Here is a 72,089-nt window from a genome sequence, read left to right as displayed (position 1 = left end):
GAAATTGTTTCAGTGGTCAGACCTTGTTCAATACTTCCATGACCCCGATGATCCACGTGTTGATTATTTTGGTTACTTCGAGATTCACCTACAGCAATACATTGAGGAAAACAAGGTAAAGGATTACCGACATATTTTACGTGGAATCTACTTAGCGGAAGAGGAAACTTCTAAACGATCTCTGACGTTTCGGTTACAGTATGCAACATTTAAATTCCCCACTGGAAAACGAAGATCTCTGGCTAGAAAGTACGTGTATTCTTTTCGAAACAAAGAGACTATAAAAACAGGCTGCCATGCCACGACTTTTATCATATGTAATCCAACAGATTCCCTGGAAGGAACTCAATGACCATATTGAAACCGTGGATCATTACCATCGATTATTAAAAGAACTGTATCCATTCAATTTGGGTAGACAATTGGTGTGTGTCTTAGTGACTTGTTTTCTGGGATTTCGTTTACCAGCCGATTCCTTGTGGACTCTTTACGATCAGTACTTACCACAACCCCATGGCCTTAAATGGTCACGAAAGACTCCTTTTGCTCAAAGCCTTGCGGTTTCATCTGGATACTTCTCGACCTCTACGGGAAAAAAAGATTCCTCAACTTTTAGCTACCCATGACGTGTATGACGATGTGTGTTGCTTGTGACTTACACCCCCATTGGACAGATGTCCGTGCCTGGAAAGAATGGGATTTTGAGGCTTGGACCCAAGAAGTGGCCCAGTATGCACGAGAGTTGTTCAAGGAAAAAAGTCACTTTTCAACCTGTGTTAGTGACGGTACCAGAAGAACCCGTCACCCAGGACAGGACTGTCGTGGACAGGCCTGAAAGACCCTTTCGGGAGGACACTTGTGTGACCTTACCCTCTATAGAACTGGTCAGAACATTACCCAAAACATGTTGTACAGACACTTGTGTTTATTCCACGTTAATGATTTTCATGTGCCTTTTATGCTTGTACTTAACCCTTTGGCTTTTATGGATTTTTGTCTTTCGTATTCATGTTTAAAACATTCAATAAACGTGTCCTGAAAAAAGTATATAAACTCTTGTGTTGTTTGTTTTCGTGTCACAAGTCACATTCTTGACACTATGGCTACCTCTGCTGTCTCTGCTCCCTCTTCCTCCACTGTCAAAGTCATCGACGAACACTTAGATTGTGCGAGCTGGGAGGCTTTGTATCTTCGCCATCCCTTTAACATGCTCATTGCTGGACCAAGCGGTTCAGGCAAAACCGAATTCGTCAAACGTTTGATCGAATATAAACATCATTTGATCGATCGACCACCTCAGCGGATCGTGTGGTGTTACAAAGAGTGGCAATCGGCGTACAGCCTCTTGCGAGAAAGTCAAGGCGTTTCCATCGTGTTTGTGGAAGGCATTCCTAAAGAAGACGGCGGCATCGTCTCTGACTCCCGTCAAACCCATTTGGTCATTTTTGACGACATGTTAGGAGAAGACGAAGAAGAAATTAAACTGGTTCACGTGCAAAGGGCATCACCGTAATGCCAGTGTCGTTTACATCACTCAAAATTTGTTTCAACAAAGTAAAGCCCATCGCACCATCAGTCTCAATGCGCATTACGTGGTCTTGTTTAAAAGCCCTCGAGATAAATCGCAAGTGCAAGTCTTAGCCAAACAGTTAGGAACGCCTTGGCTGACTCAGGCGTACGACGATGCCACTCAAACTCCACACGCCTATTTACTCGTCGATTTGAAACCTACGATCCCCTTAGATCACGAAGCCCATTGGGAAGTGGCTTTGGTAGAAATGATTCACCCAACACAAATAAAAAACATCACTGAAACTCAAAACACTTTTGACGTCGAAATTTTGGACCCAACACTGCAGCAAACCATGACGGGCATAACATAACTCACATTTTGCAAAGGACCTATTACCCCGCAGCAGTGACTCTTCTCTTCCTCTTTTCGTTTATCACTTTAAAATTAACTAAGGCCGTTATTTTAGTGGTCAACATCTGGTGGAGGCCATCGCTGACAAATTCTATGCAACCTTTGACAAAGTTCTGACCAAAGTAGGTAAACGTGTCACCATCGAGTACCACAAACAGTCTCACCGTCTACTCATCAAATTTCAAAGTGAGGAAAAAAGTATACGTATTAAATTTTGCCCTGGATTGTATGACATTTTGGGTGGAGACCTCAATTTGGTCACGACGATGGATAAGCAGACCAAAAAAATTAAAATGGCAGAGATTGACAACGACATGCATTTTGCATGGTATTTTCGTTACCCGGTAGAACTGAACCAAGGACTGAATTTGATCTTCGTGTACTCCGATGTGGTGGAGTACAACGTGGTGGGACACACCTCCGTACCATTACTGCGTGTCATTCCTTTCAAAGTAAATTCTGCCACGAACGCTGACGAGGAAGGTGGAAACACTTACCACGTCCACCGCGAATTTGTCCATCCTCACTATTTGCCGGTCAGCAAGTCGTATTTGGACACGGTCAACATTACTATAAAAGAAGATTTGGGACAAAATATTCCATTCACCAAAGGAAAAGTCACGGTGAAACTCCATTTTCGAAAACGGTTCTCTCACGACTCGTAAGTCATGTATCCAGTGTACCGAGGGGTTGCTCGACAGCGAGGACACGGTTTAGGAGACATGTTAAAATCGGCCTTTCGTTCGGTGGCCCCGGTGTTGAAACCGATGGTGACACGCGGATTGCACGCCTTGAATGATGCGGCACTGACGCAAGGCAAAGAATTTCTCCAAAATGTCATCATCGACAAACAAAACCCTAAAGAAGCCTTCATGAGGGCAGGTAAAAATGTCTTGCTGCAAACGAGCAAAGACATTTTAGGCCGACGAGACACACCTATAAATGCCCTGCACGCTACCGAGTCAGGCATTCAGCAAGGACAAGGCAGAAAGAGACGACGAAGAAAACACCCTTTCACCAGACTTCAAGCTAGAAAGGCCAAGAAAAGAAGAACCGTTCGAGACTTAGACGTTTTCGATTATTGAGAAAGAACAGAACAAAAAATGACGCACCGTGAGTCTTGCGCTTGTTCCAAGACGGAACTGGATCTGTTTGCCATGCCCCCCACCATGATGACCATGCAAGAATCCCAATGGGTGGAATTTCACCCCGTCTCCTCATTGGCCGATTCTGCTCCCATCGAGTTTGAAATCAAAGGACAGCCCGAAGATTACATCGATCTGAATAGCAGTTACTTGTACTTGAAAGTCCAAGTTCTAGATAAGGATGGTAATGGAGTAGAAGACAGTGAGAATATAGCTCCCGTCAACAATTTCATGCATTCCTTGTTCAGCTCAGTGGACTTGTACTTGAATAACAAACTGGTCAGCATCAGCATGGATACATACCCTTACCGTGCCTACCTGGAAAATCTCTTGACGTACGGAATAGATGCCAAGGATACTCATCTCAATGCCTGTGTGCTATGGGAACCTGACGAAGCGACCAAGTTCGACACATTGGATGGAAGCAATCCCGGCTTTGAGCAAAGAGAAAGCAAAATCTTAGATAAGAAGAGTTTAGAACTGATGGATCGTTTGCATTTGGACACGTGGTTACAAGAGAAATATTTGCTAAACGGAGTCAATGTCCGCTTGAGACTGAATCGTAGCAGTACCGCTTTCCATTTGTTGGCTGATACTGCTAAGACTGGCATTCCTAAAAGCAAAATCGAAGAGGCCAAACTCTACGTACGACGCGTGGAAGTGTTACCCAAAGTAGGTAACGACATCAGTCAAACGTTGAGCAGAACGACCGCCAAATATCCCATACGACGCGTGGAAGTGAAAACGTTCACCATTCCCGTTGGACAGCATTCCATGATCGAAGATCATCTGTTCCATGGACAGCTACCCAAACGTTTGATCCTTGGTATGGTCTCGAATGAAGCCTTCAACGGAGCCTTCGCTAAAAATCCTTTCAACTTTCATCACTTCAACGTGAAGAAAATCGAAGTCAGTCGCGATGGCAAGACCTTGTGTACCCGACCTTTCGAACCTGACTTTGCCAAGAACAACTACTTGAGATCGTACTTGTCCCTGTACGAAGCCACGGGCCAGTTAGGAACCAACACCAGTCACGGGATTACGTACGAAGATTACGCAGGAGGCTATGCTTTGTGGGCTTTCGATTTCACTCCAGACCAAGGCAGCGACGAGGGACATTTCCACCCTGTAAAATCTGGCCAGATTCGTGTGGAACTTCAGTTTGCAAGTCATCTGCTAGAGACAGTGAACGTCATCCTGTATGCAGAATTCGATAATACCATAGAAATCAACAGTTTGAGAGAAGTCCTTCTAGATTACTAGAAGCTATGGAAGACTGTTCTCCCTCTTTACAAACTGCAGAAACTTTGGAGATGGAATGTGAGGAGACCGTGGAAGGAGAATAATCCCAAGACAAAGACGAAGAAGATATCATGATGAAGTCAAGATGGCCAGAACAAGAAGCCCATTTAGTCTGCTGTTTTGCCAAACACTTGGTCGAAAAAATGACGGAATTGATCAAGAAAAATTGCTATGGATGTCAAAACGATCATCCCAGTCAAATTCAACACGATAAATGCCTGATGTTAAGTCAAGAAGAAAAATTGGACGAATATCTGGACGAAGCTTGGAGTCTTATCTCGGACGAAGACGTGTTGAATCAGTGGTATAAAGACTTGCGTGAACATTCTTGTCCACCATTAACCTCTGAAGAGATCCATCGTATCGAAGCTCTCCTGAATCAGAGTGAGGAGACGAAACAAAGAAACGGTTATTTGTCAGACATTTTCAAGCAAAAAGTCAGGATCGAATTGACGACGTATTATTACCTGTGAAGAAGAAAAAACACACAAATCAATGGATACCTGGGAACTTTATTACCTTTTGAACCACAGTTCGTATACGGCTTCTTGGAATCCTGTCGTCTGTGCTAAAGATGAACTCCCTCATCGCAAACCTAAAGACCATCTAGCTTACGTGATCAACACGGACGACAGTCATCTCCCAGGAACCCACTGGGTAGCCGTCTACTTTCCTCAAGAAGGATGTGTGGAATATTTCGATTCGTACGGATTGCCTCCTTTGGAAGACGATATTATTGACTTTATGAGAAGAACTGCTCAGACCACCCGATTCAATAATGTGAAATTACAAGGCACAGATTCCTTGGTGTGTGGACAGTACTGTGTGTATTTTCTGCATCATCGCAGCCTGGGCTATTCCTTAGAACATTTAGTGACTCATTTTGATCCTCGTTCTTCTTCTAGAAACGATGTGAAAGTAGATCGATGGTTCTGTGACCATTATCCTTATCTTTTGTCTCAAGCTAGGAAACGTAGTGTCCATCAATGGCCTAATGATTTCCAACAGTGGAAATCACAATTTCATTCACAACGTTGTCAGCCCTGTTTGAAGTAGACTGTAAATTGAAAAAATGTTTGTCATTTGAAAAAATGTTTGATGTTATTATGTTGGATTATTGTTAAAAAATCTTAGAGTTGTTGTTTAGTGTTAAGTGATTTTTGAATAAAAAATGTTGTGTTTTGAAAAAAAATGCCTTTGTGGTTTGTTTGGCTATGAGAATGTTGATTCATGCTCTTTAATTTCTTACTATCCCTCTCATGACACTCACTGAATGTTGCGGCTCGAAAACCGTGTGGGGGATGTTTTCCTTCACGTCCGCGCTTTGACTTTAAGAACCGGGGTTGTTTCCAGTCTAACCATCCATTGTCGACTCATCCTCCTACGAAGATGTGCTCCAAACTAGCTAAGCTCAGCGAAGCCTACGTGAATTTGCATAGTGTCAGACACAGTCTGATACCGAAGCCAGAAGAGATAGAGAATGTGAGAATGCTAAAAGTTACTGAAGACCTGATAGAAGAGCTCTTCAGAGAAGAAGTGAACAGGGAGAAAGAAGAATGGACAGAGAAGTACAGACTTCAGAGACAGCAGCAACAGCAGCAGCAGCAGCAGCAGGAACCTGAACCTGAAGCTGACAGAGGCTTTGTCGATTGTCGTATCGACACCAAAGAGTTCTTCTTCTCTTTCCGAAGAAGCAGACCTATCGCCAGAAAGTCTATCCTCAGAGGACATCGCATTCTTAGAAACTAAAAAAGATTGCCATAGCAAACAAAAAAAAAAAAACAGCCCTTTTCAGGGATATCCCAATACTCTAGAAAAGAAATAACAATCCATTTGCCAATGTGTGTAGGTAGAGTAGTGTGAATATAAACACTAACTCTTTTTCAAAAAATGTGAGGGTATGTGTTTGTGTATAAGATTGTGTGTTTGTAAGTGCTCACGTAAGTTGGTGTGGATAGTAGATTAAAATAATGGTTTTTTTTGGTGTTTGAGGTGTAGATTTGGAGTTAGATTGGATTGCTTTGCGTATGTAAATAGTCTATTGAAGTGATTTATAAAAAAATTTTAAAATAGTGATGGGTAGGATAAAAAAGTGAGTGAGTGTTTCTTTTAGGTCCGCGCGTTGTTTTTTTTTTGGTCATGATCTAGGTAAGATCAATTTTGTGTTTTTTAGGGGGATGTTTTCCTTCACGTCCGCGCTTTCACTATAAATTGAAACTCGTTCGGCAGTCTAGCTACCCTTGTTGATTGATTAACACCAAAAATGAACACGAGACTGGCGAAACTGTTGGAACTTCATGTGCATCTGGAATATGCCAGGCGCCTGTTGAATGAACTGGCCGCGGAAGCCATTGTGGAAGACGGAAGGATGAGAGAGGAGGAAGAAAGAAGAAACAAAGAAGAGGAGGAGAGAAAATACAAAGGAGAGGAGGAGGAGAGAAGAAACAAAGAAGAGGAAGAGGAAAAGGAGAGAAGAAGAAGAAGAAATTTCAGAATCCCAGAAACCGAAAATTGGGATTCTGAAGCCACATATCCTGCCTCTGCTCTCTCCCCCAAAAGGTAAAAAGTAACTGGGGGACAAGATGTGTATGTGGCGCCAGGCCTGGAAGGTGCCACCATTAACCAGGTGTCCATGAAGTTCCAAAAAACAGCCCTTTTCAGGGCTACCCAATATTCTAGAAAAGAAATAACCATCAATTTGCCAATGTGTGTAGGTAGAGTAGTGTGAATATAAGCACTAACTCTTTATTGATAGTGAGAGTGTATGTGTTTGTGTTTTTGTGTTTGTAACAGTTCACGTAAGTTTGTGTGAATAGTAGATTATGGGTTCCTTTATTGTTTCTTAGCGTATGTGGAGCGTATAGTTCGGGTTTTATTATATGAAATGAAAAAAGTAGGGGGATGTTTTCCTTCACGTCCGCGCGTTGTTAGGTCATGATCTAGGTAAGATCAATTTTATGTTTTTTAGGGGGATGTTTTCCATCACGTCCGCGCTTTCACTATAAGAACCCACCACGTTCGTCGTTGGAACCATTCTACGGAAGAACCCAAGAAAAGGAGTATTGAACTATTTAATGAGCTAAAGGATAGTTGGTACTGGATGACAGATGCAGCCTATGTGGTGGAAAGGCTAGAGAAGGAGTGGATGCATGAAGTTACTAAGGACTTTGTCAAAAGTCAAGTGACGAGTATAAAAATTGCCAGGGATCTGATTGAGGACATGATTGAAGAGGAGGTTAAAAAGTTAAGAGGCTTCATAAAACTTAACTATGTGAAAGTAGGTAAACTGAAAGAGGCCCTTGATTATGCTATTGAAGTGAGGTGTTTTTTAAAAGATATTTTGGAGTGGACTGAGTGGTCCGATGTGAAATGGGGTTTAAACCAAATGATGAAAGCAGAGGAGATGATGAGGAAAGTGATGAGAGAACAAGTCAAGATAATAAAGGACATTTGGACTGTAGAAAGAAAAGAAAAAGAAAACAAAAATAAAAAGGAAGAGTTCGAGAGGCTAAATCAGAATTGGATGAAAGTCCAGGAAAAGTTTAGAGCCTTGGGCGATCCAGACTGGATGCCAGAAAAGGAGAAAAAGAAGACAGGAATAGTGACAAAAGTGAGAAGATGGTTGAAGAAGTGGAAGTGTTAAAAGAAGAAGAAACCCAAAGGCCCTTTTCAGGGCCAGCCATATTTCTCGAAAAGAGAATGACTTTTCAATTGCCTACCCCTTTTTTTAAATTTAAATTTAAATTTAAATTTTAAAAAATTTAAAAAAAAATTAAAAAAAATCCCATGTTCAATTCCCCTTAAGGCTAGAGTGACCCAATTCTTTTTCCCATGTTCAATTCCCCTTGAGGCTAGAGTGACCCAAGACTTTTTCCCCATGTTAAATTCCCCTTGAGCCTAGAGTGACAGTAGTTAAGTGGGGCACTATACGTACAATGGAAATTAGCATTACGGAGACCCCTGGGTTTATATACGTACAATGGAAATTTAACATGGCGAAAAATCGTGGGTTAATATACGTACAAGGGGAATTAACATGGGAAAAAATTGTGGGCCGATATATGTACAAGGGGAATTTAACATGGGAATAGAGTTTGGGGGTTGTTTAGGGACAAAGGGGAATTGAATATGGGATTTTTAAAAAAAATTTTTTTTTTAAAAAAAAGGGGTAGGCAATGGAAAGGCTATCTCTTTTCGAGAAATATGGCTGGCCCTGAAAAGGGCCTTTGGGTTTTCTTCTTCTTCTGCTTCTAATTTCTTCTTTTTCTCCACCAAGTTCTTATTTTATCTCGAACACTCTTTCTCTTCTTCTCTTTCTTTTTCTCCTGCTCTTCTTTCTTCTTCTTCTCTTCCTCCTCTTCTTTCTTCCTCTTCTCATTTTCTTCTTCTTTTTCAATCTTTTCGTTCCATTTGCTTATTCTTATTCTTTCCTCTTCATCCTCCTTCTCCTCCTTTATCTCTTTCATGACACCACTAATCTTGTCCTTTACCTTTTTTAAGTTATTAATTTCCATCTTTACACGATGGGGACTATAGGAATAATGGTCTTCAACCAGTCTTATTAACATCTGCTCCATCATTCCTAAGTTGTCTAAAACGTCTTGTAATGTTTGTATTTTGTCCATTTGGTTAGAAGCCATCTTCTTTTTTTATTCTTTGCAGAATGGTTTGAACGACGAATACTGTGGGTTCTTATACTTAAAGCGCGTACGTGAAGGAAAACATCCCCCTAAAACGTAAAATTGATCTTACCTAGATCATGACCAAACAACGCGCGAACGTGAAGGAAAACATCCCCCTACTTTTTCATTTCATATAATAAAACCCAAACTATACTTTCTTATTTCATATAATAAAAACCCAAACTATACTCTCCTCATACGCTAAGAAACAATAAACAAAATCCATAATCTACTATCCACACAATCTTACGTGAGCGCTTACAAAACCCAAACTATACTCTTCACATACGCTAAGAAACAATAAACAAAATCCATAATCTACTATCCACACAATCGTACGTGAGCGCTTACAAAACCCAAACTATACTCTTCACATACGCTAAGAAACAATAAAGAAACCCATAATCTACCATTCACACAAACTTACGTGAGCAGTTACAAACACAAACACACAAACACATACCCTCGCACTATGAAAAAAGAGTTAGTGTTTATAATCACACTACTCTACCTACACACACACACACACACACACACACACACACACACACATTGGCAAATCGATAGTTATTTCTTTTCTAGAGTATTGGGTAGCCCTTAAAAGGGCTGTTTTTTTTTGAACTCCAGATGCACCTATCTAATGGTTGCACCTTCCTGGCCTGGCGCCACACACGCATCTTCTTCCCCAGTCTCCTTTCACCTTTCTTCTGGGGAGCGCAGAGGGAGGATGATTCGCTTCAACACCCCAATCCTCTGTCTCGGGAATATTGTACGACATCCTCTCTTCTAATTTCTTTTCCTCCTATTCCCTCTGTCTTCTCTCCTCCTCTTCGTTCTTCATTCTTTCCTCTTCTACTATAGCCTCCGCGGCCAGTTCATTTAACAGGCGCCTGACATATTCCAGATGTATTTGGAGTTCAAGAAGTTTGCTTATTCTGCTATTCATTCTTGTGTTGATCAATCAACAAGGGTAGCTAGACTGCCCAGCGAGTTTCAATTTATAGTGAAAGCGCGGACGTGATGGAAAACATCCCCCTAAAAACATAAAATTGATCTTACCTAGATCATAACCAAAAAAAACAACAACGCGCGGACCTAAAAGAAACACTCACTCACTTTTTATGCTACCCATCACTATTTTAAAATTTTTTATAAATCACTTCAATAGACTATCCACATACGCAAAGCAATCCAATCTAACCCCAAATTTACACCTCAAACACCAAAAAGAAGACATCATTTTAATCTACTATCCATACCAACTTACTTAACCACTTACAAACACAAACACACAAACACATACCCTCACATTTTTTAAAAAAGAGTTAGTGTTTATTTTCACACTACTCTACCTACACACATTGGCAAATCGATTGTTATTTCTCTTCTAGAGTATTGGGTAGCCCTGAAAAGGGCTATTTTTTTTGTTTGCTATGGCATTCTTTTTAGTTTCTAAGAATGCGATGTCCTCTGAGGATAGACTTTCTGGCGATAGGTCTGCTTCTTCGGAAAGAGAAGAAGAACTCTTTGGTGTCGATACGACAATCGACAAAGCCTCTGTCAGCTTCAGGTTGCTGCTGCTGCTCTTGTTGTTGTTGTTGCTGCTATCTCTGAAGTCTGTACTTCTCTGTCCATTCTTCTTTTTCCCTGTTCATTTCTTCTCTGAAGAGCTCTTCTATCAGGTCTTCAGTGATTTTTAACATTCTCACATTCTCTATTTCTTCTGGCTTCGGTATCAGACTGTGTCTGACCCTATGCAAATTCACGTAGGCTTCGTTGAGTTTAGCTAGTTTGGAGCACATCTTCTTAGGAGGATGAGTCGACAATGGATGGTTAGACTGGAAACAACCCGGTTCTTAAAGTCAAAGCACGGACGTGAAGGAAAACATCCCTCCACGGTTTTTGAGTCGCAACGTTTAGTGAGTGTCATGAGAGGGATAGTAAGAAATGAAAGAGCATCAATCCAACATTCTTATAGCTAAACAAAAGACAAAGGCATTTTTTTTCAAAACACAACATTTTTTATTCAAAAATCACTTAACACTAAACAACAACTCTAACATTTTTAACAATAATCCAACAATATAACATCAAACAATTTTTTCAAAACACAACATTTTTTATTCAAAAATCACTTAACACTAAACAACAACTGTAACATTTTTTAACAACAATGCAACACTAAAAGTTTATCCACTAGGTAAAGAGGGATAACAGTCTTCCATGGTTTCTAGTAATCTAGGATGACTTCTCTCAAACTGTTGATTTCTAAGGTATTATCGAATTCTGCATACAGGATGACGTTCACCGTTTCATCAGGGTCTCGGTCTTTAAACTGAATTTCCACACGAATCTGGCCGGATTTTATAGGGTGGAAATGTCCCTCGTCGCTGCCTTGGTCTGGAGTGAAATCGAAAGCCCACAAAGCGTAGCCTCCTGCATAATCCTCGTACGTAATACCGTGACTGGTATTGGTTCCTAACTGTCCGGTGGCTTCGTACAGGGACAAGTACGATCTCAAGTAATTCTTCTTGGTAAAGTCAGGTTAGAAAGGACGGGTACACAAGGTCTTGCCATCGCGACTGACTTCGATTTTGGACACGCCAAAGTGTTGAAAGTAGAAAGGATTTTTTTCGGCAGCTCCGTTGAAGGCTGTATTCTCGACGATACCAACGATCAAACGTTTGGGTAACTGTCCTTGGAACAGATGATCTTCGATCATGGATCGCTGTCCCTTGGGAATGGTGAAGGTTTTCACTTCCACGCGTCGTATGGGATACTTGGCAGTCGTTCTGCTCAACGTCTGGCTGATGTCGTTTCCCACTTTAGGTAACACTTCCACACGGCGTACGTAGAGTCTGGCTTCTAGGATTTTGGTTTTGTAACCGTCACTATCAGCCATCAAATGGAAAGCGGCACTGCTACGATTCAGTCTCAGGCGGACATCCACCCCGTTCAGCAAATACTTTTCTTGCAATCACATGTCCAAATGCAAACGATCCATCAGTTCTAAACTTGTGTCGGCTCCCGTGATTCTCTTTCTTCGTTCTACAAATCCATCATTGTTGTCTTTCTTTTCATCAGTTTCCAATATTTCAAACTTGGTAGGTTCGTCAGCTTCCCATACCACACAGGCATTGAGATGAGTGTTCTTGGCATCTATTCCGTACGTCAAGAGATTTTCCAGGTAGGCACGATAAGGGTAAGTATCCATGCTGCTACTGACCAGTTTGTTATTCAAGTACAAGTCCACTCCACTGAACAAGGAATGCATGAAATTGTTGACGGGAGCTACTGCTTCATCGTCTATAGCACCTCCAGTCTTATCTAGAATTTTGACTTTCAGGTACAAGTAACTGCTATTCAGATCGATGTAATCTTCGGGCTGTCCTTTGATTTCAAACTCGATGGGAGCGGAATCGGTCAGTGAGGAGACGGGGTGAAATTCCACCCACTGGGATTCTTGCATCGTCATCACCGTGGGGGGCATGGCAAACAGATCCAGTTCCGTCTTGGAACAAGCGCAAGATTCTCGGTGCATCATTTTTTTTGTCTCTTTTCTCAATAATAGAAAACGTCTAAGTCTCGAACGGTTCTTCTTTGCTTGGCCTTTCTCGCTTGAAGTCTGGTGAAAGAGTGTTTTCTTCGTCGTCTCTTTCTGCCTTGTCCTTGCTGAATGCCTGACTCGGTAGCGTGCAGGGCATTTATAGGTGTTTCTCGTTGGCCTAAAATGTCTTTGCCCGTTTGCAGCAAGACGTTTTTGCCTGCCCTTAAGAAAGCTTCTTTGGGGCTTTGTTTGTCGATGATGACATTTTGGAGAAATTCTTTCCCTTGCGTCAGTGCCGCATCTTTCAAGGCGTGCAATCCGCGTGTCACCATCGGTTTCAACACTGGGGCCACCGAACGAAAGGCCGATTTTAACATGTCTCCTAAACCGTGTCCTCGCTGTCGAGCAACCCCTCGGTACACTGGATACATGACTTACTTACGAGTCGTGAGAGAACCGTTTTCGAAAATGGAGTTTCACCGTGACTTTTCCTTTGGTGAATGAAATATTTTGTCCCGAATCTCCATTTATAGCAATGTTGACCGTGTCCAAATACGACTTGCTGACCGGCAAATAGTGAGGATGGACAAATTCGCGGTGGACGTGGTAAGTGTTTCCACCTTCCTCGTCAGCGTTCGTGACAGAATCTAATTTGAAAGGAATGACACGCAGTAACGGTACGGAGGTGTGTCCCACCACGTTGTACTCCACCACATCGGAATACACGAACATCAAATTCAGTCCTTGGTTCAGTTCTACCGGGGCACGAAATAACTTGCTGAAAGACTCGTTGTCGTAAACGATGGGTAATTCGTTTTTCTTGATCATGGTCTTTCTCATGTCCATGTCTCCGCCCAACATGTCAAACAATTCAGGACAAAATAAAATGGACATGATTTTACTTCGTTCAAATTTCATCAAGAAGCGACGAGCTGCTTTGTGGTACTCCATGGTGACATTTTTGTTGACATGCTCCAAAGCTTTCAGAAACACGATATTAAACCTGTAGGTTATGGTGCTGACCAAATGTTGACCACTAAAATAATAGCCTGGGGGAATGAACAAGTGATAGGTGGTGTACTTTTGATTTTGTGTACGGGTTTTCTTGTCATATTTAACATTGCTATCCATCCACTGTTGCATTTGCTCGTCATGAACTTCCACATCAAAAAAATTTTGATTGGGAAGGACATTGAGGACTTGGGTCGGGTGAATCATTTCTACTAAAGCCACTTCCCAATGGGCTTCGTGATCTAACTGGATGGCTTGAGGTAATTTGGCCGTGTAACAGCACAACGTGTTCTTGGGAAACACCTCCATGGAACTGTCACTGGGTAAGGTTAAGTAAAATTGGTTTTGGTGCCTCATAATTCCAGAGTTCTGTGGCTGTCCGAGGGGTTAGTGGACGTCAGAGGCGTGTCTCCGCCCAAAATGGGGTTCTGATAGTGGTTGGAGTGGTGACTGGCACTGGCACTGGACACAAGGTTCCCGTGGTTCCCGTTCGAGGTGAATTTCAGGGAGGGATTAGGAAGCAGGTAACCGATGCAGCTGCTCAATAAAATGGTCCACAATTGTTTGTCTCCTTGTTGCAAACTCAAATTGGCGATGGCTGCCCCGATGACACAATACACCACGAAGATTTGGCAGAAAAAGACGATTTGCGTTTTAGGCACACGTTCTCCACACCACACCCACAAGGGTTGTTTTTGTAAATCTTGCACAGAAGAACTGGGTGAAGGAGGAGTGGTCGACGTAGCTGCGTCTGATGTGTGAAAGGGCATGATGGTCACTTCTTTTTATAGTCGATGACTTGCGAAGCGTCGATCCAAGAATCAAAACTGGGTGGATATCCTTTCCAACGTACTTTGACTTCTTTGACACGTCGTTTGCCCACTTTACGGGTTCTGCGTTCGAGAATGCTTTCGATGTCGTACACGTCGTCTTCTTTTTTGGTGACACGTTGTAACTCGGGCAAATAAAACGTTCCTTTGAGCACTTCTCCGTTCATGTCTTCCAATTTATAGACGGTAGGATGACGGCCATGCACTCGTCCAGTGACGCGAAACAGTTCGGTCGTCCAGTTAGGTAAGTAACCTTTGTCAAAAGTGCGTTTGGTTTTGCCAATGCGCACCCAATCTCCTACGGCCAACTCTCCACTTTTCTTGAGGACAGCCCTCGTCGGGGACGTACCAAACAGACACTCGAACACCAGCACTTCGTTGTCGGGAGTCACGTCTTGCGGGGCACGTCCGATGCTTCGATGGTAAGATTGGTTGTACGCTTGCACCAGGTGCGGTAAGATGTCGATGTACTTCAGAGTGTTGTGATGCGTAAAATATTTCCACATGCGTTCTTTCAAAGTGCGTTGAAAACGTTCCACGATGCTGGCTTTGGTTTCAGGATTCTCGGTGGTAAAAAAATGAATGTCACGTTTCTTTAATTCTTTTTGGAAAGCTTGGTTCAGAAATTCGGTGCCTTTGTCCGTTTGCCATCGAAGAGGGTGACGACCGCTTTGTTTCAACACTCGTTGCAGGGCTCGCACTAACTCGCTGCTGGATTTGGAAGTCAAGGGCACGACCCAGGCAAATTTGGAAAAGACGTCGATGACACAAAACAAATATTTGTAGCCGCGATTGTAGCTGGCCAAATGAGAGACATCGGCTAAATCGGCTTGCCATTGATGATCGATGCCTTCCACTCGGGTGCGACTTCTGGCAAACTTACGTCGAATGGGTTTGTGTAAAGTGTAGGTAGCTTGTTCTTGTAACCATCGTTGCACTTGAGGTAAACGGAGACTTTTCAGTCGCGTTTTGGCAGCACGATACAATTTTTGAACTCCTGCGTAACCTGCAGGATGCGAGGGATCGTAGTAAATGCTGGCTAAGACTTTTTCCATTTTTTTGTGTTTGTGTGTTAATAAGGTACCCACTCTTGGAAGAGGCTACTCTTTTTCTCTTGGGGTATTTTTTTGGATTCCAATGCTTTGCGTGTGCGACCGGCAATAGGTGTTGAAGAGGAGGAGGATGTCTGAGCGGGGGATATCGGTTCTTGTTTCACTTCTGTCTTCACTTCTGTCTTCACTTTCTTTTTCTCTTGTGAGGAAGAAGGGGTGGCCACCATCTTTTTAATCCATCCAATTCTGGAGGTAGGTGGTGTTGTTAACTTGCGTACTTTTTCGGGTGGAGTTTGAAACCCTTCTTCTTCTTCTCCTTCTTTTCCTTTTTCTGTCTTGGTCACGGGTACTGGTGGTACTGGTACTGGTGATTGTGCTGGACTTTTCATCAAGCTCTTAAAATCTTTCAGAGTGGGTAGAGCTGTTTCGTCTAAAGCTTTCTGGTGAAAGAGTTGCAATCGTTGCAAGAGTTGACCGTACTTTTGCGATTTTTCTGTTTCGGACAAATCTTGGCGATCCATCAAGGACTGCAATTCGTGTTGTAACTGGGACATCTCGCTCAAATGGGGATTGGGAGGTAAATGCGGGGTGCGTTGTTCTTGCCACAGATGGTATTCCATCCATCGTTTGTAAGGCACTAAAGCTAGTTTTCGTCCTTCCATGGGGTTGTCAGTGGTTAATTCTGAGATCTTGGGACTTCCGAAGGCCTTTTTATCTTGCTCCCACCAGTCCTCCCAACATGGTTCCCAAGACTCCTTTCAGTATGGGGCCTAACAAGAGAGGCAAAATGCCTCCACGTTGGACCAACATCTTCTTTTTTTGACGAATGGGAATTTTCTTTTGAACCATTTGGCGAAGAACGTGACGATGTTTGCCTAAGCATTGTTTCTGGTGTTTGGACAAAGGGATCGTACCTTTCAAAACGTGCAAACAACATTCGCACACGGTATCGATGACCTCTTTGGAGGCCGTTTGAATGAGTTTTTTTCGTAGTGGTGGAGAAGCTTTGGACAGGACAGATAACATGTCCCCATGTTTGGCTAAACGTGGTGGCAGTCCTTTCCTTTTCTTTCCTTGGGGTTTTCTGGAGGGTGACATCTTTGCTTGTGGGTTCCGGGACATTCACCAAACAGACACTAACGTCGATGACTTAACGCACACCCTTTTATCTTTTTTTTTGGGACTATCGCTTTGTCATAAAGGTGACAATGTTTTTCCCAAAATCGCCAAGGAATCCTCCCCTTTGTTGACGCCTCTTTTTCTTGGAACGACTGTGTCTTTTCTTAGGGTAATGTCGATGCTTGGCTAAGCGCTTTGTTGGATGACGCGTATGCCTTTGTCTCTTTCTTTTGTGGCTTCTTGGAGGTGACATCTTTTACAAGTTCACTGATACCCCTACTTGGTCAGAGGCCTTTTTATACTGCAACGCGTCGCCACTGATTGTCTTTACGTCGTATCAGTTTGAGGACAGGCATGACACGTCGTGCAGGGGTACGTAACGGACTAAATCGAGCCAGTTCTTTCTTGGACAAATCCAGTAAACTTTGTAACATGCCCGATCTTTCTTGGACTTTGATTTTGGGAGAAGGTACTTTGTGAGCAGCAGCCACTGAGACTAAATTGGAGGGTCCTGCCACTGGGGAAGTTCTTTTGGGGGTCATCAACGGAGAAGTTCTTGGTGTGATCAACGTCTCCAAGTACTCTTCAGTTCCTGGTGTCATCAACGGAGAAGTGGACAAACGTGAGGATGCCGGAGACACAGTCACTGCCGTGGCAGGTCGTGGTTTGCGAGTGTAAGGTTGCGTCCTAGCCGAAGTGCCTCTCTTGCGACTAGTTTTCTTCTGTGGACTTTTCTTTTTCTGGGGACTTTTTTTCTGTTTCTTTTTCTGGGGGTTTCTTTTCTTTTTCCGGGGTGGTGGTGGTGTCTGGTCAGAGGAGGGTCTTGCCACTGGAGAAGTTCTCCGTGGGGACCTGGTCTTTTTCTTCTTGGTGCTTCGTTGGACTTTTGTCTTGGGGATAACTTTGGGGGCATTAGGATCCCATCTTAAGAGTGAGCGAATGATGACCCCTCCTAGAGTACCGCTCCCTCCAGGTTTCAAAATGATTTGTTTTTTGGTTTGAGTGTCGATGCGGGGATCGACCAGTTGGACCAAAGCGACTTTGTTTCGATCGAAAAAGCGTTTGGTTTGATGAGGAATCTGAATGATTCCTTGGAGTAATTGACGTGCTGTCACCGTGAACCATCGTAAGACTTCTTTGAGACTAGCTTCTAAGACACGAGCTCGTGTTCGTGGATCTTTTTCTCGACTGATGCCATACAAGGCACGAATCAATTTGACGGGAAGATGCGACTGAAGGGACGTCATGTTCGCACTGAGAGTGAGACAGACGAAAAAGGGTCTGAGGTTTTTATAGATTTTTTATGGGGAGGGAAATGAAGTCGAGGACGGAGACGTGTACAGGACAGGCCCTCCGTCTTGGCACCAGTGGTGAAACAAGTGGGTACGAAATCGCAAATCCTCGGGAGTCGTAGGTTTCAAATCGACGAGTAAATAGGCGTGTGGAGTTTGAGTGGCATCGTCGTACGCCTGAGTCAGCCAAGGCGTTCCTAACTGTTTGGCTAAGACTTGCACTTGCCATTTATCTCGAGGGCTTTTAAACAAGAACACGTAATGCGCATTGAGACTGATGGTGCGATGGGCTTTACTTTGTTGAAACAAATTTTGGGCGATGTAAACGACACTGGCATTACGGTGATGCCGTTTGCGCGTGAACCACAATTTAATTTCTTCTTCGTCTTCCCCTAACATGTCGTCGAAAATGACCAAATGGGTTTGACGGGAGTCAGAGACGATGCCGTCGTCTTCTTTAGGAATGCCTTCCACAAACACGATGGAATCGCCTTGACTTTCTCGCAAGAGGTTGTACGCCGATTGCCACTCTTTGTAACACCACACGATTCGTTGAGGGGGCCGATCGATCAAATGATGTTTATGTTCGATCAAACGTTTGACGAATTCGGTTTTGCCTGAACCGCTAGGTCCAGCAATGAGCATGTTAAAGGGATGGCGAAGATACAAAGCCTCCCAACTGGCACGATCTAAGTGTTCGTCGATGACTTTGACAGTAGAGGAAGAGGGAGCAGAGACAGCAGAGGTAGCCATAGTGTGTGGAATGTCACTTGTGACACGAAAAACAAACAAGACAAGAGTTTATATACTTTTTCAGAATACGTTTATTGAATGTTTTTTTCAAACATGGATACGAAAGACAAAAATACATAAAAGCCAAAGGCTTAAGTACAAGAATAAAAGGCACATGATAACCATGAACGTGGAATAAAAACAAGTGTCTGTACAACAACCACATGTTTTGGGTAAAGTTCTAACCAGTTCTATAGTAGGGGTAAGGTCACACAAGTGTCCTCCCGAAAGGGTCTTTCAGGCCTGTCCACGACAGTCCTGTCCTGGGCGACGGTTTCTTCTGGCACCGTCACTAACACAGGTTGAAAAGTAACTTTTTTCCTTGAATAACTCTCGTGCATACTGGGCCACCTCTTGTGTGCAAGCCTCAAAACCCTGGTCTCGGTGATGTCCAACATTTGACTCCTAACCAATCTGGTGTCTTCTTCGTCAACGACATGGTAAGTTACTTCAATGAACAATGAACTATCGATCTTGCCTAGGGTTCCTTTTCATATACAGACCAATACCGACGTGACCGCACGGCAACGTAAAGTGATTGGGAAGTCTCACTCGCTTCTGGTACACGATTTGATAGACTTTTTCCAAGGGTCGACTGACGATGTGGTGAGTGGGTAAACGTACAATCTTGTTCGGTTGATAGGTGGTCACTTTAAAGTTTCCATCCTCTCCCGATTGCAAGGCTTCTTTCAATACCCCAAAGTTGACCACACGACTGGTACGATGATTCAGAGTCAGTCCTTTCACTTTGCACGTCGTGTGCACTTCTCCTTGTTTGTCCCGGTATTCGTAGCCGTAATTTTTGGGGCCGCCACTGACGAAACTTAGAATCTTGTCGTCGGGATGCTCGTTTGTCCAGGCTCCTAAACGGTCTCCTTCGATGTCAGGGTGATGTTGAATCGGGTGATGGATGTAAATGCAACTGTCCGTGTCAAAGTACAGGACGCGTTCCCCTAACAGTTCTAAAGCTTCGTACAATTTTAAGCGAGCATGGGCTGTCACGTAAGCCTCAATGATGACATTTCCAAAAGGGTCGTCTTGTACAAAGTCCAGATCTTCTTCGTAATTGACCAAGATCAAATCCTCTCGAACGACGTCCACGTGTTTCATGTATTTGGTTTTGTCGTGAATCATCTGGAAGTAGCGGGAAGGTTCTGTCAAATATTCCGTCTTAGGTAAACACGGTCGTTGTGCCATTTTACCCCACAAGCAATTTAACATCACTTTGGCAAACGATCGCCTGCCTTTGTTTTTTTCGATGTGGTCTAAAGAGATGCGTTCTTGTGCGTAGTATTTCTCTTTGAATTGTATTTGGTCTTCGGGAGTGTGACACCAGGAAGGATAGCCGCTGGCTTCTTGTTTCAGTTTCAAAAAGGCATCCACGTAGTCGGCGAAAATGCCTTTCTGAGTGGGGTCACCCTTGTGGTACTGTTGTGTCTTGGGAAAGTGGCAAATTTCGTACACTTCTAACAGTTGGTATCCCATGTCCAGAGCTTTGAACAATTCCACGCTGACCCAGGTTCCCGTCAAGGCACGTTCTTCCTGGCTGTGATGGCAAGGTTGGTCCTGGTTGCACGTTTCGGCACAAGTACGGCACAAGGGAAACATCAGTTTGCCTTGACAATGGTGAGGTAAGACGGGATGGTATAGGTTCGTGGGAGGCAAAACTTTACACTTGATCAAGCCTTCGTATTGTCGAATGTATTTCAGGTCGATGTGTTCCGTCAACAATTGCGGTGCCCTACAGGAAAGCGACAATATTTGCACACGTAGGGATACAGCGAACACACGTCCAAGTATTTGATTTCTTCTCCTTTCTCTTCGTCGGCTTGGTACAGCAAACAGGTGGCATTGGTCCTTCCTCCGTACAAACTATCCCTCGGGTTCAGCGGGTCCATGAACTGGTAACTTTCCACGAGGCGTTTAAACTCGGGATCGGTTTTCAAACGGTGATCGTACTCGTGTTCCCACATTTCCACCACTTGGTATCCTTCCTGTTCTAACTTTAGGCGACGCTGACAAGTGTCCTGGTACAAGTCTTCCATGGCTCGTTGCAAAAACTGATTTTTAGTGTCACGGTCAGGGTAACAGACGGGACATCCGTGAAATAAGCACCCGTTAAACTCGTACACGATCTTGGGGTTTTCTAAGTCCCAGCCATCGACCGAATACGTTCCGATGGTCTTTTCTCCTCCTCCGTTGCGGGCATGCTGAATCCACTTGTCTTCCTTGTCGCACAAGTAATGTAACCAACGTAGGGCTTTGACCGAGTATTGACGTTTGATATAGTGGGTCGTTTGAGGACTGATGACAGCCACGGTGTTTTCAGGCACGAATCGTTGGCGGTACACTAAGGAACACGCTTTGGCAATGGTGCAAGCTTCTTTCAAAGGATCGACCCCTCCGTGTTCCATGAACAGTTCTCGAAATTTTCCACAGTAACGTCGTAAAATGTCCACGTCGGAACGACAATACTTTAACATTTCTTCCTGAAAGTCGAAGGGGTCAGAGGCATGAGCCTGGTACCAAGCGTAGAAAGCTTCTCGTTGTTCGGTACGCATGTTGTCGGGGTCGTAATAGTGAGCCTCAGGCAAATGGGGTAGAACGGCGTGTTGATTGGCTTCCGTATTGAAAAAGTGTGGAAAGTACCCTTTAGCCATTTCTGTCATTCCAAACGTTTTAGGCATTCGACTCAAAGGCATGGCCAAGTAACTCATTGAATCTTTAAACTGCACTTGTCCCACTTGCATGAAAATGATTTTGGCTCCGTTCAAAATCACTTTAGGACGTTCGGTGCCATGTTCCGTATAGTACCTCAAAAGAAACTGTCCATCGTATCCGGAGAAATTGTGAGCCATCACCGTGGCATGACGATGACAATCTTCGTAACGTTCGATGTCCTCTTGGCTCCACGTCTTGTCGATGGGGTTTAAGACCCATCGGGCAAAATCGGCTAACGTGTTTGGTCCCCGAAAGATTTTTTCACGCCCTCCGGGAATCTTGCTGCAGTGAGGGCAATGACTGAAGATAGGTTCTTGAATGCACTTCTCGCACGCTCGATGAGCCACGCAGAAATTAGGAATGTGAATGCCGGTCTCTTGCATGCATTCGAAATCGAAAAAGATGAAATTGCCTTTCTTCTTGTGACCGTCCTCTTTCTCTGGTGGGGGTTGGTATTTTTGCACGTAGCATTGGTGTTCCAAGTCCACGATGTGGTGACAAATGTGACATTTTTTTCTTTCCTCGACATACGTGTGCCTTGGCATTGTTGGTAAGTATGCCTTGTCCACACGTAGGGCACAATCTCAGGAGATGACAAGCACATTTCTTCTGTGAACCTTGTGTTTTCAAATGTTGCTGGTAACAGGCAGGGCTCACAAACGTGCGCAGACAAGTTGAACAAGGCACTGGTTCTTCGCTCAGACAGGGTGGAGAGGCCAAACATCCTTAGCATTTCAATCCACAATGCTTGTGTTGCTCTCGATTGTTATGACCATAATCACATTTCTCACAATAATAACTGTATCCCAGGAATCCGGTGATACTGGTAATGGTATCGAAATGGTCATCGTGATAATAAATGTGAATGTATTTTCCGTCCTTAAAATCCTGGCCTCGAAACAACAGAGACCCGCGCATTTCTTGTGGGTGCACTTTCAAGGTGTAGCGTGGAGCTAGGGCATCTTGCAATTTTTGCATCTCAGGAATGCCACAGGGTGTGTCTTTGGACAGGCCAGCTTGTTGCAACAGGAGTTCTGCTTCGTTTCGTTGTTTGGCTCGATCGGATCGTTGAATAGTGTTCCAGGTTCTTTTCCATTCTGTCGTGTCGTTCTTGTTGGCATAGGTTCGTCCCACCACGATGGCACTAGCTAAACACATCTGGTCATGAGGATTGTGAATTTGGACAAGACTACGCTTAATGCTGCGAAGCTCGTTCACCAATAACATCTTTTTGCGTCCTGTCCCTTGAGGAAGAGACGTGGGCCATTTTCAGTGTGGCTTTACCATCGGTGATGTCAAACTGGTCATTAGAGTGTTGTACGTGTTGAATCTTGTCCATGATTTTGGAAGGGGTTAGTTCTGCGGGTCTGCTAAACTCGATCCAAACAGGGGATTTCAAACCGTCGTGATCTATGGATAGTGTCAAGCGATCGTCTTCTTTGGGTTGACATTGTCGCTTGAGTGCGGTGAGCAAAGAATCCCACATCTCGGTGATAAACCCTTCTGCTTTCTCCAAGGGTACGTCGGCCTTGAAATCTTTAAACTTCACCGTGTAGGTGTAAGCCGTGGTTCTAAATTTTCTAGAGGAGCGCTTTTCCGTCTCTCGAATGGAATAGTACTTTTCAGGGTTGACTAAGGGTGGTGAACTTGGTTTAGAGGGTTCGGATTCTGGTTCACTCATGTCCTCTTCAAAATCACTGGCATGAATTTGTGCCAAGATTTCAGCCCTGGTACGAGGCGATAGATCACGTTTCTGCCTCTTACTTTCTTCTTCTTCTTCTTTCTTCTCGAATGAATGAGATCGTTTCATCTTGAGTGCAAAACGTCAAATGACTCAAGTTTAAACACCATAGACTAATTTATAGTCTTGGCAAACCAGCGTATATAAAAAGGGTGTGTCTTGTCCTTTCACTATTCATTTCACTCTCAAACCGAGGAGAACGATGGAAGAGACTACCCAGATGGAACGTTTCGTCAGAGCTTTGCGAGGGGTCATTAGAAAATTCTCTTCAGACCAGCCGACGGACTACTCTCCTTCCTTTCGAGATAAGAGTCAGGATACTTGCTATATCTGTCAGAAGAAAGGGCATTGGTCTTCAGAGTGTCCAGACCGTCAAAAAAGAAAAAAAAAACAGGGGCTAAAAAAGACAAAAGTCAAGATACCTGTTGTTATTGTAAAGAAAAAGGACATTGGTCTCCAGATTGCCCAAAAAAGAAACAAGAGGAGTCAGAAGAAAAGAAGGATTCTTCAGAAGAAGAGAGGGATTCTTCGGAAGAAGAGAGGGATTCTTCGAAAGAAGAGAGGGATTCTTCAGAGGAAGAAAGAAGACAATTCTATTTAAAAGAAGCAAAGAAACAGGAGAAGAAAAGAAGAAGGGAAGAAAATGAGGAAAAAACGGTGAAGAAATTCAAAAAACAGAGAGACTAAACAAGGAGAAAGAAGAAGTCAATGAACTTTTAATTAAAGTGTTGTGTTGTGAATTGGATTGTAAAAAATGGATAAAAGAATACATGAATGATATAAGGTAAGTGTCTTTGAGTTTTGATTTTAAAATAAGAAGCTACACTCACGCACTTATACACAGACACGTACTATAAGGGTAAAATGGGTGTTTTTTTTTTTTTTTTTTTTTTTTTTGACTTATTGGCAAATTGAAATTGCATTTCTTTTCGAGAAATGTGGGTGGCCCTGAAAAGGGCCTTTTTAGTTTGGTGTAAGGGTGAGTTTAACCAATCAACTTTAACTGCCTTATGCCTTTGCCACGGCCAAGGCCTACTTCTGATGATTGGGTTGAAATCACTAAGGGTGGTACGACAGGCTTAGTCACAGGGTTGACGTGTTTAGCTCGGGAAGGTCGTATTCTCTTCGGTCGTGATAAAGAAGTCTGATACATTTGTTTCAGACCTCTTAACTCCGCTAAAATGTCCAACAGTACCGTAGCCGTTTGATTTTCACCCTCTTGTTTCTTTGCTGCTACTTCTTCTTGCTGTTGTTGCTGTTGTTTTTTTCTTACCTCTTCTTGTTGCTGTTGCTGTTGCTGTTGCTGTAGGAGAAAAGCTTGTTCCGCTTCCTTTTGTCGTTGCATAAATTTCTCCAATTCTTCTTTCTGTCTCTGTCTAAAATTCTCCACTTGCGGTAATGAAGAAGGTAACGAAGGTTCCGGAACAAATTCTTGCGAGGTAAGAAAATCCACAAAATCCCAATGTACCTCTTCTGAAAGTAAGTCCGGGTTCCCTTGGGCAGTCTCCCCTGCTGGTGCACCCCAATGGATCGTTTTCTGAGTTTCCGTCATGTTGAATCACTGTCGCATAGATTGACTGCACACAAGCGCTAACGAATCTATATAGACCACGTGACGTCACAGACTGCTCTCTTCGGATTGGATGCGAGCTGACTGAATTTTGTAACGCGTGTTCGGATTGGTGAATGAATTCAATCCTTTTCAATCCTTCCTGTACCTATAAATAAGCGCAGTTCACTGCATTGATTCACTTGTTCTCGTCGCTTCAAGATGTGGACCGATGTGCAATCTTCTACGCTTGTGTCTTCCATGATGTTCCGGACGGACATGCTCATGTATGTCCGATCCAAGTGGACCGTTGTCCACAGGACAAACACCAGCCTGTGGATACGTAGGATCTACTTTGAAAGACAAGGATGCCTGAAAAGAGTGATGATTTACGGACCAACAGTGAGACGTAGCCTAAGGACAAGAAGAAGACCAATGCGGTACCATTTATGTTAATGAATACATTAACATAAACCCAAAGGCCCTTTTCAGGGCCAGCCATATTTCTCGAAAAGAGATAGCCTTTCCATTGCCTACCCCTTTTTTAAAAATTTAAAAAAAAAAAAATCCCATATTCAATTCCCCTTTGTCCCTAAACAACCCCCAAACTCTATTCCCATGTTAAATTCCCCTTGTACGTATATCGGCCCACAATTTTTTCCCATGTTAATTCCCCTTGTACTATATTAACCCACGATTTTTCGCCATGTTAAATTTCCATTGTACGTATATTCACCCAGGGGTCTCCGTAATGCTAATTTCCATTGTACGTATAGTGCCCCACTTAACTACCAGTGACCCACGATTTTTCTCCATGTTAAATTTCCATTGAGGCTAGAGTGACCCAGGGGTCTCTGTAATGCTAATTCCCATTGAGGCTAGGGTGACCCCATTCACTACTTATATTCTTCTCATCATCACATCCAAATTCCATCATTTCAGGCACTCTTACTTCCACGGACTCAACAACTCTATCTAGTTCTGTAGCAATATGCTCCAGAAAGCTCTTGTAAGTTCGGTAAGAAGCGTCTGTGCACAGAAGGGCATGATCAATACATTTCGGATGCTCGTTTGCACTGTTTCCATCAACTCTTTGATACGTTATATTATTCGTTTTACTCATCAATAACTCTTTAAGCAATTTGTTTTGTAAATATAATGCGAAGAAAGCACGATTTGCTAGAGAGCTCAATATTCAATAAATATACATTGCTGTTTGATAGTCTTGATAATGGCCTGATTTACTAAAAGTTAGTTTTATATTTTCTTTATGGAAAGATTGTAAAGTTATTTTGGTAAAAATAAATGTAAATGCGATAGTTCATATTTTTTTATGATTTCAGATAGAAACTTGCTATATTAAATAAATTTAAAACAATGAAAATCTACCTTTTATATTCTATTACTATACTTGCGAAAACATTAATAACTTATAAAATAAACCGGTTGTGTGTGTTTCATCGTTTTTCTTCTTTTAATCATCAATGTAATTTGGGTCATATTATTGGCATGTCCTCTCGATTCGCTATTGAGATAGAGTAATTCATACAGACAATTAAACGGCTTGGTGGTTGTGAGTTACTGTTGATAATTAATTGTCTATGTGACTGTACTAATCATTAAACGGTCTGTATAATCAGACAGTATAGATAAATTACATCTGATATATCAAGCATGACATTGATGTAAAATCGAAAGGAATTATAGAGAGACTTTCCTTCACGGCTACTTAAAATCAAGGGAAATCACTCGCGTGGAGCTTGTAACACTCTTTGGTCATGTATTCTAAATGTCTCTGTCAAAAATTTTGATGCACGATTTAAAATGAAAATTTGTATATAAACAGTTTATAACAAAATAAATGAGAGAAGTATGGTGCATTGCCATTAAATAAGGAAATTTTTTAATAATATTATAAAATTAAAGATATTTGATGCATAAGAGTTAGTTTCCGTAGGTTATTGGAAATAGGGACATCAACCAATACTATTCAAGACTGATGGCAACAATGTCTGCTATGTGTGTTTGCTTTTTTTCTTTCTCGCTTCTTAGTACGTTTTTGAGAGCTTTGGTGCCAATATATGTAATAATGATGTGTTCTTGGAGAGTCTTGGGGTGTCTTGGGGTGTCCTGGTGTGTCTTGGGGTGTTTAGATAGACCGACTTCTGGACTGCGAACTGTTGATAATGATGATGATTTGGTTGAAATCACTAAGGGTGGTACGGTAGGCTTAGTCACAGGGTTGGTGTGTTTAGCTCGGGAAGGTCGTATTCTCTTCGGTCGTGATAAGGAAGTCTGATACATTTGTTTCAGACTTCTTAACTCCGCTAAAATGTCTAACAGTACCGTGACCGTTTGACTTTCACCCTCTTGTTTCTTTGCTGATGATTCTTCTTCTTGTTTTTTTCTTACCTCTTCTTCTTGCTGCTGTTGCTGTAGGAGAAACGCTTGTTCTGCTTCCTTTTGCTGCTGTATAAATTTCTCTAATTCTTCTTTCTGTCTCTGTCTAAAATTCTCCACGTGTGGTAATGAAGGTGACGAAAGTAGTATATAGGGACGATTCAGGGACAATGGGACTTATCATTAGAAACACCCCTGGGACGATATAGGGACTATGTAAATTTAACATGGAGAAAACCCCTGGGACGATATAGGGACAAGGGGAATTAACATTAGGGAATAGTTCGTGGGACTGTCTAGGGACAAGATTAATTAACATGGGGAAAAATCGTGGGACGATATAGGGACAAGGGAAATTGAACATGGGGAAAAAAGTCTTGGGTCACTCTATTTTTTTTTAAAAAAAATAAAAAAATAAAATAAAATAAAAAATGGGGTAGGCAATTGAAAGTCAATCTCTTTTCGAGACCTATGGGTGGCCCTGAAAACTGCCTTTGGGTTTCTTCTTCTAATTCCTTCTATTTCTCCACCAACTTCTTATTTTCTCTCCTACACTCTTTCTCTTCTTTTCTTTCTTTTCTTCCTTTTTTCTCTTCTTTCTTCTTCTCCTCCTCTTCTTTCTTCCTCTTCTCATTTTCTTCTTCTTTTTCAATTTTTTCATTCCATGCTCTTATCCTTATCCTTTCCTCTTCATCCTCCTTCTTCTCTTTTAATTCTTTCATCACATCACTGATCATTTCCTTTACTTTTCTTAAGTTGTTAATCTCCATCTTCACTCGATGGGGGCTATAAGAATAGTGATCCTCGTTTAACCTCACTAACATTTGCTCCATCATACCCAAATTGTCCAGGACGTCTTGCAATGTTTTCATTTTATCAAGCTGGTTTGAAGCCATCTTCTTTTTTTATTCTTTGTAGAATGGTTTGAACAACGAATATTGTGGGTTCTTATAGTGAAAGCGCGGACGTGATGGAAAACATCCCCCAAGACATAAAATTGATATTACCTAGATCGTGACCAAACAACGCGAGGACGTGAAGGAAAACATCCCCTACTTTTCTCATTTCATATGATCTACTATCCACATACGTGAAGCAGCAATAAACTAACCAAAATCTACCATTCACACAAACCAAGCATCAAAATCAAATCCTATTCAAACCCCTAATCTACTATCCATACACGCAAAGCATTAAAATGAAACCCTAATCTACTATTCACACTAACCTATGCTAGCGCTTATTAACACACAATCATATACATTAACTTATACACTCACACTATGAAAAAGAGTCAGTGTTTATATTCACACTACTCTACATACACACATTGGCAAATCGATTATTATTTCTTTTCTAGAGTATTGGGTAGCCCTGAAAAGGGCTGTTTGTTTTTGAACTCCAGTGAAACCTGGTTAATGATAGCACCTTCCAGGCCTGGCACCACACACACATCTTCTTCCTCAGTCTCCTGTTACTTTTTTTCTTGAAAGCGCAGAAGGAGGATGATTGGGTTCAGCACCCCAATCCTCTGTCTCTGGTATCTTGTAAGCCATCCTCTCTCCTATTTTCTTTTCCTCCTCTTCCCTCTGTCTTCTCTCATCCTCTTCCTTCTTTATTCTTTCCTCTTCTACTATGGCCTCCGTGGCCAGTTAATATAACAGGCGCCTGACATATTCCAGATGTATCTGGAGTTCAAGAAGTTTGCTTATTCTGGTATTCATTGTCTTGTTAACGAATGAACAGGGTAGCTAGACTGCCCAGCGAGTTTCAATTTATACTGAAAGCGCGGACGTGATGGAAAACATCCCATTAAAAAACAAAATTGATCTTACCTAGATCATGACCAAACAAACGCGCGGACCTAAAAGAAACACTCACTTTTTTATACTGCCCATTACTAATTTTAAAATTTTCATTAATCACTTCAATATACTATCCACATACGCAAAGCAATCAAACCCCAAATCTACTCTCCCCACACGTCAAACAGCAAAAAAAAAACAAAACATGATCTTAATCTACTATCCACACAAACGTACGTGAGCACTTACAAACACACAATCCTATACACAAACACATACACTCACACTATAAAAAAGAGTTAGTGTTTATATTCACACTACCCTACCTACACACACTGGCACTCGTGTTCCCACATTTCCACCACTTGGTATCTTTGCTGTTCTAACTTTAGGCGTCGCTGACAAGTGGCCGGGTACAAGTCTTCCATGGTTCGTTGTAAAAACTAATTTTTAGTGCCGCGGTCAGGGTAACAGGCGGGACATCCGTGAAATAAGCAACCGTTAAACTCGTACACGATCTTGGGGTTTTCTAAGTCTCAGCCATCGACCGAATGCGTTCCGATGGTCTTTTCACCCCCTCCGTTGCGGGCATGCTGAATCCATTTGTCTTCCTTGTCGCACAAGTAATGTAACCAGCGTAGGGCTTTGACCGAGTATTGACGTTTGACATAGTTGGTCGTTTGAGGACTGATGACAGCCACGGTGTTTTGAGGCATGAATCGTTGTCGGTACACTAAGGAACACGCTTTGCCAATGGTGAAAGCTTCTTTCAAAGGACCAACACCTCCGTGTTCCATGAACATTTCTCGAAATTTTCCACAGCAACGCCGTAAAATGTCCACGTCGGAACGACAATACTTTAGCATTTCTTCCTGAAAGTCAAAAGGGTCTGAGGCGTGAGCTTGGTACCAAGCGTAGAAAGCTTCTCGTTGTTCGGTACGCATGTTATCGGGGTCGTAGTCTTTAGCCTCAGGCAAATGGGGTAGAACGGCATGTTGGTTGGCTTCCGTATTGAAAAAGTGTGGAAAGTACCCTTTAGCCATTTCTGTCATTCCAAACGTTTTAGGCATTCGACTCAAAGGCATGGCCAAGTAACTCATTGAATCTTGAAACTGTACTTGTCCCACTTGCATGAAAATGATTTTGGCTCCGTTCAAAGTGACTTTAGGACGTTCGGTGCCATGTTCTGTATAGTATCTGAGAAGAAACTGTCCATCGTATCCGGAGAAATTGTGAGCCATCACCGTGGCATGACGATGATAATCTCCGTAACGTTCGATGTCCTCTTGGCTCCACGTCTTGTCGATGTGGTCTAAGACCCATCGAGCGAAATCGGCTAGCGTGTTCGGTCCTCGAAAGATTTTTTCACGCCCTCCAGGAATCTTACTACAGTGAGGGCAATGACTGAAAATAGGTTCTTGAATGCACTTTTCGCACGCTCGACGAGCCACGCAGAAATTAGGAATGTGAATACCGGTCTCTTGCATGCATTCGAAATCGAATAAAATGAAATTGCCTTTTTTATTCTTGTGACCGTCCTCTTTCTCTAGTTGGGGTTGGTATTTTTGCACGTAGCATTGGTGTTCCAAGTCTTCGATGTGGTGACAAATGTGACAATTTTTCTTTCCTCGACATACGTGTGCCTTGGCATTATTGGTAAGTATGCCTTGTCCACAGGTAGGGAACAATCTCAGCAGTTGACAAGCACATTTCTTCTGTGAACCATGCGTCTTCAAATGTTGTTGGTAACAGGCGCGACTGACAAACTAGCGCAGACAAGCAGGACAATGCACTGGTTCTTGTCCTTCGCTCAAACAGGGTGGAGATGCCAAACATCCTGAACATTTCGATCCACAATGTTTGTGCTGCTCTCGATTATTATAACCATAGTCACATTTCTCACAGTAATAACCGTATCCTAGGAATCCGGTGATACCGGTAATGGTATCGAAATGTTCATCGTGATGATAGAGGTGAATGTGTTTTCTATCCTTAAAGTCTTTCCCTCGAAACAACAGAGACCCGCGCACTTCTTGAGGGTACACTTTCAAGGTGTAGCGTGGAGCTAGGGCATCTTGCAATTTTTGCATTTCAGGAATGCCACAGTGTGTGACTTTGGACAGGCCGGCTTGTCGTAACAGGAGTTCTGCTTCACTTCGTTGTTTGGCTCGGTCCGATTTTTGAATAGTTTTCCAGGCTCTTTTCCATTCTACCGTGTCGTTCTTGTTGGCATAGGTTCGTCCCACCACGATGGCTCGGGCTAAACACATCTGGTCTTGAGAATTGTGAATTTCGACGAGACTCTTTTTGGTGCTGCCAAGGTCGTTCACCAATAACACCTTATTGCGTTGTCCGGTCCCTTGAGGAGGAGAGACGTGGGTCATGTCGAGTGTGGCTTTTCCATCGGTGATGTCAAACTGGTCATTGGATTGTTGCACGTGTTGAATCTTGTCCATGACTTTGGAAGCAGTCAATTCTGCAGGGGTGCTAAACTCGATCCAAACAGGGGATTTCAAACCGTCGTGTTGTATGGAGAGTCTCAAGCGATCGTCTTCTTTGGGTTGACATTGTCGCTTGAGTGTGGTGAGCAAAGAATCCCACACCCCGGTGAGGAACCCTTTTGCTTTCTCTAAGGGTACGTCGGACTTGAAATCTTTAAACTTCACCGTGTATTTGTAAGCCGTGGTTTTAAATTTTCTAGAGGAGCGCTTTTCGGTCTCTCGAATGGAATAGTATTTTTCAGGGTTAACTAAGGGTGGTGAACTTTGTTTAGAGGGTTCTGATTCTGGTTCACTCATGTCCTCTTCAAAATCACTGGCATGAATTTGTGCCAAGACTTCAGCTCTGGTACGAGGCGATAGATCACGTTTCTGCCTCGTACTTTCTTCTTCTTTCTTCTCAAATGAATTGGATCGTTTCATCTTGAGTGAAAAACGTCAAATGACTAAAGTTTAAACACCATGGGCTACTTTATAGTCATGTCAGACCAGCGTATATAAAGGGTATGTGTCTTGTCCGTTCACTATTCATTTCACTCTCAAACCGAATAGAACGATGGAAGAGACCACCCAGATCGAACGTTTCATCAGAGCTTTGCGAGGGTTCATTAGACAATTTTCTTCAGACCAGTCGTCGGACTAATCTCCTTCCTTTCTAGATAAAAGTGAAGATACTTTCTATATCTGTCAGAAGAAATGGCATTAGTCTTCAGAGTGTCCAGACAGTCAAAAAAAAAAAAGGGGGGGGGGGGTTAGAAAAGACAAAAGTCAAGATACCTGTTATTATTGTAAAGAAAAAGTACATTGGTCTCCAGATTGCCCAAAAAAGAAACAAGAGGAGTCAGAAGAAGAGAGGGATTCTTCAGAGAAATAAGAAGAGGACGAAGAAGAGGAAGAAAGCAGACAGGTGAAGAAAAAGGAACAGGAGAAGAAAAGAAGAAGGGAAGAAAGTGAAGAGGAAGAAGAGAAAAAGACTGTAACGGTGAAGAAATTTGGAAAATAGAGAGAGTGAAAAAATGAGACAGAAGAAGTGTATGAAGTTTTTAATGTTGTTATGTTGTGAATTATGAATTGAAATTGTAAAATTTGTACCAGAATAGAAAGTCTATAAAACGTAATTGTCTTTGGGTTTTGATTTTAAAATAAGAACCTACACTCACGCACACTCATACACAGACATGTACTATTGGGTAAAATGTTTTTTTTTTTTTTTTTTTTTTTTTTTTGTTTTTTAGTTATTGGCAATTGAAAGTCTATCTCTTTTCGAGAGACATGGGTGGCCCTGAAAAGGGCCTTTTTTGGTGTAGGGGTGAGTTTAAGCAATCAACTTTAACTGCCTTAACTGCCACGGCCGAGGCCTACTTCTGGACGGGTCTCACTAAACACCCCAAGACACCCCAGGACACCCCAAGACACCCCAATACACCCCTGGACACCCCAAGACTCTCAAAGAACACATCAAGACTCAATAAATTACCTACTTTAAATTTCAACAACAACACAAACAAACATAGAAACAAAAAGTGTGAATATTTAGCGATTTTTTATTTAATGGAAAAAGTAGCGAGGTCAAAGAGTTGCCAAGGGAAATAACTCCCATTTCGACAAAGAGTTTTTCGGGTGCTGTAACGTGAATATTTATCAACATTTATAAAGAAGTAGCAATACTTCATGGGAGCAAGACATTTCGACACCAAGAAAGTTCTTAAGACATTTCGATCCCAAGACTCTTCAACTCCAGTCAAGGGACAATTCGCCCCCAATTCATGCATATTTAAAATAATAATTAACACTAATATTAATTTCCACTAATCATGCCATTATTCGTTGACGTCTGCAATTAAAGAAGATACAAACACATCTCTAACTCGCCGAGAAAATGTCAACAGTTAATTATAATTAAAGTCACGTTTATTAAGTTATTGAATGCACGCTAATCTGAATGAAAATAAATCACATTTACTGCACACTAGAAATTTGCATAAAAAATCCGATTTTGTTTTAGAAACAATAATTATCACACTGCTAATGGTCATTCCCACTAATCACACGGTTATTCATTGATGTCTGCAATTTTTAAACAAGATGAAAACAGTCAATTATAATTAAAGTCACTTTTATTAATTTAATCAATGCACGCTAATTTCAATGAAAAGAAAAGGTTTGAAAATTGAAAGCACCAAACGCTTTAAATTTGTACAAAAGGGCCGAACATTTTAATTGCAAGCTAGTTTTTATCCTAAGCTTTAATAAATGTGTTTGACATACTTGTGTGTAAATGTTGAACTAATTTATAGTAATTACAGTTTATATTGTGACATTTCGATAGATATATATTGGTACAATATGAACTGATCTGTGTTAATTGTGACAATGGCGTTTTATCTTTGTGTCAGGCCTCGCGAGCTTGCTTTGTCTTGTAATAGAAGAGGGAAATGACAGCATCGCATTTGCGATACAGGTTAGTGTAATGATTCATTATCCTTTTCTTCTTCTGTCAGTCTTCCTCTCTTAAATATTTATTTATTCATTTATCTATTTATTTCTGAATTGGACATACCAAGTAGCATAGATGATGATTGTATATTCAAACATTTTAGATATAACAGTATATATATATATATATATATATATATATATATATATATATATATATATATATATATATATATATATTATTTATTTATTTATTTATTTATTTTTTTCCTTCAAGCTTCCCAACTTCATATAGTTATAGAATTTCTTTATTTTTAAAACATAATGTAAATAATTAAATATTGAATCAATTAACGATTATCAAAAACATCTTACTAATTTCAATATTTCAGGCTGACTCCAACACTGTTTGCAGTAATTGCGAAGTATTAGTTGTTTGACTTTAAATACCAATATATCATGTCCTGTAGTTTTAAATGTCTTTTATTTCTAAATTAATAAGTACTGAGCATGAACTTAGTAGCGAAATCTTCTGTACAATAAATCAATGCTAAGGTTACAGATACATGTAAATTCATAATACTATTTAGCTTTCCAAAACACTATACATATTTTATAATTAGTAGTATATAATAATAATAGCTTTATTAATTCCGGTGTATTTTCCATTTTGTAATTTCATGTACTTTGATTTCTGTATACGTTTAATCCCCTTGAGGACGTTTGCGAAAATCTGTTTTTGCTTTTCGGATTTGCACCTCCAGACGCTGTCATGTATGTGTCAAATGTGTTCTTTTTTCGTTATCTGATAATTCCTGCTGTCGTAAAGATCGCTTCTATCATTTATGAAATAGATCTGTGTCACGCTAAGAAGTTTATGTATTAGATCTTGCGCGTGTTGTGGTTTCCAGTCAACGGAAAGTTGTAGAATGTTATTGATGGACTTTGCATTGTCATTAGTCAAATTCACGCCTTCAGCATTTTTGCAGCTATCTTCTTGAAAAAAATATCTATGTAGTCTTGATTTCTAGTTATTTATAAAGTATGGTGCAAATGTCTGATGCTGTTCATTGATGATTGTTTCCAAAAGTTCCGATCGACTTTCAAAAACTATTGCTGTATTTTCGTCTGTGATGACATCGGTATGAAGCATTTGGGTCATTATTATATCACGTTCACCCTTTTCCTCCCGTATTTTATGTTGAAGGCAGTGCCTGACATTATCCTTCAGATGTTTCGTGCATATATAGCGTGTAGCCGTGGGAAATACAGACTTTATTGGCTTGGTTATACTAGTAGTGAATGGGGTCACCCTAGCCTCAATGGGAATTAGCATTACAGAGACCCCTGGGTCACTCTAGCCTCAATGGAAATTTAACATGGAGAAAAATCGTGGGTCACTCTAGGCTCAAGGGGAATTTAACATGGGAAAAAGTCTTGGGTCACTCTAGCCTCAAGGGGAATTGAACATGGGAAAAAGTCTTGGGTCACTCTAGCCTCAAGGGGAATTGAACATGGGATTTTTTTTTAAATTTTTTTAAAATTTAAATTTAAATTTAAATTTAAAAAAGGGGTAGGCAATTGAAAAGTCATTCTCTTTTCGAGAAATATGGCTGGCCCTGAAAAGGGCCTTTGGGTTTATGTTAATGTATCCATTAACATAAAGGGCACCGCATTGGTCTTCTTCTTGTCCTTAGGCTGCGTCTCACTGTAGGACCGTAAATCAGGAATCTTTTGAGGCATCCTTGTCTTTCTACGTAGATCCTACGTATCCACAGACTGGTGTTTGTCCTGTGGACAACGGTCCACTTGGATCGGACATACATGGGTATGTCCGTCCGGAACATCATGGAAGACACAAGCGTAGAAGATTGCACATCGGTCCACATCTTGAAGCGACGAGAACAGGTGAATCAATGCACTGAACTGCGCTTATTTATAGGCAGAAGTAGGATTGAAACGGATTGAGTTCATTCACCAATCCAAACACGCGTTACAAAATTCAGTCAGCCCGCATCCAATCCGAAGAGAGTAGTCTGTGACGTCAGTTGGTCTATATAGATTCGCTAGCGCTTGTGTGAAGTCAATCTATGCGACAGTGATTCAACATGACGGAAATCCAGAAAACGATCCATTGGGGTGCACCAACAGGGGAGACTGCCCAAGGGAACCCGGACTTACTTTCAGAAGAGGTACATTGGGATTTTGTGGATTTTCTCTCCTCGCAAGAATTTGTCCCGGAACCTTCGTTACCTTCTTCATTACCGCAAGTGAAGAATTTTAGACAGAGACAGAAAGAAGAATTGGAGAAATTTATACAACGACAAAAGGAAGCGGAACAAGCTTTTCTCCTACAGCAACAGCAGCAAGAAGAAGAGGTAAGAAAAAAACAACAGCAACAACAGCAAGAAGAAGTAGCAGCACAGAAACAAGAGGGTGAAAATCAAACGGTCACGGTACTGTTGGACATTTTAGCGGAGTTAAGAAGTCTGAAACAAATGTATCAGACTTCTTTATCACGACCGAAGAGAATACGACCTTCCCGAGCTAAACACGTTAGCCCTGTGACTAAGCCTACCGTACCACCCTTAGTGATTTCAACCCAATCATCATCAACATTACGCAGTCCAGAAGTAGGCCTTGGCCGTGGCAAAGGGTTAAGGCAGTTAAAGTTGATTGCTTAAACTCACCCTGCACCAAAATAAAAAGGCCCTTTTCAGGGCCACACACATTTCTCGAAAAGAGATAGCATTTCAATTTGCCAATAACTAAAAAAAAATGAAAAACAACCCATTTTACCCCTTATAGTACGTTTCTTTGTATGAGTGCGTGAGTGTACGTTCTTATTTTAAAATCAAAACTCAAAGACACTTACCTTATATCATTAATTTATTCTTTTATCTATTGTTACAATTCAATTCACAATTCACAATTCACAACACAACACTTTAATAAAAAGTTCATTGACTTCTTCTTTCTCCTTGTTTAGTCTCTCTGTTTTTTTAATTTCTTCACCGTCACACTCTTTTCCTCTTCTTCATCCTCACTTTCTTCCCTTCTTCTTTTCTTCTCCTGTTTCTTTTTCTTCACCTGTCTGCTTTCTTCCTCTGAAAAATCCCTCTCTTCTTTCCAAGAATCCCTCTCTTCTTCTGAAGAATTCCTCTTTTCTTCTGACACCTCTTGTTTCTTTTTTGGGCAATCTGGAGACCAATGTCCTTTTTCTTTACAATAACAACAGGTATCTTGACTTTTGTCTTTTTTAGCCCCTGTTTTTGTTCTTTTTTGTCGGTCTGGACACTCTGAAGACCAATGCCCTTTCTTCTGACAGATATAGCAAGTATCTTGACTTTTATCTCGAAAGGAAGGAGAGTAGTCCGTGGGCTGGTCTGAAGAGAATTTTCTAATGACCCCTTGCAAAGCTCTGAAGAAACGTTCGATTTGGCTAGTCTCTTCCATCGTTGTGCTCGGCTTGAGAGTGAAATGAATAGTGAAAGGACAAGACACACACCCTTTTTATATACGCTGGTTTGCCATGACTATAAATTAGTCTATGGTGTTTAAACTTGAGTCATTTGACGTTTTGCACTCAAGATGAAACGATCCTATTCATTCGAGAAGAAAGAAGAAGAAAGTAAGAGGCAGAAACGTGATCTATCGCCTCGTACCAGAGCTGAAATCTTGGCACAAATTCCTGCCAGTGATTTTGAAGAGGACACGAGTGAACCAGACTCCGAACCCTCTAAACCAAGTTCACCACCCTTAGTCAACCCTGAAAAGTACTATTCCATTCGAGAGACGGAAAAGCGCTCCTCTAGAAAATTTAGAACCATGGCTTACACCTACACAGTGAAGTTTAAAGATTTCAAGGCCGACGTACCATTGGAGAATGCAGAAGGGTTTATCACCGAGCTGTGGGATTCTTTGCTCACCGCACTCAAGCGACAATGTCAACCCAAAGAAGACGATCGCTTGACACTATCCATAGATCACGACGGCTTGAAATCCCCTGTTTGGATCGAGTTTAGCAGACCCGCAGAACTAACCCCTTCCAAAGTCATGGACAAGATTCAACACGTACAACAATCTAATGACCAGTTTGACATCACCGATGGTAAAGCCACACTGAAAATGGCCCACGTCTCTCCTCCTCAAGGGACTGGAAGCAAAAAGATCTTATTGGTGGACGACCTTCGCAACACCAAAACAAGTCTCGTCCGAATTAACAACCCTCAAGACCAGATGTGTTTAGCTAGAGCCATCGTGTTGGGACGAACCTATGCCAACAAGAACGACACGGCAGTATGGAAAAGAGCCTGGAAAACTATTCGACAATCGGACCGAGCCAAACAACGAAACGAAGCAGAACTCGTGTTGCAACAAGCTGGCCTGTCCAAAGACACACCCTGTGGCATTCCTGAGATGCAAAAATTGCAAGATGCCCTAGCTCCACGCTACACCTTGAAAGTGCACCCTCAAGAAATGCGCGGACCTCTGTTGTTTCGAGGTCAAGATTTTAAGGACGGAAAATACATTCATGTTTATTATCACGATGACCATTTCGATACCATTACCACTATCACCGGATTCCTGGGATATGTTTATTATTGTGAGAAATGTGATTATGGTTATAACAATAGAGAGCAACACAAGCATTGTGGATGGAAATGCCCAGGATGTTTGGCCTCTCCACCCTGTCTGAGCGAAGAACCAGTGCCTTGTTCAACTTGTCTGCGCACGTTTGTCAGCCCTATCTGTTACCAACAACATCTGAAGACGCAAGGTTCACAGAAGAAATGTGCTTGTCAACTCCTGAGATTGTGCCCTACCTGTGGACAAGGCATACGTGCCAATAGTACCAAGGCACACGTATGTCGAGGAAAGAAAAAATGTCACATTTGTCACCACATCGTGGACTTGGAACACCAATGCTACGTGCAAAAATACCAACCCCCACCAGAGAAAGAGGACGGTCACAAGAAGAAAGGCAATTTCATCTTTTTCGATTTCGAATGCATGCAAGAGACCGGCATTCACATTCCTAATTTCTGCGTGGTTCATCGAGCGTGCGAGAAGTGCATTCAAGAACCTATCTTCAGTCATTGCCCTCACTGCAGCAAAATTCCCGGAGGGCGTGAAAAAATCTTTCGGGGAGCGAACACGTTAGCAGATTTGCCCAATGGGTCTTAGATCCCATCGACAAGACGTGGAGCCAAGAGGACATCGAACGTTACGGAGATTGTCATCGTCATGCCACAGTGATGGCTCACAATTTCTCCGGATACGATGGACAGTTTCTTTTGAGATAATATACGGAACAAGGCACCGAACGTCCTAAAGTGACTTTGAACGGAGACAAAATCATTTTCATGCAAGTGGGACAAGTACAGTTTAAAGATTGGATGAGCTATTTGGCCATGCCTTTGAGCCGAATGCCTAAAACGTTTGGAATGACAGAAATGGCTAAAGGGTACTTTCCTCACTTTTTCAATACGGAAGCCAATCAACACGCCGTTCTACCCCATTTGCCCGAGGCTCACTATTACGACCCCGACAACATGCGTACCGAAAAACGAGAAGCTTTCTACGCTTGGTACCAGGCTCACGCCTCGGACCCTTTCGACTTTCAGGAAGAAATGCTAAAGTATTGTCGTTCCGACGTGGACATTTTACGGCGTTGCTGTGGAAAATTTCGAGAACTGTTCATGGAACACGGAGGGGTCGATCCTTTGAAAGAAGCTTGCACCATTGCCAAAGCGTGTTCCTTAGTGTATCGACAACGATTCATGCCTCAAAACACCGTGGCTGTCATCAGCCCTCAAACGACCCACTTTGTGAAACGTCAATACTCGGTCAAAGCCCTACGTTGGTTACATTACTTGTGCGACAAGGAAGACAAATGGATTCAGCATGCCCGCAACGGAGAGGGTGAAAAGACCATCGGAACGTATTCGGTCGATGGCTAGGACTTAGAAAACCCCAAGATCGTGTACGAGTTTAACGGTTGCTTATTTCACGGATGTCTCGTCTGTTACCCTGACCGCGGCACTAAAAATCAGTTTTTGCAACGAACCATGGAAGACTTGTACCAGGACACTTTTCAGCGACGCCTAAAGTTAGAACAGCAAGGATACCAAGTGGTGGAAATGTGGGAACACGAGTACGATCACCGTATGAAAATCGATCCCGAGTTTAAACGCCTCGTGGAAAGTTACCAGTTCATGGACCCGCTGAACCCGAGGGATAGTTTGTACGGAGGAAGGACCAATGCCACCTGTTTGCTGTACCAAGCCGACGAAGAGAAAGGAGAAGAAATCAAATACTTGGATGTGTGTTCGCTGTATCCCTACGTGTGCAAATATTGTCGCTTTCCTACAGGGCACCCACAATTGCTGACGGAACACATCGACCTGAAAAAACATTCGACAATACGAAGGCTTGACCAAGTGTAAAGTATTGCCTCCCACGAACCTGTACCATCCCGTGTTACCTCACCATTGCCAAGACAAACTGATGTTTCTCTTGTGCCGTACTTGTGCCGAAACGTGCAACCAAAACCAGACTTTTCAGCACACCCAGGAAGAACGGGCCTTGACGAGAACCTGGGTCAGCGTAGAATTGTTCAAAGCTCTGGACATGGGATACCAACTGTTAGAAGTGTACGAAATTTGCCACTTTCCCAAGACACAACAGTACCACAAGGGTGATCCCAGTCAGAAAGTCATTTTCGCTGACTACGTGGATGCCTTTTTGAAACTGAAGCAAGAAGCCAGCGGCTATCCTTCCTGGTGTCACACTCCCCAAGACCAAATACAATTCAAAGAGAAATACTATGAACAAGAAGACATCACTTTAGACCACATCGAGAAAAACGAAGGCAGGCGATCGTTTGCCAAAGTGATGTTAAATTGCTTGTGGGGTAAAATGGCACAACGCCCGTGTTTACCCAAGACGGAATATTTGACAGAACCTTCCCGCTACTTCCAGATGATTCACGACAAAACCAAATACATGAAACACGTGGACGTCGTTCGAGAGGATTTGATTTTGGTCAATTACGAAGAAGATCTGGACTTTGTACAAGACGACCCTTTTGGAAATGTCATTATTGCGGCTTACGTGACAGCTCATGCTCGCTTAAAATTGTACGAAGCTTTAGAATTGTTAGGGGAACGCGTCCTGTACTTTGACACGGACAGTTGCATTTACATCCATCACCCGATTCAACAGCACCCTGACATCGAAGGACACCGTTTAGGAGCCTGGACAGACGAGCATCCCGACGACAAGATTCTAAGTTTCGCCAGTGGTGGTCCCAAAAATTACGGCTACGAATACCGTGACAAACAAGGAGAAGTGCACACGACGTGCAAAGTGAAAGGACTGACTCTGAATCATCGTACCAGTCGTGTGGTCAACTTTGGGGTATTGAAAGAAGCCTTGCAATCGGGAGAGGATGGAAACTTTAAAGTGACCACCTATCAACCGAACAAGATTGTACGTTTACCCACTCACCACATCGTCAGTCGACCCTTGGAAAAAGTCTATCAAATCGTGTACCAGAAGCGAGTGCGACTACCCAAGCACTTTACTTTGCCGTATGGACACGTTGGTATAAAACATTGGTTGTAAGAGGATAGTCACACGCTAGAAGGATGACTTCGCCACAGCAAGAATCGAGTGAGAAACCCGATGAGAACTCCAAGTTCAAACCATACCATTTTCCAGTCTTCTTTCCTGACTATTGTGATTGTGCGCGTCGATTGGACACGTTTCAGAAATGGCCTACGGATAGGGAAGGATTACCTTCTTCGCATGTTTTAGCTAGAACAGGATTTGTCTACCTGGGACCTTATTCAGGATTGGGATACGAGGTACAGTGTTTCGCTTGCGGACTGAAGTTACGAATGGATCTATGTATCTATAAAGATTCAGCTATTCTGGAACATACTCGATGGTGTCCGCATTGCCCTTACCTTTCTATGGCCTTTCCACCCATCACACTACGGTACAATGTTGACGGTGCCTTAGAGACGGTACCTTCCGAAACAAGACATAAAAAACGTAAAAAAGGAAAGATGTACAAGCTGGAGACTGCATTGCGACTAGTATAATTCATTGTGACTACCAAGACCGAGCAAACAAGATGAATACTTTCAGAGAAACACAGAACAAGTTGTTTAGGAAGGCACAATTCAAGTGTGAGGCTTCGGAAGTGGAATGCGATTGTGAGCCTTGCGATGGGTACGATACTGTACGTTGTGACCTTAGCGATGCCGTAAAGCATCATGGGAACTTTAGTGTCACTACCCCTATCATGGAAAGTGATGCTGTGCGTGTCACACCTGAGGGATGCGAAAGCGATGCCGCTCGTCCTCTTGGACATTTTACTGGGTTTCGTTTTAAAGGGGAATGTTCACCTTCACGTCTACCCCCCTACGGATGTCATCCAGCCCTGAGCAAACTCCTGTCCATGTCACTCAACCCTCATCGAAACAAACCTGTGAAAGACGAATATTCGTTTCCTGTGCGTTTGTCGGAATACTGCGACTTTGAAAATCGTCTTCAATCGTTCAAAGGAAAATGGCCTAAGTATCTGGGAGGACCGACCACCGAAGAATTAGCCAGAGCCGGATTGTTCTACTTGGGCGAAGGGGATAAAGTCAAGTGCTTCAGTTGCGGTGTGTCACTTCACCACTGGGAACCACAAGATTCGGCCTACGTAGAACATGCTCGATGGTCACCGAATTGTCATTACTTACCCTTAGTGGGACCGAGACATTGAAGTAACTTACCATGTCGTTGAAGAAGAAGAAACCAGACTGGTTAGGAATCAAATGTTGGACATCACCGAGACCTGTATTTAAACTCCATTTCAAAAACGATATTGAATCATTACCTAAAGAACTGCAAGAGAAGATTTACAAGGAAGTTTGGCAGGGATTTTGCAGGGTGAAATCTCAATGGGTAACTGTAGAACTTTTGTGTCGAGAAATTCACAAGAGGAAAGTGAAAAAAATTAAGCAATGTGTTAGATTTCTCTGGGTCAAGTGGGCATTCATCCTATTATATCACTCTAGACCGTTTACATCAAAAGAGATCAATGAAATTCTTAGGCGTTATCCTGAATGGCTGTGGTCAGAAATTACTTACTATGTGAATTACTTTTGCTCTAGGAGAAGATTGTGAATTGTACTGACTAACCTGTTTATGGATACTTTACAAGAGAACATTCGTGCTTTGCCTGTGGAGTTGAGAGAACGCATTTACCGAGAGCTGGTCAAAATGCAAGTGAAAGGTAAAGAACAATTGCATCCGTTACGTCACCGAGTTTAAAATCACTGGTACCTGAATGCTATAAAAGGATTGATTCGTTTGAAAGTGTTTCATTGGACAGACGTTCATCAACTACCTTTTGGTTCAAATAAATGGTTCATTCTTGATGATTCTATTTGGTACCAGGTCGACTTACTGCAACAAATTTCAGAGGAAGAAGAGTTAAAGGAATACCAAAATCTCTTACAAAATGTCACCTTAGTGGAAGAGGAAACTTCTGAACGAACTGTAAAGTGCAAGTTAGTGACTAAACCATTTAGATTTGCTACTTGAATAAAACCATCTCTAACCAGGCAGTACACTTATTGTCTGCGAGAAAAAAAAAAGTTTTTTAGAATGACCTGTTTATGGATACTTTACAAGAGAACATTCGTGCTTTGCCTGTGGAATTGAGAGAACGCATTTACCGAGAGCTGATGAAAATACAAGTCAAACGTAAAGAACAGCTGCATCCGTTACGTCACCAGATCTTTAACCACTGGTACCTAAATGGTATAAAAGAACTGATTCGTCACAAATTGTTTTAGTGGTCAGACCTTGTTCAACACTTTGAGTTAGTGAATGAACGAAATGTTCATCATTTTGGTTACTTCGAAATTCACCTAGAGCAACTCATTGAGGAAGACAAGTTAAAGGATTGCCAACATATTTTACGTGGAATCTGCTTAGCGGAAGAGGAAACATCTAAACAAACTCTGAAGTTTAGATTACAGTTTGGAGCATTTAAATTTCCAAGTACCTTTATTGCTTCCGAAATAAAGAAACTATACAATCAGGAATCATTGCCACGGCTTATGTCACATGTGATTGAAAAGATTCCGTGGAAGGAACTCAATGACCATATTCAAACCGTGGATCATTACCATCAATTATTACAAGAACTGTATCCATTTAATTTGGGTCGACAAGTGGTGTGTGTCTTAGTGACTTGTTTTCTGGGATTTCGTTTACCTGCCAATTCCTTGTGGACTCTTTGCGATCAGTACTTACCACCAAATGGCCTTAAATGGTCACGAAAGACTCGTTTTGCTCAAAGTTTTGCGTTTTCATCTGGATACTTCTAAAGTCTACGGGAAAAAAAGATTCGTCAACTTTTAGCTACCCAAGACGTGTATGACGATGTGTGTGTAGCTTGTGACTTACACCCCCATTGGACAGATGTCCGTGCCTGGAAAGAATGGGATTTTGAGGCTTGGACCCAAGAAGTGGCCCAGTATGCACGAGAGTTGTTCAAAGAAAAAAGTCACTTTTCATCCTGTGTTGGTGACAGTGCCAGAAGAAGAACCCGTCACACAGGACAGGACTGTCGTGAACATGCCTGAAAGACCGTTTCGGGAGGACACTTGTGTGACCTTACCCCTTATAGAACTGGTCAGAACCTTACCCAAAACATGTCGTACAAACACTTGTTTCTATTCCACTTTAATAGTTTCGATGTGCCTTTTATCGTTGTACTTAAGCCTTTGGCTTTTATGTACTTTTGTCTTTCGTATTCATGTTTAAAACATTCAATAAACGTGTCCTGAAAAAAAGTATTTAAACTCTTGACTTGTTTGTTTTCGTGTCACAAGTGACATTCCTAACACTATGGCTACTTCTACTGTCTCTGCTCCCTCTTCCTCTACTGTCAAAATCATCGACGAACACTTAGATCGTGCCAGTTGGGAGGCTTTGTATCTTCGCCATCGTTTTAACGTGCTCATTGCTGGACCTAGCGGTTCAGGCAAAACCAAATTCGTCAAACGTTTGATCGAACACAAACATCATTTGATCGATCGACCACCTCAACGCATCGTGTGGTGTTACAAAGAGTGGCAATCGTCGTATAGCCTCTTGCGAGAAAGTCAAGGTGATTCCATCGTGTTTTTGGAAGGCATTCCTAAAGAAGACGATGGCATCGTCTCTGATTCCCGTCAAACCCATCTGATCATTTTCGACGACATGTTAGGAGAAGACGAAGAAGAAATTAAACTTTGGTTCACGCGCAAAGGGTATCATCGTAATGCCAGTGTCGTTTACATCACTCAAAATTTGTTTCAACAAAGTAAAGCCCATCGCCCCATCAGTCTCAATGCGCTTTACGTGGTCTTGTTTAAAAGCCCTCGAGACAAATCGCAAGTGCAAGTCTTAGCCAAACAGTTAGGAACGCCTTGGCTGACTCAGGCGTACGACGATGCCACTCACAGTCCACACGCCTATTTACTCGTCGATTTGAAACCTATAACCCCCGAGGATTTCCGATTTCGTACCAAATTGTTTCACCACTGGTGCCAAGGCGGAGGGCCTGTCCTGTACACGTCTCCGTCTTCGACTTAACTTCACTCCAAAAAATCTATAAAACCCTCAGACACTTTTCGTCTGTCTCACACAGTTTGAACATGACGTCCCTTCAATCACATGTTCCCGTCAAATTGATTCATGCCTTGAATGGCATCAGTCGAGAAAAAAGTCCACAAATACGGGCTCGTGTCTTAGAAGCTAGTCTCAAGAAGTCTTACGATGGTTCACGGTGACAGCACGTCAATTACTCCAAGGGATCATTCAGATTCCTCATCAAACCAAACGCTTTTTCGATCGAAATAAAGTCGCTTTGACCCAACTGGCCAATACCCGCATCGACACTCAAACCAAAAAACAAATCATTTTGAAACCTGGAGGGAGCGGTACTCTAGGAGGGGTCATCATTCGCTCTCTCTTAAGATGGGATCCTAATGCTCCCAAAGTTCTCCCCAAGAAAAAAGAAGTCAAACGAAGCTCCAAGAAGAAGAAAAAGAGACTCGTGTCTCCAAGAACTTCTCCAGTGGCGGGAACCTCCTCTTACCAGACACCACCTCGGAAAAAGAAAAGCCCCCAGAAAAAGAAACAGAGAAAAAGTCCCCAGAAAAAGAAAAGCCCACAGAAGAAAACTAATTGCAAGAGAGGCACATCAGCCAGGACGCAACCTTACACTCGCAAACCACGACCTGCCACGGCGATGACCGCGGCTCACAAAGTACCTGCTCCCAAAATCATAGTCCAAGAGAGATCGGGCATGTTACAAAGTTTACTGGATTTGTCCAAGCAAGAACTGGCTCGATTTAGTCCGTTGCGTGCCCCTACACGACGTGTCATGCCTGTCGTCAAGTTGATACGACGTAAAGACAATCAGTGTCGACGCGTTCCAGTATAAAAAAGGCCTGCGACCAAGTAGGGGTATCAGAGAACTTCCAAAAGATGTCACCTCCAAGAAGTCAAAATAGAAAGAGACAAAGGCAGACTCGTCATCCAAGAAAGCGCTTAGCCAGGCATCGACGTTACCCTAAGAAAAGACACAGTCGTTCCAAGAAAAAGAGGCGTCAACAAAGGGGAGGATTCCTTGGCGATTTTGGAAAAATCGTTGTCACCTTTATGACCAACCGAAAGTCTCCCCAAATAAAGATAAAAGGGCGTGTGTTAAGTCATCGATGTTAGTGTCTGTTTGGTGAATGTCCCGGAACCCACAAGCAAAGATGTCCCTCTCCAGAAAACATTCCTCTTTTAAACCCCAAGGAAAGAAAAGGAAAGGACTGCCTCCACGTTTAGTCAAACATGGGGACATGTTATCTGTCCTGTCCAAAGCTTCTCTACCCCTACGAAAAAAACTCATTCAAACGGCCTCCAAAGAGGTCATCGATACCGTGTGCGAATGTTGTTTGAACGTGTTGAAAGGCACGATCCCTTTGTCCAAACACCAGAAACAATGCTTAGGCAAACATCGTCACGTTCTGCGCCAAACGGTTCAAAAGAAAATCCCCATCGTACAAAAGAAGAAGATGTTGGTCCAACGTGCATGAATTTTACCCCTCTTGCTAGGCCCATTACTGAAAGGAGTCTTTGGAACCGTGTTGGGAGGACTGATGGGAGCAAGATAAAAAGGCCCTCTAAGTCCCAAGATCTCAGAATCGACCCTTGACATCCCATGGAAGGACGAAAACTAGCTTTAGTGCCTTACAAACGATGGATGGAATACCATTGTTGGCAAGAACAACGCACCCCGCAATTACCTCCCAATCCCAATTTGAACGAGATGTCCCAGTTACAACACGAATTGCAGTCCTTGATGGGTCGCTAAGATTTGTCCGAAACAGAAAAGTTGCAAAAGTACGGTCAATTCTTGCAACGACTGCAACTCTTTCACCAAAAAGCCTTAGACGAAACAGCTTTTCCCACTAAAAAAGATTTTAAGACCTTGATGAAAAGTCCAGCACCATCACCGCCACCACCACCACCACTACTACTACCACTGACCAAGATAGAAAAAGGAGAAGAAGAAGAGGAAGGGTTTCAAACTCCACCAGAAAAAGTACGCAAGTTACCAACACCACCTACCTCCAGAATTGGATGGATTAAGAAGATGATGACCACCCCTTCTTCATCAGAAGAGAAAAAGAAGGTGAAGACAGAAGTGAAACAAGAAAAAATATCCCCTGTTCAGGCATTCTCCTCCTCGACACCTATTGCCGGTCGCACACGCACAGCATTACAATCCAAGAAAATACCCCCAAGAGAAAAAGAGTAGCATCTTCTAAGAGTGGGTGCCTTATTAACACACAAACCAACACATGGAGAAAGTCTTAGCCAGCATTTACTACGATCCCTCCCATCCTGCAGCTTACGCAGGAGTTCAAAAATTGTATCGTGCTGCCAAAAAGTCTCCCTTTAACTCAAGTGCAACGATGGTTACAAGAACAAGCTACTTACACTTTACACAAACCCATTCGACGCAAGTTTTCCAGAAGTCGCACCCGAGTGGGAGGCATCGATCATCAATGGCAAGCCGATTTAGCCGATGTCTCTCATTTGGCCAGCTACAATCGCGGCTACAAATATTTGTTTTGTGTCATCGACGTCTTTTCCAAATTTGCCTGGGTCATGCCCTTGACTTCCAAATCGAGCAGCGAGTTAGTGCGAGCCCTGCAACAAGTGTTGAAACAAAGCGGTCGTCACCCTCTTCGATGGCAAATGGACAAAGGTACCAAATTTCTGAACCAAGCTTTCCAAAAAGAATTAAAGAAACGTGACATTCATTTTTTTACCACCGAGAATCCTTTCAACGCACTTTGAAAGAACGCATTTGGAAATATTTTATGCATCACCACACTCTGAAGTACATTGACATCTTACCGCACCTGGTGCAAGCGTACAACCAATCTTACCATCGAAGCATTGGACGTGCCCGCAAGAGGTGACTCCCGAGAACGAAGTTCTGGTGTCTGATCGCCTGTTTGGTACGTCCCCGACGAGAGCTGTCCCCAAGAAAAGTGGAATGTTGACCGTAGGAGATTGGGTACGCATTGGCAAAACCAAACGCACTTTCGACAAAGATTACTTACCTAACTGGACTTCCGAATTGTTTCGTGTCACTGGACGAGTGCAAGGCCGTCATCCTGCCGGCTATAAATTGGAAGACATGAACGGAGAAGTGCTCAAAGGAACGTTTTATTTGCCCGAGTTACAACGTGTCACCAAAAAAGAAGACGACGTGTACGACATCGAAAGCATTCTCGAACGCAGAACCCGTAAAGTAGGCAAACGACGTGTCAAAGAAGTCAAAGTACGTTGGAAAGGATACCCGCCCAGTTTTGATTCTTGGATCGACGCTTCGCAAGTCGTCGACTATAAAAAGAGGTGACCATCATGCCCTTTCACACAGACGCAGCTACGGCGACCACTCCTTCACCCAGTTCTTCTGTGCAAGATTTACAAAAACAACCCTTGTGGGTGTGGTGTAGAGAACGTGTGCCTAAAACGCAAATCGTCTTTTTCTGCCAAATCTTCATGGTGTATTGTGTCATCGGGGCAGCCATTGCCAATTTGAGTTTGCAACAAGGAGACAAACAATTGTGGACCATTTTATTGAGCAGTTGCAACGGTTACCTGCTTCCTAATCCCTCCCTGAAATTCACCTCGAACGGGAACAACGGGAACCTTGTGTCCAGTGCCAGTGCCAGTCACCACTCCAACAACAACAACAACCCTATTTTGGGCGGAGACACGCCTCTGACGTCCAGTAACCCCTCGGAGAGCCACAGAACTCTGGAATTATGAGTCACCAAAACCAATTTTACTAAACCTTACCTAGTGACAGTTCTAAAGAAGTGTTTCCCCATAACACGTTGTGCTGTTACACGGCCAAATTACCTCAAGCCATCCAATTAGATCACGAAGCCCATTGGGAAGTGGCTTTAGTAGAAATCATTCACCCGACCCAAGTCCTCAATGTCCTTCCTAATCAAAACAAATTTGAGGTGGAAGTTTATGACGAACAAGTGCAACAGTGCTTGGATACCCATAGCAAATATAACTTAAAAAAAGCCCCTATCATGAAAAGTCAAAAGTGGACCACCTTTCTCTTGGCCATTCCCGCAGGCTATTATTTTAGTGGTCAACATTTGGTGAGCACCATAGCTTCCAGGTTTAATGCCGTGTTTCTGAAAGCTTTGGAGAGTGTCAAAAAAAGTATTACCCTGGAGTACCACAAAATAGCTCGTCGCTTCCTCATAAAATTTCCTGACGGGGGTAAAATCATGTCTTTTTCATTTTGTCCTGAATTGTTTGCCAAGTTGGGCGGGGACATGGAGATGAAGAAGAAAGTAGAACAAGAAGAAAACCAATTAGTAGTCATTTCCGACAACGATTCTTTCGCCAAGTATTTTCGTACCCCGGTTGAACTGAACCAAGGACTGAATTTGATGTTTGTGTACTCCGATGTGGTGGACTACAACGTGGTGGGACACACCTTCGTACCGTTACTGCGTGTCATTCCTTTCAAAGTGGATTCTGCCACGGCCACTGACGAGGAAGGTGGAAACACTTATCACGTCCACCGCGAATTTGTACATCCTCATTATTTGCCTGTCAGCAAGTCGTATTTGGACACGGTCAACATTGCTATAAAAGGAGATTTGGGACAAAATATTCCATTCACCAAAGGGAAAGTCACGGTGAAACTCCATTTTCGAAAACGGTTCTCTCACGACTCGTAAGTCATGTATCCAGTGTACCGAGGGGTTGCTCGACAGCGAGGACACAGTTTAGGAGATATGCTAAAATCGGCTCTTCGTTCGCTCGCCCCAGTCTTGAAACCGATGGTGACACGCGGATTGCACGCCTTGAAAGATGCGGCATTGACACACGGCAAAGAATTTCTCCAAAATGTCATCATCGACAAACAAAGCCCCAAAGAAGCTTTCTTAAGGGCAGGCAAAAATGTCTTGCTGCAAACAGGTAAAGACCTTTTGGATCGACGAGAAACACCTATAAATGCCCTGCACGCTACCGAGTCAGGCATTCAGCAAGGACAAGGTAGAAAGAGACGACGAAGAAAACACCCTTTCACCAGACTTCACACTTCTAAAGCTAGAAAGACAAAGAAGAGAAGAACCGTTCGAGACTTAGACGGTTTCGATTATTGAGACACAGAGAAAAAAATGATGCACCGAGAGTCTTGCGCTTGTTCCAAGTCGGAACTGGATCTGTTTGCCATGCCCCCCACAATGATGACAATGCAAGAACCTCAGTGGGTGGAATTTCACCCCGTCTCCTCTTTGACAGCCTCAGAACCCATCGAGTTTGAAATCAAAGGACAGCCCGAAGATTACATCGATCTGAATAGCAGTTACTTGTACCTGAAAGTCAAAGTTGTCGATGAGGACAATAAGCCCCTAGATGGTGATGAGGTAATAGCTCCCGTCAACAATTTCATGCATTCCTTGTTCAGCGGAGTGGACTTGTACTTGAATAACAAACTAGTCAGTAGCAGCATGGATACTTACCCTTATCGAGCGTACCTGGAAAATCTCTAGACGTACGGAATAGATGCCAAGAACACTCATCTCAATGCCTGTGTGGTATGGGAAGCTGACGATGCAAGCCAGTTTGAAATATTCGAAATTAATACAACCAAAGACCACAATGCTGGATTTGTAGAACGAAGAGACAGAATCAAAAGTGGAAATAGTTTAGAACTGATGGATCGTTTGCATTTGGACATGTGGTTACAAGAAAAGTATTTGCTGAACGGGGTGAATGTCCGCCTGAGACTGAATCGTAGTAGTGCCGCTTTCCATTTGATAGGTACTAATGCTTGCAAAACTGTCATCGAGGAAGCCAGGCTCTACGTACGACGCGTGGATGTGTTACCTAAAGTGGGTAACGACATCAGCAGACATTGAGCAGAACGACCGCCAAGTATCCCACACGACGCGTGGAAGTGAAAACCTTCACCATTCCTACGGGACAGCGATCCATGATCGAAGATCATCTGTTCCAAGGACAGTTACCCAAACTTTTGATCATTGGTATCGTCGAGAATGCAGCCTTCAACGGAGCTATCGCTAAAAATCCTTTTGAGTTTCAACACTTTGGCGTGTCCATGATCGAAGTCAGTCGCGATGGCAAGACCTTGTGTACCCGACCTTTCGAACCTGACTTTGACAAGAAGAATTACTTGAGATCGTACTTGTCCCTGTACGAAGCCACCGGTCAGTTAGGAACCAACACCAGTCACGGCATTACGTACGACAATTACGCAGGAGGCTACGTTTTGTGGGCTTTTGATTTCACTCCAGACCAAGGCAGCGACGAGGGACATTTCCACCCTATAAAATCCGGCCAGATTCGTGTGGAAATTCAGTTTACTACAAATCTAACAGAGACGGTGAACGTCCTCCTGTATGCAGAATTTGATAATACCATAGAAATCAACAGTTTGAGAGAAGTCATTCTAGACTATTAGAAGCCATGGAAGACTGTTATCCCTCTTTACCTACTGGAGAAACTTTGGACATGAAATGTGAGGAGACCGTAGAAGAATCCCATGACAAAGACAAAGAAGTTGTCATGATGAAGTCGAGATGGCCAGAACAAGAAGCCCATTTAGTTTCCTGTTTTGCCAAACACTTGGTCGAAAAAATTACGGAATTGATCAAGAAAAATTGCTATGGATGTCAAAACGATCATCCCAGCCAAATTCAACACGATAAATGCCTAATGCTGAGTCAAGAAGAAAAATTGGACGAGTATCTGGACGAAGCTTGGAGTCTCATCTCGGACGAAGTCGTGTTGCACCAGTGGTATAAAGACTTGCGTGAACATTCTTGTCCACCATTAACCACTCAAGAGATCCATCGTATCGAAGCTGAACGAAGGATAAGAACCAGTGCATTGTTCAACTTGTCTGCGCACGTTTGTCAGTCGCGCCTGTTACCAACAACATTTGAAGACGCAAGGTTCACAGAAGAAATGAGCTTGTCAACTGCTGAGATTGTTCCCTACGTGTGGACAAGGCATACTTACCAATAATGCCAAGGCACACGTATGTCTAGGAAAGAAAAAATGTCACATTTGTCATCACATCGAAGACTTGGAACACCAATGCTACGTGCAAAAATACCAACCCCAACTAGAGAAAGAGGAAGGTCACAAGAATAAAACAGGCACTTTCATCTTTTTCGATTTCGAATGCATGCAAGAGACCGGTATTCACATTCCTAATTTCTGCGTGGCTCATCGAGCGTGCGAAAAGTGCATTCAAGAACCTATTTTCAGTCATTGCCCTCACTGTAGTAAGATTCCTGGAGGGCGTGAAAAAATCTTTCGGGGACCGAACACGCTAGTCGATTTCGCTCGATGGGTCTTAGACCCCATCGACAAGACGTGGAGCCAAGAGGACATCGAACGTTACCGAGATTGTCATCGTCATGACATAGTGATGGCTCACAATTTCTCCGGATACGATGGACAGTTTCTTCTCAGATACTATACAGAACATGGCACTGAACGTCCTAAAGTCACTTTGAACGGAGCCAAAATCATTTTCATGCAAGTGGGACAAGTACAGTTTAAAGATTCAATGAGTTACTTGGCCATGCCTTTGAGTAGAATGCCTAAAACGTTTGGAATGACAGAAATGGTTAAAGGGTACATTCCACACTTTTTCAATACGGAAGCCAATCAACATGCCGTTCTACCCCATTTGCCTGAGGCTAAAGACTACGACCCGGACAACATGCGTACCGACCAAGGAGAAGCTTTCTACGCTTGGTACCAAGCTCACGCCTCAGACCCTTTTGACTTTCAGGAAGAAATGCTAAAGTATTGTCGTTCCGACGAGGACATTTTACGGCGTTGCTGTGGAAAATTTCGAGAAATGTTCATGGAACACGGAGGTGTTGGTCCTTTGAAAGAAGCTTGCACCATTGCCAAAGCGTGTTCCTTAGTGTACCGACAACGATTCATGCCTGAAAACACCGTGGCTGTCATCAGTCCTCAAACGACCAACTATGTCAAACGTCAATACTCGGTCAAAGCCCTACGCTGGTTACATTACTTGTGCGACAAGGAAGACAAATGGATTCAGCATGCCCGCAATGGAGGGGGCGAAAAGACCATCGGAACGCATTCGGTCGATGGCTGAGACTTAGAAAACCCCAAGATCGTGTACGAGTTTAACGGTTGCTTATTTCACGGATGTCCCGTCTGTTACCCTGACCGCGGCATTAAAAATCAGTTTTTACAACGAACTATGGAAGACTTGTACCAGGCCACTTGTCAGCGACGCCTAAAGTTAGAACAGGAAGGATACCAAGTGGTGAAAATGTGGGAACACGAGTACGATCACCGTGTGAAAACCGATCCCGAGTTTAAACGCCTCGTGGAAAGTTACCAGTTCATGGACCCGCTGAACCCGAGGGATAGTTTGTACGGAGGAAGGACCAATGCCACCTGTTTGCTGTACCAAGCCGACGAAGAGAAAGGAGAAGAAATCAAATACTTGGACGTATGTTCGCTGTATCCCTACGTGTGCAAATATTGTCGCTTTCCTGCAGGGCACCCACAATTGTTGACGGAACACATCGACCTGAAAAACATTCGACAATACCAAGGTCTGATCAAGTGTAAAGTTTTGCCTCCCACGGACTTGTACCATCCCGTCTTACCTCACCATTGCCAAGGCAAACTGATCTTTCCTGTGTGCTGTACTTGTTCAGAAACGTGCAACCAAGACCAGACTTGTCAGCACACCCAGGAAGAACGGGCCTTGACGGGAACCTGGGTCACCGTATAATTGTTCAAAGCTCTGGACATGGGACACCGACTGTTAGAAGTGTACGCAATTTGTCACTTTCCCACGACACAGCAATACCACAAGGGTGACCCCACGCAGAAAGGCATTTTCGCAGACTACGTGGATGCCTTTTTGAAACTGAAACAAGAAGCCAGTGGCTATCCTTCCTGGTGTCACACTTCCGAAGACCAAAAGATATTCAAAGAGAAATCCTGGGCACAAGAAGGCATCACTTTAGATCACATCGAGAAAAACGAAGGCAGGCGATCGTTTGCCAAAGTGATGTTAAATTGCTTGTGGGGCGAAATGGCACAACCACCGTGTTTACCCAAGACGGAATATTTGACAGAATCTTCCCGCTACTTTCAGATCATTCACGACAAAACCAAATTCATGAAACATGTGGACGTCGTTCGCGAGAATTTGATCTTAGTTAAATACGAAGAAGATCTGGACTTTGTACAAGACGACCCCTTTGGAAATATCATCATTGCGGCTTACGTGACAGCTCATGCTCTCTTAAAATTGTACGAAGCTTTAGAGCTGTTAGGGGAACGCGTCCTGTACTTTGACACGGACAGTTGCATTTACATCCATCACCCAAGTCAACAGCACCCTGACATCTAAGGAGACCGTTTATTAGCCTGGACAGACGAGCATCCCGACGACAAGATTCTAAGTTTCGCCAGTGGTGGTCCTAAAACTTACGGCTACGAATACCGGGACAAACAAGGAGAAGTGCACACGAAGTGTAAAGTGAAAGGATTGACTCTGAATTATCGTACCAGTCGAGTGGTCAACTTTGGGGTATTGAAAGAAGCCTTGAAGTCTGGAAAAGATCAACACTTTAAAGTGACCACCTGTCAACCCAACAAGATTGTACGTTTACCCACTCACCACATCGTCAGTCGACCCTTGGAAAAAGTCTATCAAATCGTGTACCAGAAGCGAGTGCGACTTCCCAATCATTTCACCTTACCGTATGGACACGTCGGTATTGGTCTGTATATAGAAAGGAACCTTAGGCAAGATCGATAGTTCATTGTGACTACCAAGACTAAGCGAACAAGATGAATACTTTCAGAGAAACACAGAACAAGTTCAGACAGGCACACTTCAAGTGTGGGGCTTCTGCAGTAGAATGCGGTTGTGAGCCTTGCGATGGGAACGATGCTGTACGCTGTGACCTTAGCGATGCCGTAAAGCATCATGGGAACTTTGTTTTCACTACCCCTGTCATGGAAAGTGATGCTGTGCGTGCCAAACCTGAGGGATGCGAAAGCGATGCCACTCGTCCTCTTGGACACTTTACTGGGTTTCATTTCAAAGGTGAATGTTCACCTTCACGTTTACCCCCCTACGGATGTCATCCAACCCTGAGCTTACTTCTGTCCATGTCACCCAACCCTCATCGAAACGAACCTGTGAAAGACGAATATTCGTTTCCTGTGCGTTTGTCGGAATACTGCGACTTTGAAAATCGTCTTCAATCGTTCAAAGGAAAATGGCCTAAGTATCTGGGAGGACCGACCCCCGAAGAATTAGCCAGAGCCGGATTGTTCTACTTGGGCGAAGGGGATAAAGTCAAGTGCTTCAGTTGCGGTGTGTCACTTCACCAATGGGAACCACAAGATTCGGCCTACGTAGAACATGCTCGATGGTCACCGAATTGTCATTACTTACCCTTAGTGGGACCGAGACATTGAAGTAACTTACAATGTCGTTGAAGAAGAAGAAACCAGACTGGTTAGGAATCAAATGTTGGACATCACCGAGACCTGTATTTAAACTCCATTTCAAAAACGATATTGAATCATTACCTAAAGAACTGCAAGAGAAGATTTACAAGGAAGTTTGGCAGGGATTTGCCAGAGTGAAATCTTAATGGGTAACTGTAGAACTTTTGTGTCGAGAAATTCACAAGAGGAAAGTGAAAAAAATTAAGCAATGTGTTAGATTTCTCTGGGTCAAGTGGGCATTCATCCTATTATATCACTCTAGACCGTTTACATCAAAAGAGTTCAATGAAATTCTTGGACGTTATCCTGAATGGCTGTGGTCAGAAAGTACTCACTGTGTGAATTACTTTTGCTCTAGAAGAAGATTGTGAATTGTATTGACTAACCTGTTTATGGATACTTTACAAGAGAACATTCCTGCTTTGCCTGTGGAGTTGAGAGAACGCATTTACCGAGAGCTGGTCAAAATACAAGTGAAACCTAAAGAACAATTGCATCCGTTACGTCACCGAATTTTAAATCACTGGTACCTGAATGCTATAAAAGGATTGATTCGCTTGAAAGTGTTTCATTGGACAGACGTTCATCAACTACCTTTTGGTTCAAATAAATGGTTCATTCTTGATGATTCTATTTGGTACCAGGTCGACTTACTGCAACAAATTTCAGAGGAAGAAGAGTTAAAGGAATACCAAAATCTTTTACAAAATGTCACCTTAGTGGAAGAGGAAACTTCTGAACGAACTGTAAAGTGCAAGTTAGTGACTAAACCATTTAGATTTGCTACTTGAATAAAACCATCTCTAACCAGGCAGTATACTTATTGTCTGCGAGAAAAAGAAAAGTTTTTTAGAATGACCTGTTTATGGATACTTTACAAGAGAACATTCGTGCTTTGCCTGTGGAATTGAGAGAACGCATTTACCGAGAGCTGATCAAAATACAAGTCAAACGTAAAGAACAGCTGTATCCGTTACGTCACCAGATCTTTAACCACTGGTACCTAAATGGTATAAAAGAACTGATTCGTCACAAATTGTTTCAGTGGTCAGACCTTGTTCAACACTTTGAGTTAGTGAATGAACGAAATGTTCATCATTTTGGTTACTTCGAGATTCACCTAGAGCAACGCATTGAGGAAGACAAGTTAAAGGATTACCAACATATTTTACGTGAAATCTGCTTAGCGGAAGAGGAAACATCTAAACAAACTCTGAAGTTTAGATTACAGTTTGGAGCATTTAAATTTCCAAGTACCTTTATTGCTTCCGAAATAAAGAAACTATAAAATCAGGAAACAATGCCACGGCTTACGTCACATGTGATTGAAAAGATTCCGTGGAAGGAACTCAATGACCATATTCAAACCGTGGATCATTACCATCAATTATTACAAGAACTGTATCCATTTAATTTGGGTCGACAAGTGGTGTGTGTCTTAGTGACTTGTTTTCTGGGATTTCGTTTACCAGCCAATTCCTTGTGGACTCTTTGCGATCAGTACTTACCACCAAATGGCCTTAAATGGTCACGAAAGACTCATTTTGCTCAAAGTCTTGCGTTTTCAGCAGGATACTTCTAAAGTCTACGGGAAAAAAAGATTCGTCAACTTTTAGCTACCCAAGACGTGTATGACGATGTGTGTGTAGCTTGTGACTTACACCCCCATTGGACAGATGTCCGTGCCTGGAAAGAATGGGATTTTGAGGCTTGGACCCAAGAAGTGGCCCAGTATGCACGAGAGTTGTTCAAAGAAAAAAGTCACTTTTCATCCTGTGTTGGTGACAGTGCCAGAAGAAGAACCCGTCACACAGGACAGGACTGTCGTGAACATGCCTGAAAGACCGTTTCGGGAAGACACTTGTGTGACCTTACCCCCTATAGAACTGGTCAGAACCTTACCCAAAACATGTTGTACAGACACTTGTTTCTATTCCACTTTAATAGTTTCGATGTGCCTTTTATCGTTGTACTTAAGTCTTTGGCTTTTGTGTACTTTTGTCTTTCGTATTCATGTTTAAAACATTCAATAAACGTGTCCTGAAAAAAGTATTTAAACTCTTGACTTGTTTGTTTTCGTGTCACAAGTGACATTCCTAACACTATGGCTACTTCTGCTGTCTCTGCTCCCTCTTCCTCTACTGTCAAAATCATCGACGAACACTTAGATCGTGCCAGTTGGGAGGCTTTGTATCTTCGCCATCCTTTTAACATGCTTATTGCTGGACCTAGCGGTTCAGGCAAAACCGAATTCGTCAAACGTTTGATCGAACACAAAGATCATTTGATCGATCGACCACCTCAACGCATCATGTGGTGTTACAAAGAGTGGCAATCGTCGTATAGCCTCTTGCGAGAAAGTCAAGGCGATTTCATCGTGTTTTTGGAAGGCATTCCTAAAGAAGACGATGGCATCGTCTCTGACTCCCGTCAAACCTATTGGTCATTTTCGACGACATGTTAGGAGAAGACGAAGAAGAAATTAAACTTTGGTTCACGCGCAAAGGGTATCATCGTAATGCCAGTGTCGTTTACATCACTCAACATTTGTTTCAACAAAGTAAAGCCCATCGCACCATCAGTCTCAATGCGCATTACGTGGTCTTGTTTAAAAGCCCTCGTGATAAATCGCAAGTGCAAGTCTTAGCCAAACAGTTAGAAACGCCTTGGCTGACTCAGGCGTACCACGATGCCACTCACACTCCACACGCCTATTTACTCGTCGATTTGAAACCTACAACCCCCGAGGATTTGCGATTTCGTACCAAATTGTTTCACCACTGGTGCCAAGGCGGAGGGCCTGTCCTGTACACGTCTCCGTCTTCGACTTAACTTCGCTCCAAAAAATCTATACAACCCTCAGACACTTTTCGTCTGTCTCACACAGTTTGAACATAACGTCCCTTCAATCACATCTTCCCGTCAAATTGATTCGTGCCTTGAATGGCATCAGTCGAGAAAAAAGTCCACAAATAGGGGCTCGTGTCTTAGAAGCTAGTCTCAAAAAGTCTTACGATGGTTCACGGTGACAGCACGTCAATTACTCCAAGGGATCATTCAGATTCCTCATCAAACCAAACGCTTTTTCGATCGAAACAAAGTCGCTTTGACCCAACTGTCCGATCCCCGCATCGACACTCAAACCAAAAAACAAATCATTTTGAAACCTGGAGGGAGCGGTACTCTAGGAGGGGTCATCATTCGCTCTCTCTTAAGATGGGATCCTAATGCTCCCAAAGTTCTCCTCAAGAAAAAGAAGTCAAACGAAGCTCCAAGAAGAAGAAAAAGAGACTCGTGTCTCCAAGAACTTCTCCAGTGGCGGGACCCTCCTCTTACCAGACACCACCCCGGAAAAAGAAAAGCCCCCAGAAAAAGAAACAGAGAAAAAGTCCCCAGAAAAAGAAAAGCCCACAGAAGAAAACTAATTGCAAGAGAGGCACTTCAGCCAGGACTCAACCTTACACTCGCAAACCACGTCCTGCCACGGCGGTGACCGCGGCTCACAAAGTACCTGCTCCCAAAATCAAAGTTCAAGAGAGATCGGGCATGTTACAAAGTTTACTGGATTTGTCCAAGCAAGAACTGGCTCGATTTAGTCCGTTGCGTACCCCTACACGACGTGTCATGCCTGTCCTCAAGTTGATACGACGTAAAGACAATCAGTGGCGACGCGTTCCAGTATAAAAAAGGCCTGCGACCAAGTAGGGGTATCAGTGAACTTCCAAAAAGATGTCACCTCCAAGAAGTCAAAATAGAAAGAGACAAAGGCAGACTCGTCATCCAAGAAAGCGCTTAGCCAGGCATCGACGTTACCCTAAGAAAAGACACAGTCGTTCCAAGAAAAAGAGGCGTCAACAAAGGGGAGGATTCCTTGGCGATTTTGGAAAAATGGTTGTCACCTTTATGACCAAACTAAAGTCTCCCCAAATAAAGATAAAAGGGCGTGTGTTAAGTCATCGATGTTAGTGTCTGTTTGGTGAATGTCCCGGAACCCACAAGCAAAGATGTCCCTCTCCAGAAAACATTCCTCTTTTAAACCCCAAGGAAAGAAAAGGAAAGGACTGCCTCCACGTTTAGTCAAACATGGGGACATGTTATCTGTCCTGTCCAAAGCTTCTCTACCCCTACGAAAAAAACTCATTCAAACGGCCTCCAAAGAGGTCATCGATACCGTGTGCGAATGTTGTTTGAACGTGTTGAAAGGCACGATCCCTTTGTCCAAACACCAGAAACAATGCTTAGGCAAACATCGTCACGTTCTGCGCCAAATGGTTCAAAAGAAAATCCCCATCGGACAAAAGAAGAAGATGTTGGTCCAACGTGGATGAATTTTACCCCTCTTGCTAGGCCCATTACTGAAAGGAGTCTTGGGAACTTTGTTGGGAGGACTGATGGGAGCAAGATAAAAAGGCCCTCTAAGTCCCAAGATCTCAGAATCGACCCTTGACATCCCATGGAAGGACGAAAACTAGCTTTAGTGCCTTACAAACGATGGATGGAATACCATTGTTGGCAAGAACAACGCACCCTGCATTTACCTCCCAATCCCAATTTGAACGAGATGTCCCAGTTACAACACGAATTGCAGTCCTTGATGGATCGCCAAGATTTGTCCGAAACAGAAAAGTCGCAAAAGTACGGTCAACTCTTGCAACGACTGCAACTCTTTCACCAAAAAGCCTTAGACGAAACAGCTCTTCCCACTCTTCAAGATTTTAAGACCTTGATGAAAAGTCCAGCACCATCACCGCCACCACCACCACCACTACTACTACCACTGACCAAGATAGAAAAAGGAGAAGAAGAAGAGGAAGGGTTTCAAACTCCACCAGAAAAAGTACGCAAGTTAACAACACCACCTACCTCCAGAATTGGATGGATTAAGAAGATGATGACCACCCCTTCTTCATCAGAAGAGAAAAAGAAGGTGAAGACAGAAGTGAAACAAGAAAAAATATCCCCTGTTCAGGCATTCTCCTCCTCGACACCTATTGCCGGTCGCACACGCAAAGCATTACAATCCAAGAAAATACCCCCAAGAGAAAAAGAGTAGCATCTTCTAAGAGTGGGTGCCTTATTAACACACAAACCAACACATGGAGAAAGTCTTAGCCAGCATTTACTACGATCCCTCCCATCCTGCAGGTTACGCAGGAGTTCAAAAATTGTATCGTGCTGCCAAAAAGTCTCCCTTTAACTCAAGTGCAACGATGGTTACAAGAACAAGCTACTTACACTTTACATAAACCCATTCGACGCAAGTTTTCCAGAAGTCGCACCCGAGTGGAAGGCATCGATCATCAATGGCAAGCCGATTTAGCCGATGTCTCTCATTTGGCCAGCTACAATCGCGGCTACAAATATTTGTTTTGTGTCATCGACGTCTTTTCCAAATTTGCCTGGGTCATGCCCTTGACTTCCAAATCGAGCAGCGAGTTAGTGCGAGCCCTGCAACGAGTGTTGAAACAAAGCGGTCGTCACCCTCTTCGATGGCAAAAGGACAAAGGTAACAAATTTCTGAACCAAGCTTTCCAAAAAGAATTAAAGAAACGTGACATTCATTTTTTTACCACCGAGAATCCTTTCAACGCACTTTGAAAGAACGCATGTGGAAATATTTTACGCATCACCACACTCTGAAGTACATCGACATCTTACCGCACCTGGTGCAAGCGTACAACCAATCTTACCATCGAAGCATTGGACGTGCCCGCAAGAGGTGACTCCCGAGAACGAAGTTCTGGTGTCTGATCGCCTGTTTGGTACGTCCCCGACGAGAGCTGTCCCCAAGAAAAGTGGAATGTTGACCGTAGGAGATTGGGTACGCATTGGCAAAACCAAACGCACTTTCGACAAAGATTACTTACCTAACTGGACTTCCGAATTGTTTCGTGTCACTGGACAAGTGCATGGCCGTCATCCTGCCGGCTATAAATTGGAAGATATGAACGGAGAAGTGCTCAAAGGAACGTTTTATTTGCCCGAGTTACAACGTGTCACCAAAAAAGAAGACGACGTGTACGACATCGAAAGCATTCTCGAACGCAGAACCCGTAAAGTAGGCAAACGACGTGTCAAAGAAGTCAAAGTACGTTGGAAAGGATACCCGCCCAGTTTTGATTCTTGGATCGACGCTTCGCAAGTCGTCGACTATAAAAAGAGGTGACCATCATGCCCTTTCACACAGACGCAGCTACGGCGACCACTCCTTCACCCAGTTCTTCTGTGCAAGATTTACAAAAACAACCCTTGTGGGTGTGGTGTGGAGAACGTGTGCCTAAAACGCAAATCGTCTTTTTCTGCCAAATCTTCATGGTGTATTGTGTCATCGGGGCAGCCATTGCCAATTTGAGTTTGCAACAAGGAGACAAACAATTGTGGACCATTTTATTGAGCAGTTGCAACGGTTACCTGCTTCCTAATCCCTCCCTGAAATTCACCTCGAACGGGAACAACGGGAACCTTGTGTCCAGTGCCAGTGCCAGTCACCACTCCAACAACAACAACAACCCTATTTTGGGCGGAGACACGCCTCTGACGTCCAGTAACCCCTCGGAGAGCCACAGAACTCTGGAATTATGAGTCACCAAAACCAATTTTACTAAACCTTACCTAGTGACAGTTCTAAAGAAGTGTTTCCCCATAACACGTTGTGCTGTTACACGGCCAAATTACCTCAAGCCATCCAATTAGATCACGAAGCCCATTGGGAAGTGGCTTTAGTAGAAATCATTCACCCGACCCAAGTCCTCAATGTCCTTCCTAATCAAAACAAATTTGAGGTGGAAGTTTATGACGAACAAGTGCAACAGTGCTTGGATACCCATAGCAAATATAACTTAAAAAAAGCCCCTATCATGAAAAGTCAAAAGTGGACCACCTTTCTCTTAGCCATTCCCGCAGGCTATTATTTTAGTGGTCAACATTTGGTGAGCACCATAGCTTCCAGGTTTAATGCCGTGTTTCTGAAAGCTTTGGAGAGTGTCAAAAAAAGTATTACCCTGGAGTACCACAAAATAGCTCGTCGCTTCCTCATAAAATTTCCTGACGGGGGTAAAATCATGTATTTTTCATTTTGTCCTGAATTGTTTGCCAAGTTGGGCGGGGACATGGAGATGAAGAAGAAAGTAGAACAAGAAGAAAACCAATTAGTAGTCATTTCCGACAACGATTCTTTCGCCAAGTATTTTCGTACCCCGGTTGAACTGAACCAAGGACTGAATTTGATGTTTGTGTACTCCGATGTGGTGGACTACAACGTGGTGGGACACACCTTCGTACCGTTACTGCGTGTCATTCCTTTCAAAGTGGATTCTGCCACGGCCACTGACGAGGAAGGTGGAAACACTTATCACGTCCACCGCGAATTTGTACATCCTCATTATTTGCCTGTCAGCAAGTCGTATTTGGACACGGTCAACATTGCTATAAAAGGAGATTTGGGACAAAATATTCCATTCACCAAAGGGAAAGTCACGGTGAAACTCCATTTTCGAAAACGGTTCTCTCACGACTCGTAAGTCATGTATCCAGTGTACCGAGGGGTTGCTCGACAGCGAGGACACAGTTTAGGAGATATGCTAAAATCGGCTCTTCGTTCGCTCGCCCCAGTCTTGAAACCGATGGTGACACGCGGATTGCACGCCTTGAAAGATGCGGCATTGACACACGGCAAAGAATTTCTCCAAAATGTCATCATCGACAAACAAAGCCCCAAAGAAGCTTTCTTAAGGGCAGGCAAAAATGTCTTGCTGCAAACAGGTAAAGACCTTTTGGATCGACGAGAAACACCTATAAATGCCCTGCACGCTACCGAGTCAGGCATTCAGCAAGGACAAGGTAGAAAGAGACGACGAAGAAAACACCCTTTCACCAGACTTCACACTTCTAAAGCTAGAAAGACAAAGAAGAGAAGAACCGTTCGAGACTTAGACGGTTTCGATTATTGAGACACAGAGAAAAAAATGATGCACCGAGAGTCTTGCGCTTGTTCCAAGTCGGAACTGGATCTGTTTGCCATGCCCCCCACAATGATGACAATGCAAGAACCTCAGTGGGTGGAATTTCACCCCGTCTCCTCTTTGACAGCCTCAGAACCCATCGAGTTTGAAATCAAAGGACAGCCCGAAGATTACATCGATCTGAATAGCAGTTACTTGTACCTGAAAGTCAAAGTTGTCGATGAGGACAATAAGCCCCTAGATGGTGATGAGGTAATAGCTCCCGTCAACAATTTCATGCATTCCTTGTTCAGCGGAGTGGACTTGTACTTGAATAACGAACTAGTCAGTAGCAGCATGGATACTTACCCTTATCGAGCGTACCTGGAAAATCTCTAGACGTACGGAATAGATGCCAAGAACACTCATCTCAATGCCTGTGTGGTATGGGAAGCTGACGATGCAAGCCAGTTTGAAATATTCGAAATTAATACAACCAAAGACCACAATGCTGGATTTGTAGAACGAAGAGACAGAATCAAAAGTGGAAATAGTTTAGAACTGATGGATCGTTTGCATTTGGACATGTGGTTACAAGAAAAGTATTTGCTGAACGGGGTGAATGTCCGCCTGAGACTGAATCGTAGTAGTGCCGCTTTCCATTTGATAGGTACTAATGCTTGCAAAACTGTCATCGAGGAAGCCAGGCTCTACGTACGACGCGTGGATGTGTTACCTAAAGTGGGTAACGACATCAGCAGACATTGAGCAGAACGACCGCCAAGTATCCCACACGACGCGTGGAAGTGAAAACCTTCACCATTCCTACGGGACAGCGATCCATGATCGAAGATCATCTGTTCCAAGGACAGTTACCCAAACTTTTGATCATTGGTATCGTCGAGAATGCAGCCTTCAACGGAGCTATCGCTAAAAATCCTTTTGAGTTTCAACACTTTGGCGTGTCCATGATCGAAGTCAGTCGCGATGGCAAGACCTTGTGTACCCGACCTTTCGAACCTGACTTTGACAAGAAGAATTACTTGAGATCGTACTTGTCCCTGTACGAAGCCACCGGTCAGTTAGGAACCAACACCAGTCACGGCATTACGTACGACAATTACGCAGGAGGCTACGTTTTGTGGGCTTTTGATTTCACTCCAGACCAAGGCAGCGACGAGGGACATTTCCACCCTATAAAATCCGGCCAGATTCGTGTGGAAATTCAGTTTACTACAAATCTAACAGAGACGGTGAACGTCCTCCTGTATGCAGAATTTGATAATACCATAGAAATCAACAGTTTGAGAGAAGTCATTCTAGACTATTAGAAGCCATGGAAGACTGTTATCCCTCTTTACCTACTGGAGAAACTTTGGACATGAAATGTGAGGAGACCGTAGAAGAATCCCATGACAAAGACGAAGAAGTTGTCATGATGAATTCGAGATGGCCAGAACAAGAAGCCCATTTAGTTTCCTGTTTTGCCAAACACTTGGTCGAAAAAATTACGGAATTGATCAAGAAAAATTGCTATGGATGTCAAAACGATCATCCCAGCCAAATTCAACACGATAAATGCCTAATGCTGAGTCAAGAAGAAAAATTGGACGAGTATCTGGACGAAGCTTGGAGTCTCATCTCGGACGAAGTCGTGTTGCACCAGTGGTATAAAGACTTGCGTGAACATTCTTGTCCACCATTAACCACTCAAGAGATCCATCGTATCGAAGCTGAACGAAGGACAAGAACCAGTGCATTGTTCAACTTGTCTGCGCACGTTTGTCAGTCGCGCCTGTTACCAACAACATTTGAAGACGCAAGGTTCACAGAAGAAATGAGCTTGTCAACTGCTGAGATTGTTCCCTACGTGTGGACAAGGCATACTTACCAATAATGCCAAGGCACACGTATGTCCAGGAAAGAAAAAATGTCACATTTGTCATCACATCGAAGACTTGGAACACCAATGCTACGTGCAAAAATACCAACCCCAACTAGAGAAAGAGGAAGGTCACAAGAATAAAACAGGCACTTTCATCTTTTTCGATTTCGAATGCATGCAAGAGACCGGTATTAACATTCCTAATTTCTGCGTGGCTCATCGAGCGTGCGAAAAGTGCATTCAAGAACCTATTTTCAGTCATTGCCCTCACTGTAGTAAGATTCCTGGAGGGAGTGAAAAAATCTTTCGGGGACCGAACACGCTAGTCGATTTCGCTCGATGGGTCTTAGACCCCATCGACAAGACGTGGAGCCAAGAGGACATCGAACGTTACCGAGATTGTCATCGTCATGACATAGTGATGGCTCACAATTTCTCCGGATACGATGGACAGTTTCTTCTCAGATACTATACAGAACATGGCACTGAACGTCCTAAAGTCACTTTGAACGGAGCCAAAATCATTTTCATGCAAGTGGGACAATTACAGTTTACAGATTCAATGAGTTACTTGGCCATGCCTTTGAGTAGAATGCCTAAAACGTTTGGAATGACAGAAATGGCTAAAGGGTACATTCCACACTTTTTCAATACGGAAGCCAATCAACATGCCGTTCTACCCCATTTGCCTGAGGCTAAAGACTACGACCCGGACAACATGCGTACCGAACAAGGAGAAGCTTTCTACGCTTGGTACCAAGCTCACGCCTCAGACCCTTTTGACTTTCAGGAAGAAATGCTAAAGTATTGTCGTTCCGACGAGGACATTTTACGGCGTTGCTGTGGAAAATTTCGAGAAATGTTCATGGAACACGGAGGTGTTGGTCCTTTGAAAGAAGCTTGCACCATTGCCAAAGCGTGTTCCTTAGTGTACCGACAACGATTCATGCCTGAAAACACCGTGGCTGTCATCAGTCCTCAAACGACCAACTATGTCAAACGTCAATACTCGGTCAAAGCCCTACGCTGGTTACATTACTTGTGCGACAAGGAAGACAAATGGATTCAGCATGCCCGCAATGGAGGGGGCGAAAAGACCATCGGAACGCATTCGGTCGATGGCTGAGACTTAGAAAACCCCAAGATCGTGTACGAGTTTAACGGTTGCTTATTTCACGGATGTCCCGTCTGTTACCCTGACCGCGGCATTAAAAATCAGTTTTTACAACGAACTATGGAAGACTTGTACCAGGCCACTTGTCAGCGACGCCTAAAGTTAGAACAGGAAGGATACCAAGTGGTGAAAATGTGGGAACACGAGTACGATCACCGTGTGAAAACCGATCCCGAGTTTAAACGCCTCGTGGAAAGTTACCAGTTCATGGACCCGTTGAACTCGAGGGATAGTTTGTACGGAGGAAGGACCAATGCCACCTGTTTGCTGTACCAAGCCGACGAAGAGAAAGGAGAAGAAATCAAATACTTGGACGTATGTTCGCTGTATCCCTACGTGTGCAAATATTGTCGCTTTCCTGCAGGGCACCCACAATTGCTGACGGAACACATCGACCTGAAAAACATTCGACAATACCAAGGTCTGATCAAGTGTAAAGTTTTGCCTCCCACGGACTTGTACCATCCCGTCTTACCTCACCATTGCCAAGGCAAACTGATCTTTCCTGTGTGCTGTACTTGTTCAGAAACGTGCAACCAAGACCAGACTTGTCAGCACACCCAGGAAGAACGGGCCTTGACGGGAACCTGGGTCACCGTATAATTGTTCAAAGCTCTGGACATGGGACACCGACTGTAAGAAGTGTACGCAATTTGTCACTTTCCCACGACACAGCAATACCACAAGGGTGACCCCACGCAGAAAGGCATTTTCGCAGACTACGTGGATGCCTTTTTGAAACTGAAACAAGAAGCCAGTGGCTATCCTTCCTTTTGTCACACTTCCGAAGACCAAAAGATATTCAAAGAGAAATCCTGGGCACAAGAAGGCATCACTTTAGATCACATCGAGAAAAACGAAGGCAGGCGATCGTTTGCCAAAGTGATGTTAAATTGCTTGTGGGGCGAAATGGCACAACCACCGTGTTTACCCAAGACGGAATATTTGACAGAATCTTCCCGCTACTTTCAGATCATTCACGACAAAACCAAATTCATGAAACATGTGGACGTCGTTCGCGAGAATTTGATCTTAGTTAAATACGAAGAAGATCTGGACTTTGTACAAGACGACCCCTTTGGAAATATCATCATTGCGGCTTACGTGACAGCTCATGCTCTCTTAAAATTGTACGAAGCTTTAGAGCTGTTAGGGGAACGCGTCCTGTACTTTGACACGGACAGTTGCATTTACATCCATCACCCAAGTCAACAGCACCCTGACATCTAAGGAGACCGTTTAGGAGCCTGGACAGACGAGCATCCCGACGACAAGATTCTAAGTTTCGCCAGTGGTGGTCCTAAAACTTACGGCTACGAATACCGGGACAAACAAGGAGAAGTGCACACGAAGTGTAAAGTGAAAGGATTGACTCTGAATTATCGTACCAGTCGAGTGGTCAACTTTGGGGTATTGAAAGAAGCCTTGAAGTCTGGAAAAGATCAACACTTTAAAGTGACCACCTGTCAACCCAACAAGATTGTACGTTTACCCACTCACCACATCGTCAGTCGACCCTTGGAAAAAGTCTATCAAATCGTGTACCAGAAGCGTGTGCGACTTCCCAATCATTTCACCTTACCGTATGGACACGTCGGTATTGGTCTGTATATAGAAAGGAACCTTAGGCAAGATCGATAGTTCATTGTGACTACCAAGACTAAGCGAACAAGATGAATACTTTCAGAGAAACACAGAACAAGTTCAGACAGGCACACTTCAAGTGTGGGGCTTCTGCAGTAGAATGCGGTTGTGAGCCTTGCGATGGGAACGATGCTGTACGCTGTGACCTTAGCGATGCCGTAAAGCATCATGGGAACTTTGTTTTCACTACCCCTGTCATGGAAAGTGATGCTGTGCGTGCCAAACCTGAGGGATGCGAAAGCGATGCCACTCGTCCTCTTGGACACTTTACTGGGTTTCATTTCAAAGGTGAATGTTCACCTTCACGTTTACCCCCCTACGGATGTCATCCAACCCTGAGCTTACTTCTGTCCATGTCACCCAACCCTCATCGAAACGAACCTGTGAAAGACGAATATTCGTTTCCTGTGCGTTTGTCGGAATACTGCGACTTTGAAAATTGTCTTCAATCGTTCAAAGGAAAATGGCCTAAGTATCTTGGAGGACCGACCCCCGAAGAATTAGCCAGAGCCGGATTGTTCTACTTGGGCGAAGGGGATAAAGTCAAGTGCTTCAGTTGCGGTGTGTCACTTCACCACTGGGACCCACAAGATTCGGCCTACGTAGAACATGCTCGATGGTCACCGAATTGTCATTACTTACCCTTAGTGGGACCGAGACATTGAAGTAACTTACAATGTCGTTGAAGAAGAAGAAACCAGACTGGTTAGGAATCAAATGTTGGACATCACCGAGACCTGTATTTAAACTCCATTTCAAAAACGATATTGAATCATTACCTAAAGAACTGCAAGAGAAGATTTACAAGGAAGTTTGGCAGGGATTTGCCAGAGTGAAATCTCAATGGGTAACTGTAGAACTTTTGTGTCGAGAAATTCACAAGAGGAAAGTGAAAAAAATTAAGCAATGTGTTAGATTTCTCTGGGTCAAGTGGGCATTCATCCTATTATATCACTCTAGACCGTTTACATCAAAAGAGTTCAATGAAATTCTTGGACGTTATCCTGAATGGCTGTGGTCAGAAATTACTCACTGTGTGAATTACTTTTGCTCTAGAAGAAGATTGTGAATTGTATTGACTAACCTGTTTATGGATACTTTACAAGAGAACATTCCTGCTTTGCCTGTGGAGTTGAGAGAACGCATTTACCGAGAGCTGGTCAAAATACAAGTGAAACCTAAAGAACAATTGCATCCGTTACGTCACCGAATTTTAAATCACTGGTACCTGAATGCTATAAAAGGATTGATTCGTTTGAAAGTGTTTCATTGGACAGACGTTCATCAACTACCTTTTGGTTCAAATAAATGGTTCATTCTTGATGATTCTATTTGGTACCAGGTCGACTTACTGCAACAAATTTCAGAGGAAGAAGAGTTAAAGGAATACCAAAATCTTTTACAAAATGTCACCTTAGTGGAAGAGGAAACTTCTGAACGAACTGTAAAGTGCAAGTTAGTGACTAAACCATTTAGATTTGCTACTTGAATAAAACCATCTCTAACCAGGCAGTATACTTATTGTCTGCGAGAAAAAAAAAAGTTTTTTAGAATGACCTGTTTATGGATACTTTACAAGAGAACATTCGTGCTTTGCCTGTGGAATTGAGAGAACGCATTTACCGAGAGCTGATCAAAATACAAGTCAAACGTAAAGAACAGCTGCATCCGTTACGTCACCAGATCTTTAACCACTGGTACCTAAATGGTATAAAAGAACTGATTCGTCACAAATTGTTTCAGTGGTCAGACCTTGTTCAACACTTTGAGTTAGTGAATGAACGAAATGTTCATCATTTTGGTTACTTCGAGATTCACCTAGAGCAACGCATTGAGGAAGACAAGTTAAAGGATTACCAACATATTTTACGTGGAATCTGCTTAGCGGAAGAGGAAACATCTAAACAAACTCTGAAGTTTAGATTACAGTTTGGAGCATTTAAATTTCCAAGTACCTTTATTGCTTCCGAAATAAAGAAACTATAAAATCAGGAAACAATGCCACGGCTTACGTCACATGTGATTGAAAAGATTCCGTGGAAGGAACTCAATGACCATATTCAAACCGTGGATCATTACCATCAATTATTACAAGAACTGTATCCATTTAATTTGGGTCGACAAGTGGTGTGTGTCTTAGTGACTTGTTTTCTGGGATTTCGTTTACCAGCCAATTCCTTGTGGACTCTTTGCGATCAGTACTTACCACCAAATGGCCTTAAATGGTCACGAAAGACTCATTTTGCTCAAAGTCTTGCGTTTTCAGCTGGATACTTCTAAAGTCTACGGGAAAAAAAGATTCGTCAACTTTTAGCTACCCAAGACGTGTATGACGATGTGTGTGTAGCTTGTGACCTACACCCCCATTGGACAGATGTCCGTGCCTGGAAAGAATGGGATTTTGAGGCTTGGACCCAAGAAGTGGCCCAGTATGCACGAGAGTTGTTCAAAGAAAAAAGTCACTTTCAACCTGTGTTAGTGACAGTGCCAGAAGAAGAACCCGTCACACAGGACAGGACTGTCGTGAACATGCCTGAAAGACCGTTTCGGGAAGACACTTGTGTGACCTTACCCCCTATAGAACTGGTCAGAACCTTACCCAAAACATGTTGTACAGACACTTGTTTCTATTCCACTTTAATAGTTTCGATGTGCCTTTTATCGTTGTACTTAAGTCTTTGGCTTCTGTGTACTTTTGTCTTTCGTATTCATGTTTAAAACATTCAATAAACGTGTCCTGAAAAAAGTATTTAAACTCTTGACTTGTTTGTTTTCGTGTCACAAGTGACATTCCTAACACTATGGCTACTTCTGCTGTCTCTGCTCCCTCTTCCTCTACTGTCAAAATCATCGACGAACACTTAGATCGTGCCAGTTGGGAGGCTTTGTATCTTCGCCATCCTTTTAACATGCTTATTGCTGGACCTAGCGGTTCAGGCAAAACCGAATTCGTCAAACGTTTGATCGAACACAAAGATCATTTGATCGATCGACCACCTCAACGCATCATGTGGTGTTACAAAGAGTGGCAATCGTCGTATAGCCTCTTGCGAGAAAGTCAAGGCGATTCCATCGTGTTTTTGGAAGGCATTCCTAAAGAAGACGATGGCATCGTCTCTGACTCCCGTCAAACCTATTGGTCATTTTCGACGACATGTTAGGAGAAGACGAAGAAGAAATTAAACTTTGGTTCACGCGCAAAGGGTATCATCGTAATGCCAGTGTCGTTTACATCACTCAACATTTGTTTCAACAAAGTAAAGCCCATCGCACCATCAGTCTCAATGCGCATTACGTGGTCTTGTTTAAAAGCCCTCGTGATAAATCGCAAGTGCAAGTCTTAGCCAAACAGTTAGAAACGCCTTGGCTGACTCAGGCGTACGACGATGCCACTCACACTCCACACGCCTATTTACTCGTCGATTTGAAACCTACAACCCCC

Source organism: Sinohyriopsis cumingii, chromosome 1 (genome assembly GCF_028554795.1).
Source record: "Sinohyriopsis cumingii isolate HCF-2022 chromosome 1, ASM2855479v2, whole genome shotgun sequence".
Lineage (NCBI taxonomy): Eukaryota > Metazoa > Mollusca > Bivalvia > Unionida > Unionidae > Sinohyriopsis > Sinohyriopsis cumingii.
Note: the sequence above shows the minus strand (reverse complement) of the source record.